The sequence below is a fragment of the Sapajus apella genome, unplaced genomic scaffold, assembly GCF_009761245.1.
Source record: "Sapajus apella isolate SASKATOON/1434 unplaced genomic scaffold, GSC_monkey_1.0 scaffold6, whole genome shotgun sequence".
Taxonomy (NCBI): Eukaryota; Metazoa; Chordata; class Mammalia; order Primates; family Cebidae; genus Sapajus; species Sapajus apella.
This window is the reverse complement of record NW_022436946.1, coordinates 74,765,135-74,837,223: the sequence shown is the minus strand read 5'-3', so window position 1 is coordinate 74,837,223 and position 72,089 is coordinate 74,765,135. Positions and strand designations below refer to the sequence as shown.

At 42.0% G+C, this 72,089-nt stretch overlaps 1 protein-coding gene across 5 annotated transcripts; it reads right to left on the bottom strand.

Annotated features, from left to right (window-relative positions):
* Positions 1 to 21,381: 21,381 nt before the first annotated feature.
* On the bottom strand, positions 21,382 to 67,623 carry SLC17A5 (solute carrier family 17 member 5). 5 transcript variants are annotated; one of them, XM_032275503.1, is made up of 11 exons: positions 67,266 to 67,623; positions 58,650 to 58,846; positions 56,246 to 56,479; positions 52,982 to 53,069; positions 51,215 to 51,301; positions 50,010 to 50,128; positions 40,347 to 40,505; positions 38,319 to 38,451; positions 35,723 to 35,870; positions 28,276 to 28,366; positions 21,382 to 22,878 (listed from the first exon to the last, which is right to left on the bottom strand). In XM_032275503.1, exons 1-11 carry the CDS (start codon positions 67,357 to 67,359, stop codon positions 22,741 to 22,743), a joined length of 1,488 nt encoding a protein of 495 aa, XP_032131394.1. In that variant the 5' UTR covers positions 67,360 to 67,623; the 3' UTR covers positions 21,382 to 22,740. The 5 variants fall into 5 exon arrangements, with proteins under 5 accessions (XP_032131394.1, XP_032131392.1, XP_032131395.1 ...); XM_032275501.1 differs by having other exon boundaries at positions 67,236 to 67,475; XM_032275504.1 differs by lacking the exon at positions 67,266 to 67,623 and adding an exon at positions 59,536 to 60,654.
* Between the last annotated feature and the right edge of the window lie 4,466 nt (positions 67,624 to 72,089).

The following is a 72,089-nucleotide window of genomic DNA, read 5'->3' as shown; positions in this document are numbered from 1 at the left end:
AGGGGACCAAGAACCTTAGTTCTGTGTGATATGTGTTTCCTTGGCTGGGTCAGGTGTCCGTGAGCCACAGGTATTATGATTAGAAGGAAATAAGATGTGGTATTACCCTTCAGAGGACCTAGGGAGCTGGATCCTACACCTTGGCAAGCTGTTTTGCAATTAGATGCTATAAATGTTTTGGAGTGTCACCCTTGATGTATAAGCCTTATTTTTAAAATTCTTTTTCTCTTTTCCTCTTTCCTTCCTTCCTTCCTTTCCTTCCTTTCCTTCCTTCCTTTCTCTTTCCTCCTCTCTTTCTCTCTTTCTTTCTTTTTTGAAATGAACAGGAAGAAGACATATAAGCCTTAAAACTCAGTAAACCTTTTGATTCTGTATCTACATTTGGCCGTCATTCCAGTTCTCAGCATTGTGCAGGACAAGTACTTGAGGTCTGTTTTTGTAAACCAGGAACCTGAGTCACAGAACAAGTAAGTGGATAGAAATAAATGCTGTAAGAACAAATAATTTTATTTAAAAATTTATGTTTTTCGTTTATTTTTCAGAAGAAGCATTAATAAGTAGGCAGTAGTTTCTGGGTATTAAAAAACCATCAGAGGCATTTCTTTTTCCTTATAAAAGAAGTCATAACAGTGAACATATATAGCACTTAGGTTATAAAGGGTTTCACATCTTATAATACCAGTACTTTGACAGGCTGAGACGGGAGGACCTCTTGAGGCCAGGAGTTCAAGACCAGCCTGGGTAACATAGCAAGGCCCTGTCTCTATTAAAAAATAAGAAAACAATGGGTTTCACATGCATTTTAGAAGTTAGACCTCCCAAAGTTGTGAGATTTGTAATAATGCTCATTTTAGAGACTAGAAAAGTAAGCCTGACGAAGGCCATGTGACTTGTCCACCATGGCACCAGTGCCGAGTGGCAGATCCCTGGCCTGGAAGCCACATTCTTCTCATTATACCACGTTGCCATTTTCCACCAACTGGTGCACAGTGCATATTCTCCAAGATAGAAGAGAAGGAGGCTTGATTAATTGTGGCTCAGCCTTTCCTCCTGGTTTTGGGGCTGCGAGACCTGTGCGTTGTAAGTGGACCATAAAGTCTGTTTGCCTCAGAGCAGGTAACTTCACACCCTGCTGCTGCTGCTAAGCAACCCAGGATGAACTGAGCCTGGGAGCAATTTTCTCTCGCTCCCGTGGTGGCATCTCTTCAGCTCACTTTCTTTTTCTTTTTTTTTTTTTTACTACTCTGCACTTATTGGTAAGATATTTTTCAGCTCACTTTCTTTGTGCTGCTCCTCTTCAGTTTATGGCCGTGCAGTTGTCAGTGCTCATGTCAGTCTTTCCAATCTTCCCTCTAAATTTCCTGGTAGCAGCAGTAGGCTAGAACACACTGATCTTCAGCACCCTGACAGAAGCGGCTGCTGACACGGTGGGAAGCGTGGCTTCCTGGGCTGCCCCTTGGCAAAGGGCTCTAGCTTGTCCAGATTTGGATCTGCCCCAGGATCTATCGGCTCCAGGAGAGGTGTTGAAAGGCTGTGACAAATGCCTGCCCTGGCAGATGGAGGAAGCTTTGGCTAACTTGAGAGTGCAGTTAACAGCTGCCCTGAGAAGAGATTTCCAGCCATTCTTGTGCTCTGAGATGGTATCATCTGCAGCTGTGCTGACCCACCTCTTAGGTGAGGCCTTCACAAGTACCAGCATCTTTAGGGATCTTTACTTTCCATTCATTGGCAGTTACCACTACTGTGCCACAGAAAGACTCAAAGAGGGATCCAAAAGAATTAGCCAAAATTCTGCTGGCCATGGTGGCTTATGCCTATAATCCTAGCACTTTGGGAAGCTGAGGCAGGTGGATCCCCTGAAATCAATAGTTTGATATCAGCCTGGACAACATGGTGAAACCCCATCTCTACTAAAGATACAAAAATTAGCTGTGTATTGGTGTGTGTCTGTAATCCCAGCTACTTGGGAGGCTGAGGCAGGAGAATTGCTTGAACCCGGGAGGCGGAGATTGCAGTGAGCCAGTGGAGATCATGCCACTGCACTCTAGCTCGGGTAACAGAGAAAGACTTGGACTCAAATTAAAAAAAAATTCCAAACATTTCATAATATACACACACGTAAAACATATATTTATCTTTTTTTCCTTTTAAAAATTAGTTTTTTTTGTTTTTTTTTTGACTTAGAAACAAAGTCTTGCTATGTTGGTCAGACTGGTCTGCAACTTCTGAATTCAAGTGATCCTCCTGCCTCAGCCTCGAAAGTGCTGGGATTATAGAAATGAGTCACTGCACCCAGCTTATTTATTGTTTTTTATATTAATTACATGTTGAAGGCTGGGCATGCTGGCTCATGCCTTAATCACAGCACATTGGGAGGCTGAGATGGGCAGATGGCTTGAGGACAGGAATTTGAGACCAGCCTGGCCAACATGGTGAAACCCTGTCTCTACTAAAAATACAAAAATTACCTGGGCTTGGTGGTTCATGTCTGTAATCACAGCTTTTCAGGAGGCAGGAGAATTGCTTGAACCCAGAGGTGAGGTTGCAGTGAGCTGAGATCTCGCCACTGCACTCCAGCCTGGGCAAGAGAAAAAGACCATCTCAAATGAACAAACAAACCACCCTAGAAACCCCAGTTGAAGTAATATTTTTGATATATTATGTAAAATTTATTATTAAAATGAATTTCACCTGATTATTTGTATTTTTTTTTTGGTCTCTCTTTTTTTCCTTTTTTGGAAAATGGGGTCTTGCTATATTCCCCAGGCAGGTCTCAGACCCTTGAGCTCAAGCTATCCTCCCGCCTCTGCCTCCTTAAGTGTTGGAATTACAGGTGTGAGCCATTGTGCTTGGCTATTTTAAATTTTTTTTTTTTTTTTTTTTTTTGAGACGGAGTTTCGCTCTTGTTACCCAGGCTGGAGTGCAATGGCGCGATCTTGGCTCACCGCAACCTCCGCCTCCCGGGTTCAGGCAATTCTCCTGCCTCAGCCTCCTTATTTTAAATTTTTTATTTTATTTCATTTTTTTTTTTGAGATGGAGTCTCATTCTGTTGCCTAGGCTGGAAAACAGTGGCATGATCTTGGCTCACTGCAACCTCAGCCTCCCGGGTTCAAGTGGTTCTCCTGCCTCAGCCTCCCCAGTAGCTAGGATTACAGGTGTGCATCACCAAGCCTGGCTAGATTTTATGTTTTTAGTAGAGATGGAGTTTCACCATGTTGGTCAGGCTGGTCTTGAACTTCTGACCTCAGGTAATTTGTCCATCTCAGCTTCCCAAAGTGCTGGGATTATAGGCATGAGCCACCTTGCCTGGCCTATTTTTTATTTTTTTGAGACAGAGTCTTGCTGTTGCCCAGGCTGGATTGCAGTGGTGTGATCTTGGCTCACTGCAACCTCCACCTCCCAGGTTCGAGCAATTCTCCTCCCTCAGCCTCCTGAGTATCTGGGATTACAGGGGTGAGCCACTGTGTCCCGCCTATTTTTAATTTTTTAGTGTGGCTACTAGAAAATTTAAAATTAAAGGCTGGGCACGGTGGCTCATGCCTGTAATCCCAGCACTTTGGGAGGCAGAGATGGGCAGATCAGGAGTTTGAGACCAATCTGGCCAACATGGTGAAGCCCCATCTCTACAAAAAATACAAAAATTAACTGGGCTTGGTGGCATATGCCTGTAGTCCCATCTATTTGGGAGGCTGAGGAAGGAGAATTGCTTGAACCTGGGAGCTGGAGGTTGCAGTGAGCCGAGACTGCACCACTGCACTCCAGCCTGGGTGACAGAGCAAGACTGTCTCAAAAATAATAAAATAAAATAACATATGTAAGTTGATTGCTTTTTCTGTTTATTGCACTGGCTCAGACAAATCAGGATCTATTTCCAGAAATAATGGAGAGGGAAAGATTCCTGAACAAAATCATATTTTTTTTTTTTTTTAAGGAGGAGGAAGTATTTTCTTTTTGAAATAATCCATGCATTATATTTCTTTACAGATATTTAACAGAGAGGATGGATGAAGGGCAAACAATGAGAGGCTATACATTCACTGAGAACTATTTATGTGCAAAAGTGCTGTGCTCAGTGTTGTGGGGAAAAGAAATTGCTGACCATGTAGGGGAGATAAGATATGTAGGCTTGTGGGTGGTGAAGATAAAGGCTGTAGAATTTCAGACTTCAGAGCTATTCTGTCTTGTGTGACAAGGGAATGCTAGCTTGATCTGGGCCTTGAAGGTAGATGGGGTTTCAATAAAAGAAGTCAGGTGGAGAGAGATGGCTTGGGAGGCATTCTAGGTGGAGAGAAAAGCACAGAGAAAATGATGAGACAGGAAAGCATAAACTAGATTTTAGTTTAGCCGAAGCTGAATACTAAAGAGAGAGAAGGCTGGGTCACTTTGCTAAAGGCCTTACAGCACTAAGGTGAATCTTAGTAGCAGTTTTTTTTTTTTTTTTTTTGGAGACGGAGTTGTTTCGCTCTTGTTACCCAGGCTGGAGTGCAATGGCACGATCTCGGCTCACCGCAACCTCCGCCTCCTGGGTTCAGGCAATTCTCCTGCCTCAGCCTCCTGAGTAGCTGGGACTACAGGCACGTGCCACCATGCCCAGCTAATTTTTTGTAGTTTTAGTAGAGACAGGGTTTCACCATATTGACCAGGATGGTCTCGATCTCTTGACCTCGTGAACCACCCGCCTCGGCCTCCCAAAGTGCTGGGATTACAGGCTTGAGCCACCGCGCCCGACCTTAGTAGCAGTTTTATTATGGGATGCCTGAAGGGAACATTTATTAGAGGCATAGGCAGCAGTAAAACACATCTTTAGGTACTTTAGCAAAGAAGCTTAATTAAGCCAGGTTGCACCTCTCCTATTGCTCATAGGAAACATTCACGGATCAGATTAGCATAATTTAATGCTTGGGAGCATGGTTCTAATCCCACCTGTGCAATTTTATTAGTTTTGAGATTTTGGGCGATTAACCACTCTTTGCCTCAGTTTCCCTATCTGTAAAAATGGGAATGATGGCTGGGCAAGGTGCTTATACCTGTAATCCCAGCAATTTGGGAGGCTGGTGGCGGTGGGGGGGGGGGGTGAATCACTTGAGGTCAGGAGTTCAAGACCAGCCTGGCCAACAGAGTGAAACCCTGTCTCTACTAAAAATACAAAAATTAGCCAAGCGTGTTGGTGAGTGCCTGCAATCCCAGCTACTCAGGAGGTTGAGGCAAGCGATTGCTTAAACCTGGGAGGCGGAGGTTGCAGTGGGCCAAGATCGTGACACTGTACTCCAGTCTAGATGACAGAGCGAGACTCCGTCTCAAAGAAAACCAAACAAACAAAAAAAGGGAATACTAATGGTAGTACCTACTTCATAGAATTGAGAATTAACTGAGTTAATATACATAAGGCTAAGAATACACAATGTCTGCACATATAGTACGTACTATATAAGGGTTTGTTTAAAAAAATTTGGTTTTCTATTGCTAACTACACATAAGCAACTAGGAAGCCACAGTCAGGAAAAAAAAATATTTTTTTCCCCCAAATCTGTATCCTTTTTTTTTTTCTTTTCTTTTTTTTAAAGATGGGGTTTCACCATGTTGGTCAGGCTAGTCTTGAACTCCTGACTTCAGGTGATCCACCCACCTCAGCCTCCCAAAGTGCTAGGATTACAGGCGTGAGCCACCTCGCCTGGCCTCTCAAATCTGTATGTATGTAAGTAATAACTCTATGCATATAAAGATAACGCACAGAGAGAATCCTGTGGGAAGAAATGCCACTGTTAGGTCAGTCTGGGCAAAATACACTAATTAGGTCTAAGGATTTTTAACAAAACAGGATATTTTTCACAATTCAGTGCTGAACTGGGCTTTTTTTTTTTTTCTTTTTTTTTTTACTGAGACTGAGTCTTGCTCTGTCACCCAGGCTGGAATGGTGTGCAATCTTGGCTCACTGAAATCTCCACCTCCCGGGTTCAAGCAATTTTCCTGCCTCAGGCTCCCAACTAGCTGGGATTACAGGTGCCTGCCACCATGCCCGGCTAATTTTTGTATTTTTAGTAGAGATGGGGTTTTGCCATGTTGGCCAGGCTGGTCTCAAACTCCTGACCTTGTGATCCACCTGCCTTCGACTCCCAAAGTGCTGGGATTACAGGCATGAGCCATCGTGCCGGCTTTTTTTTTTTTTTCCTTTTTAAATTGCCCCTCTGCCTCCCTTCCTCTCTCCTTTCCTTTCACTAGGAGATTATGAGAAGTCAAGAATGTTTTCTGGCTGGGTGTGGTGGCTCATGCCTGTAATCCCAGCACTTTGGAGGCCAGGAGGGGCAGATCACTTGAGGTCAGGAATTCAAGACCAGCCTGACCAACGTGGAAAAACCCCGTTTCTACTAAAAATACAAAAAATTAGCTGGGCTCGGTGCTGCATGCCTATAATCCCAGCTACTTGGGAGGCTAGGGCAGGAGAATTGCTTGAACCTAGGAGACAGAGGTTGCAGTGAGCTGAGGCTCCGCCATTGCACTCCAGCCTGGGCAACAAGAGTAAAACTCAGTCTCAAAAAAAGAATGTTTTCTGAATGTAGATAAATTGCTTAAGTCTCTTAAGGTGACTGTATATACTAATATCCTATAAGGACAGGTTTTCTGTTGTGGCCTGGGTGTAATTATTTGCACGGTCATGTCATCTACAGGAAAAGCAGGGGGCAAAAATGCACTTGTGTGTATTCGTGAATCAGGCGTGTGTATTAGTGTATTTGTGTATCCCCAGGGACTGGAAGGAAGATTTAGAGGGCAACTTGTAAATCTGGATGACATCCTGGGCTGTGGGGCTGGCAGGAGGCTGTCCTGGACAGGGCACAGTGTGGCCAGGACAACAGGGAGGAGAGGTACTGGCCAGAGGGGATTTGTCAGAGGTGATGCCTTCCTTCCCTAGCAGGTCATGTGTTCCAGATCTCGTGCCACTTGGCATGCAGAGCCTGGGTGCAACCTGCAGAAACTTGGTGGGCTGTGCCCCATCCTGGGGGTGGGTGTGGACCTGGTCTCCCTGGGGACACTGGTGGGGCCTCTGGGAGATATTTAGGGCTGCACCCTGGACCTCTTCTATTCAATGCACTGGCAAACACACAACAAAAAAACAGGGTATTCAATATGTTCTATTGATTTTTAAATGTTGGCTGCAGCTGCTACATTCCTCGAGAGTAACTGAGTCCCACACAAAAAAACCTCAGGCTCAAAAGATTCTGTATTAGATGATTGTATTTTTTCTGAAATAATCTCCTAACCACCAGGCCTCTGGCCAATTTCTTTTCCAAGTTACTGTTCCTGCCAGAAAGGGCAAATTCATATCCCGTGAGGTCCAAACTGGCCTCTCGCAAGTACAGCAAAGCCTTTCACCCTTGGCCTGGAAGCGGAGGCTTGAGATGTGGGGCTCTTGGGCTACTTTTGCCCCCCTCATAGTTTTCTGGTGAGTTAAAAAAAATGTGTGCAGGGTCCTATCCAAATGTGTGCACCCCCATCCCCACCCCAGGTGAGTTGATCTGTGGTCTCCTGGCATTTGCTATTTGCTGCCTAAGTGACCCTGGCCTCTGGGAATGAGGCCCTGGACCTTTGCTTTTAGGTCCCAGAGCTCCTGTGGGGTTTACAAAATTATCATAATTATATTTCAATCTTAAGAGCTAATTCGGCATTTTACGCTAGAAAGCAAGAAATGAGGGACAGGAAAGTCACTTTTTGCCTAGTGTCCCTGCTGCCCCCAGCAACCAGCAGCCTCTGGCGCTGCGGGTGTAGACTCGGGTTCTGAGGCCCCACTGTGACTTTCCATTGTTCGAGAGGCCCTCACCCGCTGCGCCGCCTGGGCTGAGTCATTCTAAATTCCTTTCTTTGTGTTTTCTCTCTGCGATCTCGCAGAAATGGTTGCTCTACTAGTCATCTTTCGTTAAACCAAAAAGGAAAAAAAATCTGGCCTTTGATAGTTCTTATTCATGAATCAGCTAAAATATGAGTCAAACTCAGTTTCCTGAGAGCTATAAATATTTACTGTACCCCACCCTACTGGGAAATACCCACAGTCCATGTTTCACCACTGAGTGGCTCAAATCTGGAGGATTTCTTTGGTGTCCGGGGTAAAACAATTCCTGCTGTGAGTGGTTTTTAGGACAGTGAAACTAATATATTCCAAGCTTCTGAAGACAGAGGGTGTGTGTGTGTGTGTGTGTGTGTGTGTGTGTGTGTGCGCGCGCACTTTAACAAACAGTTCTTTAAAACGTATTTTTTAAAATACAAAGTCCTAATGGTGAAAGCTGTGGACGTTGACACTGGGATAAGAGAATGGAGAAAGTAGTGAACTGAATAGCATCCTCCAGGAGTGTCGGTGTTTTGTTTTCTGGTGTTTTTTTGGCAAGAAAATATGGGTTATTTGGCATGGCCAGTAGGCTGACATGAATATCAACAAGGGCCACTTTGTAGGCCACAGAAGCCGCCTTACTTTCCAGTCTGAGGAATAAAGTTTGAGGGTGTTGTGGGGAGGAGAGCACTCCAGCCTGAAGCCCAAGAGCCAGAGACCCTGCATTTGGGGTTCCAAAGTTGGGGGAATGGTTCTGGGGCTGATCTTGAGTTTTTGTATTTTTTTTTTACAGCGTGTTCTTTTTCTGATTGTTACTATTATTTTTAACTACTCAAAGCAATCTACAGAGTCAATGCAATTGCTATCAAAATACCAATGACAGTCTTCACAGAAATAGAAAAAAAAATCCTAAAATTAATATGGAGCCATAAAGACCCTAACTAGCCAAAGCTATCCTAAGCAAAATGAACAAAGCTGGAGGTATTACACTACCCGACTCAAAATATACTACAAAGTGATAGTAACTGAAACAGCGTGGTATTGGTATTAAAAACAGACACAGACCAGTGGAACAGAATAGAGAACCCAGAAATAAATCCACTTATTTACAGCCAACATTTTTTTTTTTATAAAGGCACCAAGGACATACACCGGGGAAAGGACACCTCCTTCAATAGACGATGCTGGGAAAACTGGATACCCATATGCAGAAGAATGAAACCAGCCCCCTCACTGACTCTGGACACATTGCCTATGAGTTAGCCCTGCTCCTCATGGAGCAGAGAGAGAGAAAATAAAGAAAAGCAACTAGACCCCTATTTCTTACCATATGCTAAAATAAACTAGTCTGGGTGTGGTGGCTTATGCCTGTAATCTCAGCACTTTGAGAGGCTGAGGCGGATGGATCACTTGAGCCCAGGAGTTTGAGACTAGCCTGGCTAACATGGCAAAACTCCATCTCTACTAAAAATACAAATATTAACCAGGCGTGGTGGCACATGCTTGCAGTACCAGCTACTCAGGAGGCTGAGGCATGAGAATTGCTTGAACCCGGCAGGCGGATGTTGCAATGAGCCAAGACCACAACACTGCACTCCAGCCTGGGCAATAGATTGAGACCCTGTCTCAAAAAAACCAAAAAAACAAAAAACATTGTATGTGAATGTTCTAGCGGCATTATTCACAACTGCCAAAAAATAGAAACATCAGCTAATGAACAAATTAAAAAAAAATCCATTCACTGAAATATTATTTGGTAATAAAAAAGTCATGAAGTATAGATACATGCTACGAGAGGATGAACCTAGAAAACATGCTAAGAGAAATAAACCACTCAGAACAGATCACATATTTTAAAAGAAATGTCCAGAATAGTCATATCTTTTTTTTTTTTTTTTTGAGACAGAGACTCGCTTTGCCACCCAGGCTGGAGTGCAATGGTGAGATCTCAGCTCACCACAACCTCCATCTCCCAGGTTGAAGGTATTCTCCTGCCTCAGCCTCCCAAGTAGCTGGGATTACAGGTAAATCCCAGCTCATTTTTGTATTTTCGGTAGAGATGGGGTTTCACCGTGTTGGTCAGGCTGGTCTCAAACTGTTGACTTCATGATCCACTTGCCTTGGTCTACCAAAATGCTGGGATTACAGGTGTGAGCCACTGCGCCCAGCAGAGAATAGTCATATCTACAGAGACAGAAATTAGGTTAGTGGTTGACCGGGGTTGGGGGAAAGAGAGGGAATGAAGAGTGACTGTGAATGGATATGCAAATTCTTTTCAGGGTGATGAAATGTTCTGGAATTAGACATTTAATAGTTGCACAGCCGGGCACGGTGGCTCAAGCCTGTAATCCCAGCACTTTGGGAGGCCGAGACGGGTGAATCACGAGGTCAAGAGATCGAGACCATCCTGGTCAACATGGTGAAACCCCATCTCTACTAAAAATACAAAACATTAGCTGGGCATGGTGGCACGTGCCTGTAATCCCAGCTACTCAGGAGGTTGAGGCAGGAGAATTGCCTGAACCCAGGAGGCGGAGGTTGCGGTGAGCCGAGATCGCACCATTGCACTCCAGCCTGGGTAACAAGAGTGAGACTCTGTCTCAAAAAAAAAAAAAAAAAAAAAAATAGTTGCACAACCCTGAATACAGTAAAAAAAATCACTAAACTGTACACTTTTTTAAAAAAGAGATGGGTTTTTGCTATGTTGTCTAGGCTCAGGTGATCCTCCCTCCTCAGCCTCCTGAGTAGCTGGGACCTACAGGTGCACTCCATTATGCCCAGTTGAATTGCACATTTTTATTTTATTTTACTTTTTTTTTTTTGGGGGACAGAGTCTCAATCTGTCACCCAGGCTGGAGTGCTGTGGTGCGATCTCAGCTCACTGCAAACTCTGCTCTTGGGTTCAAGCGATTCTTTTGCCTTAGCCTCCCAAGTGGCTGGAACTACAGGTGTGCACCACCATACCCGGCTAATTTTTGTATTTTTAGTAGAGATGGGGTTTCACCATATTGGCCAGACTGGTCTCGAACTCCTGACCTTGTTATCTGCCTGCCTCAGCCTCCCAAAGTACTGGGATTACAGGTGTGAGCCACTTTGCCTGGCAATTTATTTAATTTAATTTAATTTTTTTTTTTTTTTTTAAAGACAGTTTCACTCTTGTTGCCTAGGCTGGAATGCAATGGTGTGATCTTGGCTCACTGCAACCTCTGCCTCCTGGTTTCAAGCCATTCTGCCTCAGCTCCAGAGTAGCTGAGATTACAGGCATGTGCCACCATGCCCAGCTAAATTTGTATTTTTAGTAGAGATGGGGTTTCTGCATGTTGGTCAGGCTGGTCTCAAACTCCAGACCTCAGGTAATCTGCCTGTCTCGGCCTCCCAAAGTGCTGGGATTACAGGCATGAGCCACTGTGCCCAGCCTATTTTATTTTAATTTTTAGAGACAAGCTCTTGCTATATTGTCCAGGCTGGTCTTGAATTTCTGGCCTGAAGTGATCCTCCTGCCTCAGCCTCCCAAAGTGCTGGAATTAGAGTTGTGAGCCACCATACTCAGCCTGTACAATTTTTTTTTTGAGATAGAGTTTCACTCTTGTTGCCCAGGCAGAAGTGCAATGGTGTAATCTCAGCTCACTGCAACCTCTGCCTCCAGGGTTCAAGTGATTCTGCTGATACAGCCTCCCGAGTAGCTGGGACTATAGGCGCCCGCCACCACACCTGGCTAATTTTTGTATTTTTAGTAGAGATGGGTGTTCCCCATATTGGCAAGGCTGATCTCAAACTCCTGAGCTCAAGTGATCTGCCTGCCTCAACCTCCCAAAATGCTGGGATTACAGGCATGAGCCACCGTGCCCCGCCTGATTTTTTTTTTTTTTAGATGGAATCTCATTCTGTTGCCCATGCTGGAGTGTAATGGTGTGATCTTGGCTCACTGCAACCTCTGCCTCCCGGGTTCAAGCAATTCTCCTGCCTCAGCCTCCCGAGTAGCTAGGATTTTTTTTTAGCCACCACGCCTGGCTTTTTGTATTTTAGTAGAGACGGGGTTTCTCCATGTTGGTCAGGCTGGTCTCGAACTCCCAACCTCAGATGATTCGCCCACCTCAGCCTCCCAGAGTGCTGGGTGTGAATCACTGCACCTGGCCTCCAAACATGATTTTTAATGGAGATGGTGTAGAATAGAAGTAAAGAGATTTTTGCTCTAACATCAGAGAAACTTGGTTTGAAACTTGTCTTTGCTATTAGCTGTGTGACTGTTTTAGTTTACTCGTTTATAAAATGGTGGTGCTGGTATCCGTATGGTAGGACTGTAATGAGAATTAAATGTTTCATGTAGACTCTTCTACAGTTCCCGGCACTAGTTCTCTACTTTGGGAAATTTATCTAACCATCAATCTATCTATCTGTCCATCCGTCTGTCCGTCTGTCTGTCTGTGTGTCTATTTATTTGAGATGGAGTTTCACTCTTGTTGCCCAGGCTAGAGTGCAATGTCGCGATCTTGGCTGACTGCAACCTTCACCTCCTGAGTTAAAAGGATTCTCCTGCTTCAGCCTCCCAAGTAGCTGGGATTACAGGCGTGGATCGCCACGCCTGGCCAATTTTTGTACTTTTAGTAGAGACTGGTTTCGCCATGTTGGCCAGGCTGGTCTCGAACTCCTGACCTCGGGTGATTGGACTCCCAAAGTGCTGGGATTACAGGTGTGAGCCACCCTGTTCTGCTATAACTTTTATTTATAGTAGTGTAATACTAGATAATAAATACTACATTCAGTTTTGAACACATCTCTTCACTATTTCTTCATCTACTTTAGTTTGTATTCACTTGACAGTCTCAGGTAGTCCTGGTTGAATCCACTTCACCCTTGTTCCTCTTCTTTCCCAGTCTCCTCGGACTCACAGTGGAAGAACTGGGGGAAGATTTAATACAGTGCACCCCAAGGCTTCTGGCCAGTCTAAACCTAGAGAGAAACTCACTGCTATTCTCCTGATGAGCTTTCACAGGCTCCATTTTACTGAGTGGGTCAAAAAGCAAAGGGCGGGCCGGGCGCGGTGGGTCATACCTGTAATGCCAACACTCCGGGAGGCCGAGGCAGGTGGATCACCCGAGCTCAGGAGTTCTAGACCAGCCTGGCCAACAGGGTGAAATCCCATCTCTGCTAATAACACAAAATTAGCCAGGTGTGGTGGCGCATGCCTGTAATTCCAGCTACTTAGGAAGCTGAGGCAGAATCGTTTGAACCTGGGAGGCGGAAGTTGTAGTGAGTCGAGTTTGCGCCATTGCGCTGCAGCCTGGGCAACAAAAGCGAAACTCCAGTTCAAAAAAAAAAAAAAGCAAAAGGCAGAGAAGAGGTTCTGTGTCCAAGGCAGCCACCCAGAAAGAGCAGAGGTAATGTATGTGAGCGCTGCACAAATGCTATATTACACTTCTCTGTAGCTGGTGGTGGTCAAAAGCAGAATCTTCAGTGGTGGGTCAGGCTGTGTGTGTGTGTAGGAAATCCTGTCTGGTCTAATGGTAGTGGGTTATTAGAACTTATTAATATTAGTGGGAGTCCCTTTGAACCTATTCTGGCTTGGGGGTTATCCCATACAGAAAATTTTTAAAATTAAAAAAACCCCAAAAATTAGTGTCACTAAATTCTTCCCTGCTAAATTTGCTTGGGCAATATATATTTATTTTATATATTTATATTATCTATTAAAAACATATATTATACAGCCCTTAGGAATGTCCCAGGATACACTTCCTATGGCTGATAGTAGAGCAACTCAAAGCACTACAGGCATCTGAAATTCTGAATTATCTTTTTTTTTTTTTTTAAAGACAGGGTCTCATTCTGTTGCCTAGGCTGGAATGCAGTGGCGTGGTCTTGGCTCACTGCAACCTCCTCCTCCTATGCTAAAGCGATTCTGTTGCCTCAGCCTACCAAGTAGCTGGGATTATAGGCCCTGGCCACCACGCCTGGTTAATTTTTGTATTTTTAGTAGAGGCGGGTTTCACCATGTTGACCAGGCTGATCACAAACTTCTGACCTTAAATGATTCTCTCGCCTCGGCCTCCCAAAGTGCTTGGATTATAGGCATGAGCCACCATGCCCAGCCCCAAACAGATCTTAAGCATTAAAAAGACCAGACTCTTTATCCTATCCAGATCACTTTTAGTCTCAACAAAACTTCTGGGGAAAGTTCAAGTTTCAGACTGTGGAGTGGAGGCTATAAAAAGTACTTAACACAAGGGGCTATTTGTGGTGCTCTAAAGCGTGACTGGGACCACGATGCACACTTGATCTGAGGGGTGACAACACTGTTGGACATGTTAGCATATTTCAGTTGTTTCTGACAGTGAGTGTGCTTAAGACAAAGATTTAATACAATGTATATGTATATTCCTACCCCACTACCAAAGTCTGGACGATTATGGCCTGAAAATGTGTGTGGGGGGAGCGGGTAGTTTCAATATTTCTTTAGCTCAGTTGTGCAACAATGGCCTCTCACCCGCGCGCACAGGACTGGCAGTGAAGTAAAACTTCTAAGTTTCCGCCTCCCCCAATATCAAGATAAAGTGAAAGTAAACAGGCACTTGGAAAATTACTAGTGTTCTTCCTGCTCCAGGCACGTTAAGAAAAGGGAGCAGAGAATTCCGTACATTTCATTTCTTTTCAGTATTGCTTATGCTCACAGCTTTCCACTGCAGAGCACCTAGAAAGAATTTTCTATATTATCTTTTTAGAGTGAAAACTGTTATAGTTGGCTTTTCTGCTTATGGTTGCTCTAAAAGGCAGAGGCATCTGAAAAGGCTTTGTGATCCATCTTAATTTACGTGTCTATGAGAAAGATACTTTATTCTTTAACTGAAATTAGACATTTATCCCATGTCTGTTCTGAGGCAGTAACATGCTTTTACTGAGAGGAACCAGGCCATTTCCTGCAGTGCTCTTCCTGCCTTCAAATTTAAATATTACATCCGTCTTTTTCTGTTTGGGGGAATCAATCTCTCTCTCTCTCTCTCCCTCTGTCTCTCTCTCTCTCTGAGACAGAATCTAGCTCTGTCACACAGAGTGGAGGGCAGTGGTGTGATCTTGGCTCACTGCAGCCTCGACCTTCTGGGCTGAAGCTATCCTCCCACCTCAGCCTCCTCAGTAGCTGGGACCACAGGCGTGCACCATCATGACTGGCTTTTGTGCTTGTATTTTTTTTGTTTTTGTGATAATTTTGGACCAATATTTGGGAAAATTTTATTCTGAACATCCAGATGGGAGATTAGATAATCTACTCTGCAACAGAGTTTAAACTCAGATATCTCTATTTCTGATTTTCTGATAATGAAACAAAGGCTGAAGTAAGAAAGACATTACCGTGGCTAATGAAAACTGCTGTCTTCAGTGTTTGTCTCAAGTTCTTTCATAAAGCGGACTCTCCAGGTCAGCTGGCATGCTTCTTTCCCACTGGATTTGATTCTTGAGTGGATAATAATGCTTTTACATGAGAGGTTTTGAAAGCTGGAGCTTATGAAGAAAAATGTTTGATAAATAAAAATGTGAGCTCCAGGAGAAAAGGGACTTGGCTTATTTATTTATTTATTTTTTTCCACTTCTGTGTCCTTGTGCAAAAAGGAATGCCTGGTATATAGTAGATGCTTAGTAAATACTTGTTGAATAACTGCTAGGAAACTGGGAGAAGTATTTTGCATATACAAAACTAAGCTACTCTCAAATATTTTCAGAACTATTTGCTATTAATTACCACTTATAACTTATTTTGAGGTTAGCATATTTGTTCATTAAAAGCTTGCACTACTGTCGACTTGAACCTTATTGAAAAAAAATCAAAAGCAGTTGGCACATTTATTTAATTTTGGGAGGCAGCAGAAAACAACATGTGAGAAAAACAATATACACGGTCAAAAATTTCTATTTATTGACCTGGCACAGTGGCTTACGCATATAATCCCGGCACTTTGGGAGACCTAGGTGGGCAGATCACCTGAGGTCAGGAGTTCGAGACCAGCCTGGCCAACATGGTGAAATCCCCTCTCTACTAAAAATACAAAAATTAGCTGGGCATGTTGGCAGGTTCCTGTAATCCCGTCTACTTGGGAGGCTGAGGCAGTAGAATCACCGGAATCCGGGAGGTGGAGGTTGCAGTGAACTGAGATCGTACCACTGCACTTCAGTCTGGGCAACTGAGAAAGGGCAAAACTCTATCTCAAGAAAACAAAAACTATTTATTTATTATTGTTTTTTGAGACAGGGTCTTGCTCCATTGCCCAGGCTGGAGCAGCATGTTGTGAACATGGCTCACTGTGGCCTCAACCTCCCGGGCTCCCTACCTCAGCCTCCTGAGTAGCTGGGACCACAGGCCTGTGCCACCACACCTGTCTAAATTTTTAGAAATTTTTTTGTAGAGACTGGGTCTTGCCTTGTTGTCCAGGCTTGTCTAGAACTCCTGGGCTCAAGCAGTCCTCCTGCCCTCCACCTCACAGTGTTGGGATTACAGGTGTGAGCCTTTGCACCTGGTCAAAAATATCAATTTATAGTTTATTTAACTAAAGGGTTATTATTTAATAAGCATCTGAAGTGAACTCAGCACATGTTGTTATGAGTAAGACCATGCTGAGATGAATGGAACGGACCCTGCCCTCAAGATGCTTGTGATGAATCTATTACTGGGACAGACACAGACATGTGCTCATAAGCATTATAAAGAAAGAGGGCCAGGTGAGGTGGTTCATGCTGTATGTAATCCGAGCACTGTGAGGGGCTGAGGCAGGTGGATAGCCTGAGCTCAGGGGTTTGAGACGAGCCTGGGCAACAAGGTGAAACCCTGTCTCTACTAAAAATATAAAAAATGAGCTGGGTGTGGCGGTGTGTGCCTGTAGTCCCAGTTACTTGGGAGGCTGAGGCAGGAAAATTGCTTGAACCTGGGAGACGGAGGTTTCAGTTAGCTGAGATCGCGCCACTGCACCACTGCACTCCAGCCTGGGTGACACAGCGAGACTCTGTCTCCAAAAAAAGAGAAAGGGATCAAGGAGTCAAGGAGCCAGCCGGAGCTCCAGGGAGGGAAAGAGCTATGTCAGATGCATCTCTGTGTCCTTGTTGCCTAGCAAAGGGTAGATACTCAGTATTTGCTGAATGAAGAAATTCTCTCTTCCCTATAACTGAGCCTAAATCCTTGAATTTAAAGGAAAACTCCAAAATAAATACTACGGCATTTTAATAGATCAAAGGAAGACGCCACATCTAGATCAGGGAGGGTAGAAGAAATCGGGTCATGAAGGAGGTGGCTAGGTTGAGGTGAGAACTTCCAGGCCCAAGGGAGGAAATTAATAAAGGTATGGAGAGGAAAGGGAAAATGGAGAGCAGCCATGGGGAGTGAAGCAGCCAGGTGGCTGCAACAAGGCACGGTGGCGATGAGGGTAGGGTAGGCTGGACCTGGGGATGAGGAGGGCACGGCCGCTGGGTGGGAGAGCTTACTGGTCAGGCCCAGGGAAGCCACGGGCCTCACCATAGGGGAGCACCTTGATCAGAGAGATTAGTTGTGTTGGGACGATGAACTCAACACTGAGGGGCAGCTGGGACAGAAGAGGACAAGACTAAAGGCAGTGATAGCACTTCACTTTTCTATTCTAGGTGGAAACAAAAGCCACTAGGCTCTTACTTAGGAGATGACAGAGGGATTTTTTTTTTTTTTTTTTTTGAGAAAGGGTCTCACTCTGTCACCCAGACTGGAGTACAGTGGGATCTCAGCTCACTGCAGCCTTGACCTCCTGGGCTCAAGTCAGCCTCCTGTGTATTGATTGGGACTACAGACATGCACCACCAAGTCCAGCTAATTTTTTGTATTTTTTGTAGAGACCAGGTTTCAACATGTTGCCTAAGCTGGTCTCAAACTCCTGGGCTCTACCCACCTTGGTCTTCCAAAGTATTGGGATTACAGGTGTGAGGCACTGTGCCTGGCCTGGCAGAAGGATTAAGAAAAAAAAATTCCAGGCCGGACATGGAAGCTCACATCTGTAATCCCAGCACTTTGAAAGGCAGAGGTGGGAGGATCACTTGAACCCAGGAGACTAGACTGGACAACATCGTGAAGCCCCATCTCCACAAAAGACAAAAATTAGCTGGGCATGGTAGTGTAGCTGGTGCCACTGCACTTTTAGTAGACGGGGTTTCACTATATTGGCCAGGCTGGTCTTGAACTCCTGACCTTGGTGATCTGCCCACCTTGGCTTCCCAAAGTGCTAGGATTACTGCACCCAGCCAAATATATTATTGCCTACTCTGGAGGCTGAAGTAGGAAGATCTCTTGAGCCTGCGAGGTAGAGGCTGCAGTAAGCACTGCCCTCCAGCCTGGGTGACAGAGTGAGAGTCTGTTTCAAAACAAACAAAAACTTCCAGAAACCTAAAAAAAACTGGAATGGGAAAGGCAGGTGGTTGTTTAGACACAGAGTTGGGGGTTTGGTGGGAGGCTAGAAAGGAGGGACAAAAATGACTCGGGGCCAAGCCTAAGTGACTGGGAAAATGTATTTTTAACAGAAATAAGAAGGTGACAGGAAGAGCCAGTTTCGTTTAGAATGGGGCTGCACGAGTGAGGTTGGATTTAAATAGTCTCAGGTGCAAGGAAGGATAGCCGGCAGGTGAAAACTTAGCAGTGATTACACAACAGCTTGGGCAATAGGTCTTTTGTTTTTAAAAGAATATATTTGGCTGGGCACGGTAATCCTAGCACCTTGGGAGGTCGAGGCAGCCGGATCACCTGAGGTCAAGAGTTTGAGACCAGCCTGGCCAACATGGTGAAACCCCGTCCCTACTAAAAATACAAAAATTAGCCTGGTGTGGTGGCACATGCCTGTAGTCCCAGCTACTTGGGAGGCCGAGGCAGGAGAATCTCTTGAACCTGGGAGGCAGAGGTTGCAGTGAGCTGAGATCGCACTACTGCACTCCAGCCTGGGCAACAGAACAAGACTCCATCTGAAAAAAATAAAAGAAAATAAAACAATATATTTATTTGAATAGGTTGGACTGCCACATTTGGTAAAGTGAAAATTAATTCTCCTTCCTATCCCTAGTTGCCGATTTTTTCTCTCCAGAGGTAACCACTGTTTGTGGAAAAATCCACTGAAACTGTTTTTTGCTAGTTTCTCATTCAACAACAATAAACACAGAAGATTTCTGTGACTATCTGTGATTAAATGGTTCTGAGTTTTTCCCCCACATAGCAACTAAGCAATCAGTTCTGTAACAGACACCAGCTGGGTGTCCCCCAATTCAGTGCTGACACTGTCTACCGGGAGGCAGCATCAGACCCCACAGGCTGAAGGCCCAGTCCCCAAGATTGCCTACCACTGCAGACATCAGTCCCAAGTCTAGGCTTCTGGAACTTCTGACCTACTGGCTTCAAGCTGAGGTTTTCACAATTGCCTTTTTTAGTTCAATCAATTTGCTAGACTGGTTCAAAGAACTCAGGAAAACACATTTATCGGTTTATTGTAAAGGATATTATAGGCTGGGTACAGTGGCTCATGCCTGTAATCCCATACTTTGGGAGACCGAGGCATGTGGATCATCTGAGGTCACGAGTTCGAGACCAGCCTGGCCAATATGGCGAAACCTCGTCTATAATAAAAATACTAAAATTAGCCAGGCGTGGTGGTGTGTGCCTGTAATCCCAGATACTCTGGAGGCTGAGGTAGGAGAATCACTTGAACCTGGGAGGCAGAGGTTGCAGTGAGCTGAGATCATGCCACTGGCACTCCAGCCTGGGCAACAGAGCAAGACTCTGTCTCAGAAAAAAAAAAAAGGATATTACCAAGGACACGGATGAAGAGATGCATATGGCAATGTCTGGGGGAAGGGATGAGGAGCTTCCATGCCCTCTCTGGGCATGCCACCCTCCAGGAACCTCCGTGTGTTCAGCTCTCAGGAGGCTCCCCAACCCTGTCTTATTAGGTCTTATATGGAGACTTCATTTGGATAGTCATGATTAACAACCATATAGAAATGTGATTGAACAGAAAGGGTATGATCTAATACTGATAGACTCACAGGGAAACCCAGCAAGTCCTATCCAGATTCTTCTTGGCAGCATTTCTTCCTCCAGGATATGAAGAGGACCTCTTCTCAAATGCGGGCATGGGGTCTTGTAACCTACAATCCAACAAGGTAGACCACAGAATGTTTTTTTTTTTTTTTGAGACCGAGTGTCACTCTGTTACCCAGCCTGGAGTACAATGGCACGATCTCAGCTCACTGCAACCTCTGCCTGCTGGGTTCAAGTTATTCTCCTGCCTCAGCCTCCTGAGTAGCTGGCACTACAGGTATGTGCCACCATGCCCAGCTAATTTTTTGTATATATTTTTTTTATTAGAGACAGGGTTTCACCTTGTTAGCTGGGATGGTCTTGATCTCCTGACCTCGTGATCGATCTGCCCACCTTGGCCTCTTAAAGTGCTGGGATTACAAGCATGAGCCACTGCACCTGGCCAGAATTTTTTTTTTTTTTTTGAGATGGAGTCTTGCACTGTTGCATGGGCCGTAGTACAGTGGTGCGATCTCAGCTCACTGTAACCTCTGCCTCCCAGGTTCAAGCTGTTCTCCTGCCTTAGCCTCCAGAGTAGCTGGGATCACAGGTGCCTACCACCATGTTCAGCTAATTTTTTCATTTTCAGTAGAGACAGGGTTTCACTATGTTGGCCAAACTTGTCTCGAACTCCTAACCTTGTGATCCACCTGCCTTGGCGTCCCAAAATGCTGGGATCACAGGCATGAGCCACCGTGCCTGGCCAAGAACTTCTTTATGACCAGTTCCAAGACAGAATGGGGGAAGATTCCTGCTTTGGGAGAAAAAGCAGCAGGTGAAAGAAGGGCAGGAGAGGATCAGAGAGATTCTGTTTGCTGAGGCTGCTTCTGAGGCCTAAAGGGGCCCAACATTATAACAGGAGCTATGGGAGTTAAGAGCCAGGAACCAAGTACCATGAATGAAAATCTCTATCTCTATCTGTCTATCAATCATCACACTATCTTTACTAGTTTGAGTGTTATCTTAGAGATATTCTGTACACTTATGATTTAATGTCCCCAGGAGACTTTTGTATTTTTATTTAAGGACTAGAGAAGACGTGTGCATCTCTGTGACAGAAGGGAAAGAACAAGGGGAGAGTCTGAAGAAGTAAATGAAAGAGGAACTACTAACTGGGCATGATAGCACATGCCTGTGTAGTGCTAGCTACTTGGGAGGCTGAGGCAGGAGGATCGCTTGAGCCCAGCTTGGGCAACAAAGCAAGACTCTAGCTCAATTATTTACAAAAAGAAGAATTACTGAAGCAAGTCCTTAGAGGAGGTGGGAGAGAGATAATCAGTGTAGTGTGGGCATATGCTGTAGGAAGAAGGATGGACCCTATTCATCCTTCTTGAATGAATCCTTCTTGGCAGGTTGATGGCAACAGAAATTCCTGATGCTGTATCCCTTAGGAGGCCCAAGTTCCTCAGCTTTGTGGTAGCTTGAACAGGATGCAGAAAAAATGTCAAATGGTCACTATGGACACTAGGAAATATCACAGAACTGTCAGACCCAAAAAGTAATTCAGAAAGGTTTATTTTGATGATTTATAAAAGAAACATTGCAATAGCAATTTAAAGCTATTTACAAATTTAAAAATGAATTTACATAAATTATTCAAGTCACATTAAACAGTTTTAATTAAAACATTACAGGTAGTGTTGAACACAAAACATAAACTAAGTTTTAAATCATATAGGTGCTCTGAAAGCATGCTCAACAACTACAACCACTGGAGGATGGTCCACTGGAAAAATATGATTTCAGGAACCAGAAGTAAAGATGACGACCCTAGTCTCAGGTGATGTGGTCTTTTACTTTAAACTGCAACTGCAAATTTAGATGAAGACAGACTGAACACACAATGAGAGTTAATTTAAAAAACAATTCTCGTGCAGCTTAAAAACCACAGAACAGGCTGGGCACAGTATCTCATGCCTGTGGTCCCAACACTTTGTGAGGCCGAGGCAGGAGGATGGCTTGAAGCTGGGAGTTCAAAACCAGTCTGGGCAACAAAGTGAGACCCTGTCTTTACAAAATACCAACAAACAAACACAGCACTTAGACATTTATAGTGTGGTCCATGTGAGAGTAGATTTAAACCAGTATGATCTTATTTGTGATTGACTGCACATCAGATTTTTCTTTTGCAGGCTGCATGCAGCCGATATTCCTCTGTGCTGGGAAGGGAAAATTTGAGGAGGCATCAAGACCACAGCAGTGGATCTCACTGCTCCTGCCTTCTCAAGACTTTATTGACACATTAATAGCCCCTCAGAGGAAAGGCACCAGCCGAAGAGTGAACACAGGCTCTGAGCTTGGATGCTGCCTCTGATAAATGCTGGGCACTCTGGCCCTGAAGCCAAGGAGGGAGTGCTTGGCAGCTGCCTGGGCACACTCCCCTCAGTACGGTTGCCAGGCCAAATTATACGGTGGCTGGCAGCTCCACGGAGATGCTAAAGTTTGAGATCTAAGTGTCAGAGCCAACAATTTTTATGAGGAAAGTGGACAAAAACAGGTGTTTATCAATACCTGAGAATTATCAACTAGTGTCATTAAGCCAAGGTTAGGAGGTCTGTTTCAGCCCATTCCCTTAAGTATGGCCCTAAAAAATCAATAGAACTCTCCTACTTCGTGTTGCCCAACTTGCAGGCAGGTATGTGAACCTACAGTAGAAGTCCTAGCATATATATTATTCATAATTAAATATAGTTCATTTTATTAATCTGGCAACTAGTGACATTTCATGATTATAGGTCTTAAAAATCTAATACAATTAAAAAAACAGAGAATGCTTACACAACAAAATACTGAAGGCACTTTGAGGTTACCTGATACATAAAAATACATCAATAGAGGCAGGATTTTTTATTGGTTCCTTCAGTGTCTATGTCCATGGTGATCATTGAGAGCCCAGCTTTGTACTTCGCCTTTGCCGAATAGTGTAAAGAAAATGGCACCAAAAACGTTAATAACTGCAGCAATATAGAACACGGTTTGCCATTCTCCAACAGTGTTCTATAAGAAAAGAAAAGAAAAGAAATCCAAATGAAGTGAAATTTTGTTTGTAGTTCACTAAAAAGGTAGTGTCACAAGACTGTTAAAACAGCAACGTTATTAATAAAAGCCTTATCCTTGAAACAACCCAGATATCCACCAGCGGTAGGATTGTGGTATATCTGCTCAATGGAATATGACACAGCAATGAGAATGGGCTACAACATCATAAATACAGCTCACAAACAAAATGTGAAGCAAAAGAAACCAGACAAAAAGAGTACATACTGAATGATTCCATGAATATAAAGCACAAAGTCAGACCATATTCATCTACAGGGTTAAAAGTCGGGAGAGTGGTTTCTCTTGGTGAGGGTGAAGAAAAAATAGCAGGAAGAGGTACCTGGGGGCTTACTGAGGGAGGTAAGATTCTGTTTCTTGATTGGGTGCTGGCTACACAGATGTATTAAAAAAATTTTTTTTTTTGAGCTGGAGCCTTGCTCTGTCACCCAGACTGGAGTGCAGTGGCACAATCTCGGCTAAGCAATTCCCTGCCTCAGCCTCCTGAGTAGCTGAGATCACAGGCACATGCCACCGTGCCCGGCTAATTTTTGTATTTTTAGTAGAGAGCGGGTCTCAACATCTTGGCCAGGCTGGTCTTGAACTCCTGACCTTGTGATTCACCCATCTCGGCCTCCCAAAGTGTTGGGATTACAGGTGTGAGCCACTGCGCCGGGCTACACAGATGTATTAACTTTGTGGAAAGTCATCTAGCTGTACACTTTAGATTTGCACATTTATTTATTTTTGGTTTTATTTTTCAGACAGAGTCTCACTCTGTCACCCAGGCTGGAATAGTGTGCAATCTTGGCTCACTGCAGCCTCCACTTCCTGGGCTGAGGCAGTCCTCCCAACACAGCCTTCCAAGGAGCTGGGATTAGAGGTGCATGCTACCATGCCCAGTTAATATATACATATTTTAGTAGAGATAGGGTTTCACCATGTTGCCCAGGCTGGTCTTGAACTTCTGGGTTCAAGCGATCTGCTTGCCTTGGCCTTCCACAGTGATGGTATTACAGATTTGAGCCACCACGCCTGGCTTGGATTTGTACATTTAAAAAAAAGTTATACTTCAATAAAAAGTTTACTGAGGATAGACAGACATACTTCAATAAAAAGTGTACGGGCATGTCCCTCCATCCTGCCTGAATGACACTAACTAACACTAAGAAAGTGTTTGCCTGTGCACGGTCTCCCAAGTTCTTAAGTGAAAGGTGTCAGGTGGATCAAGTAAATATGGTTAAGATGAACTCGAGTGCAGCGTTGAGGATCTGGGACATTGTAGCAAGTGTAAAAGATCTTGAGTGGCACACAAAGCAGGATATACATGGGATCTGTCATAAGACAACTGTTCAGTGTGTATCCCTGTGGCATAAAAATATCAGACGGTTATCTAAATTTCTGATTTCAGTCTAACCAGAGTGACTACATTTGCAGCATTAAAAAAAAACAAAAAACAAGTAGGCCAGGCATGATGGCTCACACCTGTAATCCCAGCACTTTGGGAGGCTGAGGTAGGTGGATACGTTGAGTTCAGGAGTTTGAGACCAGCCTGGGGAAGGCGGTGAAACCCCATCTCTACAAAAAAATAAAAAAAATTAGCCAGACATGGTGGCGCACACCTGCAGTCCCAGCTACTTAGGAGGCTGGGGTGAGAGGATCACCTGAGCCTGGGGCAGTTGAGGCTGCAGTGAGCCATGAGTGCGCCACTGCACTCTAGCCTGGGCAACAGAGTGAGAGCGTGTCTCAAAAAAACAAACAAAACCCCCAAACAAACAAGCAGCAGAACTAGCAGTGAGGAAGTGAAAGAGCAGGCGCTGGGAAGCCAGTATGAGATCATTTATTTGGGAAGAAAGGAGAAACATGAAGAAAGGAACGCCCTGTGGTGGTTATACTCATCTGAGATGAATGCATTTTAGTGAAAAAAAAAACTTAGATACTCGTCTTAACTTTTGGTGAGGAATCCGTCAATAATTACATCTTATACCAGAAAGAAATGTTTGAAACAGCTTCTTAGGATTACCAAGACAAAGCTGCCTGTGTGGTCTCTGGGATAAAAGAATACTTCAGTGTTATCTGAAGGCAATGAGTGAACTTAAAATCAATCATTGTACTAGAAGTCTCACACAGCTCCTGGTTTGTTTTTTAACAAAAATTCTACCAGTTTTTAGAGAATACTGTTTTGTTTATAACAATGTTGAACCTCAGACACACTTTGAATTTTAATTATTGCATTATTTATTTATATGCTGACTCACTCCATAAAGTTTTTGAGGCAGTGCCTATTCCATAAAGTAAGAAAGTACAGGCTGGGCATGGTTGCTAACACCTGCAATTCCAGCACTTTAGGAGGCTGAGGCAGGCGGATCACTTGAGGTCAGGAGTTTGAGACCAGCCTGGCCAACATGGTGAAACCCCGTCTCTACTAAAAATACAAAAATTAGCCGGGTATGGTGGCACACTTATTTTTATATTTTTAGGTATGTGGGAGGCTGAGGCAGGAGAATCATTTGAGCCCAGGAGGTGAAGGTTACAGTGAGCCGAGATCATGCCACTACATTCCAGCCTGCACAACAGAGTGAGACTCCATCTCAAAACAAAAACAAAAACAAAAACAAAAACAAAAACAAAAATTAGCCTATAGTCCCAGCTGCTCGAGAGGCTGAGGCAGGAGAATTGCTTGAACTTGGGAGGTGGAGCTGAGACTGCACCACTGTACTCTAGCCTGGGCAACAGAGTGTAACTCCATCTCGAAAATAAATAAATAATATAAAGTAAGTTTTATTTATTTTTTTGAGACAGGGTCTCCCGCTGTCACCCAGGCTAGAGTGCAGAGACATGATCATAGCTCACTGCAGGTTCAAACCCCTGGGCTCATGCATCCTCCTGCCTCAGCCTCCTAAGTAGCTGGGACAGATTCGAACCACACCCAGCTAAACAGTGATATTCTTTTAATAGCATTAAACAAATGCTATAACATATCCCAAATCGAGCTCAGTTCCCCCTTGTAAACATAGAAGACTTTGCTTCAGGAATCCATATTTCCCTAGCAGAAGTGCTGGCATTATTAGTAAGTGAAATGAACACATGGTAGTATGCTGATTTAGGTTCTGGTGTTGCCACCCTGCTCCATAAGGACAAGGTTAAACATTTTGGATGTGTCTATATTGAGACCAGCCTCCTAGGTTCAAATGATTCTCCTGCCTCAGCCTCCCACATACCTAAAAATATAATTAGAAAAAACATTTCTACAATGTTCCTTTTTATTAAGTGAAAGAAAATAGTAACATGGAGGTACTATGTCACTTAAGGAATTAGAAATGGTGGATGTGGAGAAGAAACAGGTACACTATCTGTGGGAACACATGTATGTATGAAATCAGTATATTTGGTAAAGTCTGTAAGTGTGTCCTGAAATTTTAAGGATTATACATGGTGTTAATTTGATCACAGAGACAAAACAGAAAATTACCTCTTCTAGAGGCTTGAGTTAGCCTCTTAAAGAATATCTTATATACATACCTTTTTTTGAATGGTAGAAAATTAAAGTTGAAAGGGGCCTTTGAGGTCATTTTTATTTATTTATTTATTTATTTTTTGAGACAGAGCTTCACTCTTTTCGCCCAGGCTGGAGTACAATGGTATAATCTTGGCTCACTGCAAACTCCACCTCTTAAGTTCAAGTGATTCTCTTGCCTCAGCCTTCCAAGTAGCTGGGATTATAGGCTCAAGTCACCATGCCCAGCTAATTTTTTGTATTTTTAGTAGAAACCCAATGGGGTTTCACCATGTTGGCCAGGCTGGTCTCGAACTCCTGACCTCAGGTGATCTGCCCATCTCGGCTCCCAAAGTGCTGAGGTTACAGGCATAAGCCTCTGTGCCTGGCAATTTATTTTTATTTCTTACATAGTGAAGGCGACCCTTTAAATATGCTCTGTATGGAAGGCTGAGGCAGGAGAATTGCTTGAACCCAGGAGGCGGAGGTTGTAGTGAGCCGAGATGGTGCCATTGCACTCCAGCCTGGGCGGCAGAGCAAGACTTAGTGCCAAAAAACAAAAACAAAAACAAAATGCTCTGCTTACAGATCTGGCCTGTGTTGCCTTTCAGTTTCAGGGCTACCAACCCTGGGCCCACCATCCCCATAAGGGCTTGGTGCTCTTGCACAGGCTGGTGTGCCCAGCCTACCACACCACCTGGCTCACTCTTGTGGGCTCCTTCCCCAGGAACAGAGAGGCTATTCCCTCCTCACTTACCAAGCACTCCCCACACACATTTTTCCTGCAGCACATGTCACACTGTACTTTAACAATTTGATTACAGAAAATTTCCAAATGGTAAGTTTCTTAAATGTAGAAGCAGCTTGCTGTTTTGTTTTTCAGTCCTCAGTATCTAGCATGTTATTTATTTATTTTTTGAGCTGGAGTTTCGCTCTTGTTGCCCAGGTTGGAGTGCTATGGTGTGATCTCAGCTTACTGCAACCTCCACCTCCCAGGTTCAAGCGATTCTCCTGCCTCAGCCTCCTGAGTAGCTGGGATTGCAGGCACGTGCCACCAGCCTGGCTAATTTTTTATATTTTTAGTAGAAATGGGGTTTCACCATGTTAGCCAAGCTGGCCTCAAACTCCTGACCTGGGGTGATCTGCCGCCTGCCTTAGCCTCCAAAAATGCTGGGATTACAGGCATGAGCCACCTCACCCGGCCATATATCTAGCATATTAATAAGCACCTAAGAAATGCCTGTTGAATAAGTGTTTGCTTGTTTCAGGGGTTACTAACCCTTAAGGTGGCTCATTCCATAAAGGAACAGCTTTGAACAAAGAATCTTCCTAATGTCTCCTCATAACTTCTCTCAATCTGTCTTTGTGGATCTGCTGAGAATAAGTCTCCATCTTAACATTTAGTAGCCCTTCAAATATATGCAGACACCTTTTATGTCTTCCTGAGTTTTCTGGCCCTCTAAACATTCTTGGTTATTTCAACTTTTCCTCATTAATTCTCACATGATTTCCTGATACCTCACCTTCATGGGCTCACTTTTTAAATAATTTTACATTGCCACTTTTTATTTGTTCAAATCAAAGACAAAAATTACTTGTCTGGTATAATATCACAACTTTAACTACTGGTGTAGTTTCAGCCGCAAGATCTTCATTTGACTTAGTTCTACTGTTTTGTCTAAAATCTAAAAAGTGTTCTTCGAAAATATACTTTCTCATCTAGTAAGGCATTTATTTTTTTGTTGCTATAAAGAATTTCATAAAAACATTTATAATTTTACTCTTAATGAAAATACACTGAACTTTGACTCAGATGTGCAGTTCCAAAACCCTTTCAGTTTACAAGTAAATTATCTACTTACCTCAGGGGTCAAACTTTTAGCAATGACAGGCCCAACCATTCCTGGAATAGTGGCAAATGTATTTGTGATGCCCAGGAGGATACCAGCATACCTGTAGAAACATTTTCATAGAAGTTTATTATTGTGTTATACATTTAAACAGCTTCTTTCTTTTCTCTTTGAGACAGAGTCTCACTCTGTCATCCAGGCTGGAGTGCAGTGGCATGTTCTTGGCTCACTGCAGCCTCTGCCTCCTGGGTTCAAGTGTGCCTTAGCTTCCCAAGTAGCTGGGACTATAGGCATGCACCACCATGCTCAGCTAATTTTGTATTTTTAGTAGAACTGGGGTTTCACCATGCTGGCCAGGCTGGTCTTGAGCTCCTGACCTCAAGTGATCTGCCTGCTTCAGCCTCCCAAAGTGCCGGGATTACAAGTGTGAGCCACCGCACCTGGCCGCTTCCTTCAGTAGACAGCTATTCTGCTCTCAGGTTGTGTTCCTGTGAAATTTTATGTCTAAATAAAATGTCTTATTGAAATGGGATTTCATATTCAGCTGGTGAAAAACCTGCATTTCAATAGTTAAGTAGCATTTTAACATTACATAGAGGAACACAGCCGTTGAAATAATCCCTTTTATAATGATGTAGGAGAAAGTTCTGAGATCTCATTTTCATACAGACAGTTTGACATGTCTAGCCTGAAGTTTTTTAGGTTAAAGAATTTCTTTCCTGATTTGAAAATTCAATTGTAATTAATTTTTGAAAATTAATAAAAGAAAAACAATAAGGAAATAAAATTCCTTTAATTCTTCCTTATAGAGATAATCAACATTAACATTTTCATAAATATCCTAATATTTTTTTCTATCTCTATATATTTTTAGTATATTATTATAGACATGAGATCATATCAAACATACAATTTACTTGTTCCATTACTTACACATGTGCTTATAGGTAAATTACTGTGTGCTGTCCGAAAAGAAGACAAGTTGGGTCTACATTGTGTGTATGGGTATGAATAAAAAGGGCATTTTAAATAAGTTTGGAAAAAGTTTCTCAAATGCAATGATTTATTTTAAGTGAATCATAGGGAACGGGATAGTCCTCTCTACGTCTACATGCAAATCTTTACAGAATTTTTGCCTGTATTTGGAAAATACTAATAACCTATTGATTTCTTTACTATATAAGGAATGTATGTAGAATAAGAAATGTTACCTTAGCCAAGATCTTGAGTAAGTACCGTCATAAAAAGGAATGAAATACCTATCATTTTCTATTAAAAAGTCATATTAAACTGATTATCAGGAAATTGAGATTCCCGACTCAGCTCCACCATTAACAATCTATGTGACCTTGGGCAAGTTAGTGATGCATTTTTATTTCTTTTTATTTTTTTTGAGATGGAGTCTCTCTCTGTTGCCCAGGCTGGAGTGCAAGGGCACGATCTTGACTTACTGCAGCCTCCGCCTTTCAGGTTCAAGCAATTTTCCCTTCCTCAGCCTCCTGAGTAGCTGGGATTACAGGCACCCACCACCATGCCCAGCTAATTTTTTGTATTTTTAGTAGAGATGGTGTTTTGCCATATTGGCCAGGCTGGTCTTGAACTCCTGGCCTCAGGTGATCTGCCCACGTTGGCCTCCCAAAGTGCTGGGATTACAGGTGTGAGCCACCATGCCTGGCCTATTATTTCCCTTATTATCCATTGGTTCACAGATGTATACATATAACATGTCAACCGTGAGCTCCCTCACACTCTATCAGATATACTAAAACAATTCATTTGAGTGTAAAATACACATGGAAAAGTGTACAAACCATCAGTGTACCGCTTGCTGAATTTTCACAAAGTGAACACAACCACGTCACTAGCATCTGATCAAGAACTAGAACCTACTGGTATACACATTTTTAAGGACATTTTCCATGTGGTTGAACTACCTCTCAAACTGTATAAGCCTTCATCTGAATAGTCAGGTCACCCCTCTCTACCAAAAAACCTACTAGGATGGTTTAACTCTTACTTTCAGAAGACCGCAATCTTCTGCCTGATTTACAGTGGCCTGGCCTTGGTCCATCTACACAGCCTTATTTCCTAGCACTGTGCAATCACTCCTTCAGATCCAGACAGCTCTCATTCCAGCTGCTCACATCTGTCATGTTCATTCCTGCTACTTTCTTTACTAACACTATACCTGCTGCCTGAACTCCACTCAACTTCCATCCTAACCACTTGTTTGGTGCTTCTTCCATGAAGCTGTCTGTCTTGATCAGCTCATAGTGAAGCTGTCCTCTCAGAATCTTTATTGTCCTTTAAGCTAGTATTATGTGTTTTAAGATATAAGTCCTCTAATTCAAATTCGTTAATTCTGACTCCATGATCTCATTGAAGAGGCATGTTTTATTTCCCTTCATTATATTCAGTGCCCAGTACAACACGTGTGCTCATTCAATATATGCTGACTAAAGAGAGGTATTGTGTGACTCACACTAATCTAGGCCCTATGCACTGAACCATGGGGCTCTGACTGCACAGACCACTGGAGATTTTTCCATACAGACTAGAACTCCTGTAGCGCACTGCTCCAAAGAGTGACAATTCCTGATCAGGAATTTTATATGAACAGAATAATACAGAATGTAACATTTTGGATTACATGCTAGGGGTACTATTATTCCAAACTGTTGTGTGTATTAATAATTTTTTTTTTTTTGAGACAGAGTCTCACTCTGTCACCAAGGCTGGAGTGCAGTGGCATGATCTTGGCTCATTGCAACCTCCGCCTCCTGGGTTCAAGCGATTCTCCTGCCTCAGCCTCCCAAGTAGCTGCGACTACAGGTACCCGCCACCACACCCAGCTACTTTTTGTAATTTTAGTCGAGATGAGGTTTCACCATGTTGGCCAGGCTGGACTTGAACGCCTGATCTCAAGTGATCTGCTCATCTTGGCCTCCCAAAGTGCTTGGATTACAGGTGTGTGCCACTGCGCCCGGCCATTGATTGATTGATTGAGATAGAGTCTTGCTCTGTCACCCGGCAGAGTGCAGTGGCACAATCGTGCCTCACTGCAACCTCCACCTCCCAAGTTCCGGAGTTCAAACAATTCTCCTTTCTCAGCCTCCCAATTCTCCTGTCTCAGCCTCCCAAGTAGCTGGATTGCAGGTGCCTGCCACCTCGTCAGCTAATTTTTTGTAGATATATATATTTTTAATAGAGATGGGGTTTCGCCATGTTGGTCAGGCTGGTCTCGAACTCCTGACCTCACATGATCTGCCTGCCTTGGACTCCCAAAGTGCTGGGGTTACAGGCATGAGCCACTGTGCCTGGCCTAAAACTGCTGTATTTTTACTTGGATGTGTGTCCTATATATAGTCATGAATTCTGGACTTTGAAGATGGTATCTCTCAGGTATCATTTCACGTAATCTTATACCCCCTGTATTTCCTGTATACTGATAGTGGCTAGACTCTAGATCCTAGGGGGTTCATTAGATTTAGATTTAGATTTAGTATTTTTGGTAAAAAAACCTTAAAGGTGGTAGAGGAGTTCAGTTAAAAAAAAACTTAGTTAAGCAACTAAATGGCATTTATTACTTTTTCATAAAAATCACTTAGACATATATAAAGTCCAATTAGAGCTTTAAATGTTTTGTGAGATAATTAGTAGTATTATACAATTCCAGTCAAAATTAAAGAAGCTTGATATTTTATTAATTCACACTGTCAATGTGGAATAACCCAATTTCTATTAGAATTTTGGATCCTCAGTTGTAGACTACTTATCTGAAACTGCTCCCCATTTGGGATGGAAAGATGTCTAAATAAAAAATTCTGCTTAACGAATTCAGTTATATATAAAGATCACACATTTTTATGTTCAAAACTCTTGCATACGCAGCACCATAACAAAACCACGAGGCACAGATCTTTTTGGCTTATCCCCTTTAGGGAGTGTATCTTAAATTAACCAAGCTTGGCAGAGCCTGCCTTTTTTTTTTTTTTTTTTTTTAAACCATTAACACCTTGGCAGTAAGAGGAACCAACTGCAATGCTGCCAGCATTTCCAGTGACAGATATTAAGTGCAGACGAATGCCGTGAAATTCTAAATGTCAGCACCAAGAAATTCATTCAAGTACTTATATTTCACTTGGCCATGAAAGATTGATGACTGCTTGGAATAAAACAGATTGCATGGACTCAGTCTGGATTCTGTGCTGTTAGAGTACTATTGGAATTAATAGCTGAAAATCTATCTAATTCCTATGATCCGGGTAACAAAATTACCATAGAAAATCTCTATTTTGAGGCTGGGCATGGTGGCTCATGCCTGTAATCCCAGCACTTTGGGAGGCCGAGGCGCGTGAATCACCTGAGGTCAGGAGTTTGAGACCAGCCTGACCAACATGGTGAAACCCCATCCCTACTAAAAATATAAAACAGTTAGCCAGGCATTGTGGCACATACCTATAGTCCCAGCTACTGGGGAGTCTGAGGCAGGAGAATCGCTTGAACCCAAGAGGTGGAGGTTGCAGTGAGCTGAGCAATTCCCTTGCCTCGGCCTCCTGAGTAGCTGGGATTACAGGTGCATGCCACCACGCCTGGCTAATTTTTTTGTATTTTTAGTAGAGACCAGGTTTCACCATGTTGGTCAGGCTGGTCTCGAACTCCTGACCTCGTGATCTGCCCGCCTCAGCCTCCCAAATTGCTGGGATTACAGGCATGAGCCACCATGCCTGGCCCATTTAATTGTGTTAATTTAAAAATTTTATTTGTATTTTTAGAGACAGGGTCTTGCTATATTGCCCAGACTGGTCTCAAACTGCTAGTCCCAAAAGATCCTCCCAGTCTTAGCCTTCCAAAGTCTTGGGATTACAGGCATGAGCCACTGCACCCAGACAGATTAACTTCATTTTATAAATAAAGAAAAACAATAAAATGTCACCCAATTTGTCTGATTCTAAATCAGTACTTAATATTATAATGTTATAATCTACAATGCTATCTTGTTAAAAAAAACAAAAACAAAAACACAAACAGTACTCACTGAACCCAGTCCATAGGAAAGATAAATTTTCTTATGCTTGGTTTTTCACCACAAGCCCTGGTGTTGAATTGTTTATGGTCCTCAAGTGCTCCTGTTCTAACTAGCAGAGTGTTACACTGAATGGGCACTTAGTTGTTACCACGACAAAGAGCTACTAAGAAAAACATAAGATATGTAACCCCCAACAAGATAGGTAGCCAAGACTCTGGGAACTAGAAAAAACTGGTGTGCTTTGAACCAAGAAATTCCAGTTGGAAAAGAAAAACTAGAAAGCTGATCTGACGGGCTGAATCAAAATATAAGGGAGCGTTCCTTTTAACTAGAACTGCAAAGTTTAAAAAAATACACACACACACGGAGATTAATAATTTTGACTTTGGGCTGGGTGTGGTGGCTCACCCCTGTAATCCCAGCACTTTGGGAGGCCAAGATCACCTGAGGTCAGGAGTTTGAGACTAGCCTGACCAACATGGAGAAAACCTGTCTCTACTAAAAATGCAAAATTAGCCAGGCGTGGTGGCTCATGCCTATAATCCCAGCTACTTGGGAGGCTGAGGCAGGAGAATTGCTTGAACCTGGGAGGCAGAGGTTGCAGTGAGTTGAGATTTTACCACTGGACTCCAGCCTGGACAAGAGTGAAACTTCATCTTAAAAAAATCATTAGAAAAAATTTTTGACTTTGATCAGATTAACTTACTTCTTTTTTGAGACTGAGCCTTGCTCTGTAGCCTAGGCTGGAGTGCAGTAGTGCTCTCTGCTTACTGCCATCTCCCGTGCCTGACCTACTTACATTTGAATAGCTGTGTCTCAGAGAGCAAGTACAGCAGCCCTCGTTACCTGAGGCATAAAGGCACTTGCTTACCATCCTCCTAACTGCTACAACTATTTGCTTGTATCATTTATGTTGCTAAAACTGTTTAGCTTCATATGATATCTAGATAAATGTCTTTTTTAACTTATGAGACTCATAAAATTTCAGGGTTGGAACTGGGTCTTTAAGATGTAGAGTTCAACCACCCACCTGATGCTTAAAGCTGAGGCATAGGATCCCACCTGCTGCCTGTCCAGCATACACTTCATGACATGACCCATCATCCTTCAGGCCAGCTTATGCTTACACAGATGCACGCAGGAATCATGTTACTTTCATGTTTGTGTCTTCAACATCTGGTACAGTGCCTGGCACAGTGCTTCTCAAATGACTAGTTCCATGAATCAGCATGCTAGTATACTGAACTTTAGTAGTGATAAATTTATCTAATTGTACATCCAATTCATGTCTCTCTACCTTGTCCAAAGGGTATCTATCATAGGAGACCTGGCTGAAGTCCTGACTATCCATATCAAATCTATATTTTCTTTATTGTATCAGGCTAAAAATGATGTTGAGAAATTAGACTGTTTTGTCATTTTGGCTCTAGTGACCCAGTGGTGGCTCTTTAGTGGTCAGCATTTTCTTTTCTGAAAGCACACCAATCATCACTTTAATATTTTACTTGGATTGATCTGTGACCCTGGTCACCACACCTGACTCAAAGTTAGCCAGAAAATAATAATTATATTTACTGTGTTATATGCAAATACATTTATTGCATTATGAGCAAAGGGTTGTGTGTGTGCTCTATTTAATCCTCACAATGATCTTGTAAGGTAGATACCATGAATATTTGTTTTTTAATTTTTTTTCTTCAGTACCTATTTTCATCTCTTGACAATAGCTCTAATTTTTTTTTTTTGAGATGGACTTTCACTCTTGTTGCCCAGGCTGGAGTGCAATGGCTCACTGTAACCTCCACCTCCCAAGTTCAAGTGATTCTCGTGTCTCATCCTCCCTAGCAGCTAGGATTACAGTCGCCTGCCACCCCGCCTGGCTAATTTTGTATTTTTAGTAGAGAAAGGGTTTCATCATGTTGGCCAGGCTGGTCTTGAACTCCTAACCTCAGGTGATCTGCCCTCCTTAGTCTCCCAAAGTGCTGGGATTACAGGCGTGAGACATTGCACCCGGTGACAGTAGCTCTAATTTTTATCTGATGATCCAATTTTCTTTCATTGACAGTTTAAGAGAGCAGGCTGGGAGGCCCTCATCAGATTCCAGAGATTCTGACAAAACTTCAGGAACCTGATAAATCTTAAGCTACTTTTCTTTCTTTCTTTCTTTTTAAAGACAGGGTTTCACCATATTGGTCAGGCTGGTTTCGAACTCCTGACCTCAGGTGATCTGCTTGCCTCAGCCTCCCAGAGTGCTGGGATTATAGGCGTGAGCCACCGCGCCCAGCGCTACTTTTCAGATTCATTAAATGGAGTGGGTGGCTTACCACCTTCTTCTGGCTGGATGGCTGCTGAACCAATTTTATGTTACTTATAATTTTTTAAAATAATAATTTAAAATAAATCACAGCAAATCTTTATATTAGTACTCACGAAGGAGCAATATCCAGATGGTTGATGCTAAATCCAGAAGAGCAAAAGCCTCCCAGTGTTGTTGATATAGTTAGGAAAGCAACGGCTAAAGAATAATCACAGCCAATGAAGCCAGCAGCTACCAAGAATATGGCAGGTCCAATCATTCCTAGAGTCGAAAAGTTTTAAAAGGGAAAAAAGCCCCAGCATTAATATTTGCTCTCCCTTAATATGGTATAAATCTGAAATTTGAAATTGCTGCCACCTACTGTAGAAACAGTATACTGCCTAGAAGACTAACACATTTCATGAAACAAAAAAAAAAAAAAACTGCTGGAAAACATGGGCATAATACAACTAATATACTATAAAAGGAAAATCTTATTATGCAATGTTATTAAATTTACATGTGACCAAAACTCAGCTAAAATTCCATGGTGTTAGAGAAGATGTGAACAACTTAAAAATATGTTTCTAGAGAGAAGCAATAGCTGACACAAAATGTGATTTAAAATACATATAACCAAAGAAGATAAACTAAATAATAAACTCTGTTGGATGAGGTTAGAGAAATACTCCATCTTGGCCAGGTGTGGCAGCACACACCTGTGATCGCAGCACTTTGGGAGGCTGAGGTGGGAGAATCACTTGAGGCTAGGAGTTTGATGCCATCCTGGGCAACACAGCAAGACCCTGTCTCTATGAAATATTAAAAACAAAATTCGCCAGGCATGGTGGTGCACACCTGTAGCCCTGGTTGCTCAGGAGGCTGAGGTGGGAGGATTGCTTAAGCACAGAAGTTCAAGGTTACAGTGAACTACAATGGCACTCGCCACCATGCCAGGCTAATTTTTACATTTTTAGTAAAGATGGGGTTTCATCATGTTGGTTCGGCTGGTCTCAAACTCCTGACCTTGTGATCTGCCCACCTCGGCCTCCCAAAGTGCTAAAATTACATGTGTGAGCCACTGCGCCAGGTGAATATTATGAATATTAAACCTCAAAATGTATGATTCAAAAAGAAACGTGAAGAAATGCACTTAAATGTATCATAGGGTTTTGTTATATGAACAAAATAAATGACTAATAACATTTTTATTTTGTCTTAAACTGTTGTGATATTGTGATTTAAAAAATATGGTGGGGAGCTGGGTGTGGTGGCTCTCACACCTGTAATCCTAGCACTTTGGGAGGCTGAAGCAGCAGAATTGCTTGAGGTCAGGAGTTCAAGTCCAATGTGGGCAATAAAGTGAGACCCTGTCCCATTAAAAAAAAAATGGCTGGGGTTGGGTGTGGTGGCTCACACCTGTATTTCCAGCACTTTGGGAGGCCACGGCAGGCAGATTGCTTGAGTTCAGGAGTTAAAGACCAGCCTGGACAACATGGTGAAACCCTGACTTTAATACAAATACAAAAATTAGCTGGGCATGGTGGTACATGCCTGTAGTCCTAGCTACTTAGGAGGCTGAGGTGGGAGGATCACCTGAAGCTGAGAAGGTTGAGGCTGCAGTGAGCCAAGATTTCCAGCCTGGGCTAACAGCGAGCTCCTGTCTCAAAAAAAAAAAAAAAAAAAAGGCCCATGTGGTGGCTCATGTCTGTAATCCCAACATTTTGAGATGCTGAGGCAGGAAGATCATTTGAGGCCAGGAATTCAAGACCAGATTGGGCAATATAGCAATACCTCATTTCTATTAAAAGATTTAAAAAAATAAACATACATTTGGATTCTGCCCTGGTTTTTGACACGCAGCTCCTAAAACTTTTGGAATCTCTGGAGTGGTAACAGTATCTTTTGTATGCTAATGAGACAACTGGTGGCTGGGGGTCCCCATACAGCTTCAGGATGGTGGCTGGATTAGAGGTCTGAGACTTTCAGCACCATCCCCAACCTCCAGAGAGGGGAGAGGGGCTGATGGGTGAGTCAGTCACCAATGGCCAATGATTTAATCAATCTTGGCCACTTAATGAAGTTTCCATAAAAACTAAAAAGGACAGAGTTGGGATGAACTTTTGATGTGGCAGTTCCTGGAGGGTGGTGTTCCAGGAGAGGGCACGAAAACTCCCTATTTGGTCCCACATACGCTGCCCTATGCAGCTTTCCCATCTGGCTGTTCGTCTATATCTTTTGTAATACCCTTTATAATAAGCAGGTAAACATAAATAAAGTGTTTCTCTGAGTTCTGCGAGATGCTCTAGCAGATTAATTGAACCTGATGAGAGAGTCATGGGAACCCTGATTTATAGCTGGTCAGTCAGAAACAGGCGCCACAAGGTGGGACTTGTGTTGGCATCCGAAGTACGGGGGTGGTCTTGTGGAACTGAGCTCTCAACCTGTAGGATCTGAGGCTACTGCCAGCTGGACAGTGTCAGAATTGAATGATAGGACATCCAGCTGGTGTCCGCTGCAGACTGACTGTCTGGGGAGAAATCCCCACAAATGTTTTGGTGATCAGAGTGAAGTGTTTTGTGTTAAGTATTGTGTTAACTGTGTCTAAAAGTGAGTATTGTGTTAACTTGTGTCTAAAAGTGGGAAACACACTTTGTTTTCCTGTCTCCAATAGCTATAAATATGGTAAATAACTGTAAACTAAAACCAAACCTGATTTGCTTCACTTACCTATAAGGCTAAAAATTCTGCGAACACATAAAGTTGAAAAATTCCATTTTGCCCTTAAATTGTCAGCAGCTTGACCAGACAGGATCATACATAACCAAGAGCCCAAATAAGGCAATGAAGATAAAAGCCCATTCTGGAAGGAATAAGAAGATACAGGAGGAAAAAACAAAACATACACATTCATCACAGCCAACAACCACCACTTGAAAACAAAGGAAATGCATAGCAGTATGTTGTTAATTTTTTATATAATTACAGTAAATAAGTCTGGCTTTCAGAAGGATTATGAGATTCAGTCCAAGGCAGTCCCTAAGTCTGTCTCAGAGGAAATAAGGCTTGCCCTAGTCCTGTCTGCTTCAGGTAATCTTGACAGTTTCTTTGGGATTTCGGCTGTGGGAGAAGACAAGCCTTCCTATTAACCTGTGGATTCTCCCTACTAAACATTTTCGTCTTCCATTCTCACTTACTTATTTTAAAATATTTTTTTACTATAAAATAAAATACAGATGCAGAAAACCATGTTAAGTCAAACATACAGCTTAAAGAATCATTCTTTTTTTTTTTTGACAGTCTCGCTCTGTTGCCCAGGCTGGAGTGCAGTGGCGGGGTCTTGGCTCACTGCAACCTCTGCCTCCTGGGTTCTAGTGATTCTCTGGCCTCAGCCTCCTGAGTATTGAGGACTACAAGCACCTGCCACCATGCCAGGCTAATTTTTATATTTTTAGTAGAGACGGCATTTCACCACGTTTGGCCAGGCTGGCCTCGAACTCCTGACCTCAAGTGATCTGCCCACCTTCGCCTCTGAAAGTGCTGGGATTATAGGTGTGAGCCACTGTGCCCAGCTGGATTTGCTATTCTTTTTTTTTTTTTTTTTTTTTTTTTTGATACGGAGTTTTGTTCTTGTTACCCAGGCTGGAGTGCAACGGCACGATCTCGGCTCACTGCAACCTCCGCCTCCTGGGTTCAAGCAATTCTCCTGCCTCAGCCTCCTGAGTAGTTTGGACCACAGGCGTGCGCCACCATGCCCAGCTAACTTTTGTATTTTTTTTTTTTTTTCTGAGACGGAGTTTCGCTCTTGTTACCCAGGCTGGAGTGCAATGGCGTGATCTCGACTCACCGCAACCTCCGCCTCCTGGGTTCAGGCAATTCTCCTGCCTCAGCCTCCTGAGTAGCTGGGATTACAGGCATGCACCACCATGCCCAGCTAATTTTTTTTTTGTATTTTTAGTAGAGACGGGGTTTCACCATGTTGACCAGGATGGTCTTGATCTCTTGACCTCGTGATCCACCCGCCTCGGCCTCCCAAAGTGCTGGGATTACAGGCTTGAGCCACCGCGCCCGGCCAACTTTTGTATTTTTAATAGAGACAGGGTTTCACCATGTTGACCAGGATGGTCTTGATCTCTTGACCTCATGATCCACCCGCCTCAGCCTCCCAAAGTTCTGGGATTATAGGCGTGAGCACCGGATTTGCTATTCTTAATCTTTCTGTGGGTCTCAGTTTTACCCCAAATAATAATTACCAAATTAACCCTGTAATGTGCAGTTGAATGCAATTAATCACTGTCGTAGTATATTATTTATTTTCTTTTTTAAAAATCAGCTCCACTTTATAGTTGAAATGTGGTAGATTATAATCAGGTTCTGTTAACAAAGACCCTGGGAAAAATAAGGCTGCTCACAATGAATCCATCCCTTTTAGAAGTGAATACTGGTACCATTTGAATTTGTCAACTGATATCCTGGTATGTTACTAGAGACTATTAAGATCTTCATTGCTAAAGGGAATAACTGGCAAAAGATACCTTAATCAAGAGTTAGCACACACTGAGAAAAGAAGTAACAATTGTGGAGGCCAAAAGGAGACATCTCTAAAATTTAGGACAGCAGAGTAAAATGGAGGATGCAAAAATAACTGAATTTTATATAGATGAAAACAAATTCTGTGTATGGTCTTAAAATTATATATAAGAAAAAAATATATATATAAAAGAAAATTATAAGAAGCAGATGATTATTTTTTCTTACCTCTTGAACATTAAACCTTAGGATCTCCTTCATATAAGTAGGCAATAATGTCAATAAAGTATAAAAAGTCCAGTTGTATGAAAAGTGTGCAACTACAATAGCCCAGAGTGGCAGCGATTTTAAAATGGGTACCCACGGCACTGACTTCTGTGAAGAAAGCTGAAAAAAACAGGAATACTTAGGATAAGCTATACCTATGTTAATGCTTAGAGCTGTACCATATCAGCTAAAACTCTATCCAGAATTCATACAGAATATTACCTTAATTAGTAAGCTCTAAATTTTTAAATCAGCTCCTTTGAAATATTAAATAGAAAAATGCATGATAAAGTAAAAAGGTAATGGTAGAGCTATAACGTCAGCCCTAAACATTGCTTATGAATGTCAGAAGTTACCTGCAGTATTGATTTCTCTTTTTTTTTTTTTTTTGAGACAGAGTTTCACTCTTGTTGCCCAGGCTGGAATGCAATGGTACAATCGTGGCTTACTGCAACCTCCGCCTCCTGGGTTCAAGTAATTCTCCTGCCTCAGCCTTCTAAGCAGCTGGGATTACAGGCATGTGCCACTACGCCTGGCTAATTTTTGTATTTTTAGTAGAGACGGGGTTTTGCCATGGTGGTCAGGCTGGTCTTGAACTCCTGACCTCCAATGATCTGCCCACCTCAGCCTCCCAAAGTGCTGGGATTACAGGTGTGAACCACTGCACCCAGCTTGATTTCTTGATTTCTAAAATACAGTTTCATAGTCAAATAATTCAGAGGCTGACATAAGGGTAAAGGAAAGAGATAGGAAGGTCCTGTTAGAATTCATATTTAATTATCCAATCTTTATTCAATTGAAATGATTTATAAGAACTAGGCAATAGAAGGTTTCTGTTGCAGTCATATGGAGAAGTGGTCTTTAAAGCAGGGTAAAACCACCATGGGGGTATGCAAAATGATCTTCTGGGATGAGGAAGGACATATTTCTATTTTTATTCATTTTTATTCTAAAAATAAGAAACTACACTCTATTAATATTTAACAAATATATTGGCCCTGGAGTATGTCAGATGATTATAAATTGTATAAGTCCCCTAATTCAGAGGGGTTAAAATGGCATCTTCACTTGCTTTTTTTGCCCTCAGTGTATTATAGCATATTACAGTTTAAGTGCATTTATTTATTTATATTTATTTATTTTGTATTATTATTATTTTTTTGAGACACAGTCTTGCTCTGTCATCCAGGCTGGAGTGCAGTGGCATGATCTTAGCTCACTGCAACCTCTGCCTCCCGAGTTCAAGTGGTATTCTCCTGCCTTAGCCTCCCGAGTAGCTGGGACTATGGGCATGCACCACCATGCCTGACTAATTTTTTGTGTTTTTATTAGAAACAGGGTTTCACTATGTTAGCTTAGGCTGGTCTCCAACTCCTGACCTCAGGTGATCCGCCCACCTTGGCCTCCCAAAGTATTCGGATTAGAGGCGTGAGCCACTGTACCTGGCCTATTTTTTTTTTGAAATGGAGTCTTACTCTGTTGCCCAGGCCTATGTTCTACTCTTGACCTATTGAATAAACAAAACAAAAACAAGTAAAGCAAAAAACTCTGAGTGTAGTGCCAAGGAACCTAAGTTTTAAACGGCTTCACTGGTAATTCTGTAGAGCAGTGGGTTCCCAAACTTTGATGCATATAAGAATCACCCAGCAGAGCCTTAAAAACACTGAGACCAAGGTCACACCCTAGACTAACTGAATAGGTTGTGGGTGGGTGGGAGGTATGCATCCCTAGTTTTTGAAGATCCCTGGGTGATTTCAATGTGCAGCAACTTTGGGACCCACTGCTGTAGAGATTAGATTTTAAAGTCTGCCCTCATCCCTGTTAGCTGAAAAGCTCAGGACAGAGAGAATTTTAGAGTTTGAAGGAATTTGGAACATAGCTCTTTTAATATGGCTTTGAAATCCACAAAAGAAGGGAAATCATTCTTTTATGCCAAAAGATACAAGTGTAAATGTATTTGAAGTCTGAAAACTGAATATATTCTGAAGAATATATCCTACCTCTTGGAAATATAACCTGTAATATGAAATATTTAATTTTAGCCACACTGGTATATTTTTACAACCTATTAATAGCAATTGAATTTTTGACAATCTGATGTTTTTGGACAATCACCCAACCAAGATCAGCTGTATGTCTAACACAGAAGCCCGACACATGGCAGGCTGCTAACAGCGGCTTATCAAATGCATACAAGGCCACAGGGTTAAAGGCTTAGAAAGAAGAATGTGAAATGTATGTATTACAGCTTAGTGTTCATTTGTAACCTAGGTACAACATAACAGTTTTCTGTTCTCCCAGTATGAATGGTAATATCAGCTTACAGTATTTCCACATTACAAGTTTTATTTCGGGGGGAAAGTCTTCATTTATAAAAGCTTTCAAGTTAAAGATGAATTTTCAAATGTTACTAGGAGAAACGAGCCAAGTATCTAGCAGACATTAAAACAAAATCCTTCAAGAGTTTAAGATGGTGCTGTCCAACAAAACTTTCCATGATGATGGAAATGTTCCATATACACACTGTCCACAGGGTAACTAGTAGTTACATGTGGTTATTAAATCCTTGTCATTCTAACAGGATGAGGAAAGAAAACAAAATGAAATGAAAGAAAACCCTGGTCATATGGCTAGTGTGACTGAAGAATTTTTTCTGAGTCTTGCTCTGTTGCCCAGGCTGGAGTGCAGTGGCCTGGTCTCGGCTCACTACAATCTCTGTCTCCCAGGTTCAAGCAATTCTCCTGCCTCAGCCTCCTGAATAGCTGGGATTACAGGTACCCACCATCATACCCAGCTAATTTTTGTATTTTTGTAGAGATGGGGTTTCACCATGTTAGCCAGGCTGGTCTTCAACTGCTGACCTCAGATGATCTGCCCTCCTTGGCCTCCCAAAATACTGAGATTACAGGTGTGAGCCACTGCACCTGGCCCAGAACTAAATTTTTAATTAAATTACTTAAAATTTAATTAAATTAGTTAAATTAAAAATACAGCCACATGGGGCTAGTGGCCACCATACTGGACAACACAAGTTAAGGTTGGACTTGAGAAGGTACAAAACAGCTTTTTTTTTGATGTTCTGGATCTTTAAATTATTCTCTTGCTATTGTTTCTAACACACTACTATCTCGATAATCAATCAGTGTAAACACATACTCTCTATGGCTTCACCACATCTAATTGTTGGCAAAAAATAAAAAAATTATGAAAGCATTTTTTTTTTTTTGACAGAGTCTCGCTCTGTCACGTATGCTGAAGTGCAGTGGCGTGATCTTGGCTCACTGCAGCCTCCACCTCCTGGGTTCAAGCAATTCTCCTACCTCAGCCTCCTGAGCAGCTGGGAGTTCAGGCAACTGCCACCATGCCAGCTAATATTTGTACATATACATATTTTTTAAAAGATGAGGTTTCACTATACTGGTCAGGCTGGTCTCCGACACCCGATCTCAGGTGATCCACCTGCCTCGGCCTCCCAAAGTGGCTGGGATTATAGGGATGAGCCACCGTGCCTGGCCAATGTTTGTATTTTTTGTAGAGATGGGGTTTCCCCATGTTGGCCAGGCTGGTCTCAAAATTCTAACCTCAGGCAATCTGCCCGCTTCAGCCTCCCAAAGTGCTGGGGTTACAGGTGTGAGCCACCGTGCCTGGTGCTTTTTTTTTTTTTTTTTGAGACAGGGTTTTGCTCTGTTGCCCAGGCTGCAGTGCAGTGGCACAATCACGGCTAACACAGCCTCAACGTCCAGGTCTCTAGTGATCCTCTAACCTCAGCCTCTGGAGTAGCTAAGACTACAGGCATGTACCACCATACCGGGTAATTAAAATTTTTTTTTTTAGAAATGGGGTCTCCCTATGTTGCCCAGGCAGGTCTCTAAGCCCTGGGCTCAAGTGATCCTTCCACCTAGGCCTAGCAATGTGCTGGGATTACAGGCAAAAGTTACTCCACCTGGTTCTGAAAGTTCTTATTAGAGCTCTACATTCTTCCAAAATACCACTGCTGATAAAGGAAAATATGTATGTGTGGCTGGGTGTGGTGGCTCACACCTGTAATCCCAGCACTTTGGGAGGCCAAGGCAGGAGGATCACTTGAGGCCAGGAGTTGGAGGCCAGCTTGGCCAACACAGTGAAACCCTGGCTCTACTAAAGATACAAAAAATTAGCCGGGAATGGCGGTGTGTACATGTGATCCCAGTTACTGGGGAGGCTGAGGCACAAGAATCTCTTGAGCCCAGGAAGTAGAGGTTGCAGTGAGCTGAGATAGTGCTCTCCAGCCTGGGGAACGGCATGAGAATCTGTCCTCCCCATCCCCTTCTCAACCTCCCAAATACATACAGGCAAGGAATTTTAAAATTTCTCAGATCATTTGCTCAGCCAACATTTTGAAAGCAAATATACTTTGGAGATTTAAATGATAATGTTTGTGAAGGAAAAATTAATAAGATCCTGAATCTTGTATACAAAATGTATTGTCAAATTTCTAATAATAGCTCAATCAACTTTTTTTTCCCATATTAGTTGAAACAGAAAAGGACAAACTAAACATTATTTGTCATGAAATGTGTGAAATATAGAGAGGGTATGATCACTCAACAAATACTTGAATATCTTCTAATATGCCATTTTACAAAAAAAATTTCTTATCAAATGTAAGTAACAGCAAACCGATTTAGCAAAGTTACATGTAATAAATGCTCTTAATTTCTGTTTTAATTAGACAACTAAATATTCAAATCAAGGTCCCCATTTGATTTGCTTTGCAATGCTGCAAAATTGTATACTCTTCCTAAAAGGCATAAAGGAGAAGTAAAACAGTTAAAAAACATGCTATCTTCAGGCTGGACATGGTGGCTCATTCCTGTAATGCCAGTACTTCGGGAGGCTGAGGCGGGCGGATCACTTGAGCTCACAAGTTCAAGACCAGCCTGGGCAACATGGCAAAACCCTGCCTCCACGAAAAATATAAAAATTAGCCAGGCTTTGTGGCACACATCTGTGGGGTCCCAGCTACTTGGTGGGCTGAGGTGGGAGGATGGCTGGAGCCTGGGAGGTGGAGGGAGGCTGCAGTGAGCCGAGATCATGCTACTGTACTCCAGCCTAGGCAACAGAGCCAGATCTTTTCTCACAAACAAACCTCCCAAAACCCTGGAACCAAACAAACAAGAAAACCCCTCGATATCCCCAGAATTAAGGAAAGAACAACAACAACAACAACAACAAATAGCAGATATACAGGAAAGGACATTTCAGTGGGTGAAGCAGTGATGTCTTTCCATAATGCATTAAAAAGAGATCTTCAAAATAGAGTAATTGACTGTCTTAAAGCACTCACTAGTTGTGAGCTGGCCTTCTGAATTTAACTGCAGGGTGCAATGAAGATTTTTGTTTCTCTCTCTCTTTTTTTTTTTTTTGGAGACAGAGTTTTGCTGTTACACAGGCTGGAGTGCAATGGCGTGGAATATCAGCTCACTGCAACCTTCGCCTCTCGGGTTCGAGCGATTCTCCTGCCTCAGCCTCCTGAGTAGCTTGTTTTACAGGTGCCTGTCACCATGCCTGGCTAATTTTTATATTTTTAGTAGAGACAAGGTTTCAGCAAGTTGGCCAGACTGCTCTTGAACTCCTGACCTCAGGTGATCTGCCTGCCTCGGCCTCCAGAACTGCTGGGATTACAGGCATGAGCTGCTATGCCCGGCCTTCTCTCTCTCTCCTTTTTTTTTTTTTTTTTGAGATGGAGTCTTGCTCTGTTACTCAGGATGGAGTGCAGTATCATGTTATTGGCTCATCACAGCCTCTGCCCCTTGGGTTCAAGCGATTATCTTGCCTCAGCCTCCCCAGTAGCTGGGACTACAGGCATGCACAACACACCTAGCTAATTTTTGTATTTTTAGTAGAGAAGGGGTTTCGTCATGTTGGCCAAGCTGGTCTCAAGCTCCTGACCTCAGGCGATCCTCCTGCCTTTGCCTCCCAAAGTGCTGGGATTATAGGTATGAGCCACCGGACCCAGCCTATTTCTTTTTTTGTAGAAATTTCAGAATCAGAATTAGAACTATATACGCTGTCATACTTGTAAAATCCACTTATTGTAAGAATGAAATCACATTTCTGCCTATTATTAGTACTGACTTTTTCTTAAATAACTGAGAAAACATTCTAACGGCAACCCTTGCTTGTTCAGCTCAGATCTCCTTTGACATTACTGCCAGCATAAGCTATCTACGATGCAAACCTGATTCTGTCACTTCAAGCTTACAAATACTACATGGCATCCCAGTGCCTAACGGATAAAGGCTAAGCTCCTTAGTGAGGCACAGGGGACCCTCCATGACCTGACTTCCACCTGCTTCCTCTTCCTGTTATTTTTTGCTTTTGCCTTATCCATGAGAACGACACCCAACTGCCGCACTTCCTGGAAGGTGTCACTCTCTCTCTAGAAGATACCATTCTTTCTCTCAGCAAAGTGAGAAAGAAAAACAGCAGTCAGGCTTGGCGTGGGGGCTTGAGCCTGTAATCCCCGCACTTTGAAAGGCTGAGCCAGGTGGATCACCTGAGGTCAGGAGTTTGACACCAGCCTGGCCAATATGGTAAAACCCCATCTCTATTAAAAATACAAAATTAGTTGTGTTTGGTGGCACGTGCCTGTGATCCTAGCTACTAGGGAGGCTGAGTCAGGAGAATCACTTGAATCTGGGAGGCAGAGATTGCAGTGAGCTGAGATTGCACCATTGCACTGAAAGAGCAAAACACTATCAGAAAAAAAAAGAAAAGAAAAAGAAAGCAGCAGTCCCGGGCTGCTGTAAGCTAAATTGTCCTGGTTCTAATATCTAGGCCCTGGGGTTCTCCTGTTGAACCAAAACCAGGCCACTCTATGAGCATGCTGGAGCAAGACAAAAATAAGACCACTTTACAGGTTCTCGCTCTGTTTCCCAAGCTCACGCAATCCATAGTCTTGCCTCCCAAGCTCACGCAATCTTCCTGCCTCAGCCTCCTGAGTAGCTAAGACTACAGGTGCATAATCTCATGCCCGGCTGATTTTAAAATTTTTTATAGAGATGAGAGGTCTCATCATGTTGCCCAGGCTGGTCTCAATTCCTGGGCTCAAGCAGTCCTCCCATCTTTGCCTCCCAAAGTGTTAGGATTACAGGTGCAAGCCACTGTGCCTGACCAAGGGAAAGGTTTTTATTTATTTATTTTTTTTTGAGTTGGAGTTTTGCTTTTGTTGCCCAGGCTGGAGTGCAATGGCCTGATCTTGGCTCACCGCAACCTCTGCCTCCTGGGTTCAAGTGATTCTCCTGCCTCAGCCTCTCGAGTAGCTGGGATTACAAGCATGCATCACCACGCCCGACTAATTTTGTTAGAGATGGGGTTTCTCCATGTTGGTTAGGCTGGTTTTGAACTCCTGACCTCAGGTGATCCACCCACCTCAGTCTCCCAAAGTGCTGGGATTATAGGCCTTAGCCACCGTGCCTGGCCGGGAAAGCTTTTTAAAAAATTTAAACAAACTCAAAAGTTTTATAAGCTCTGGAAGATAATGATAAAAATGAAATATTGGAATAAGCAAGCTGTTACCCATCAGTGTTAAGAAAATGACAAAACATCAGGTTTTACATGGCAACATCTGTTTATAATGCATTAAATTCAACTTGTTCCTTAAGAGGAAAAAGTAGGTAACTCACTTAATTAACATCATGTAGGACACTAAACTTTCAAAGTAACTTTTTTTTTTACTTGCTCTGTTGCCCAGGTTGGAATGCAATGGCTGATCATGGTTCACTGTAGCCTTGACCTCCTGGACTCAAGCAGTCCCCTTGCCTCAGCCTCTTGAGGAGCTGAAACTACACATGTGCCTCCACACCCAGCTAAAACTTACTATTTGTATTAAATTTTTTTTTTTTTTTTTTTTTTTTTCTGGGAATACTCAGACCCAGGTATAACCTTGGATATGAGCTCTCCACCTGGTTAAAACTTTATTACAGTGCTTATTTCTTCTGTTTCTAAGTTTTTGCCAATCTTTGGCAAAGATCATGACAGGTCATATTTCTTTCTTTCTTTCTTTCTTTCTTTTTTTTTGAGATGGAGTCTTGCTCTGTTGCCCAGGCTGGAGTGCAGTGGTGCGATCTTAGCTCACCATAATCTCTGCCTTCTGGGTTCAAGTGATTCTCCTGCCTCAGCCTCCCGAGTAGCTGGGACTACAGGTTTGTGTCATGATGCCTGGCTGATTTGTGTATTTTTAGTAGAGATGGGGTTTCACTATGTTGGCCAGGCTGGTCTCAAACTCCTAACATCATAATTCACCCACCTCAGCCTCCTAAAGTGCTGGATTACAGGCGTGAGCCACCGTACCTGGTGACAGGTCATATTTCTTAAAGTTCAGCTGCTGTAGAGACATTTATAGCAAAGTAAAAAACTTGAAATGTTAAAGAGTAAATTTTTTCTTCTTTTTAGAGTTGGGGTCTCACTATGTTGTCCAGGCTGGTCTTGAACTCCAGGGCTCAAGAAATCTGCCTGCCTTATCTTCTCAAAGTGCTCAGATTACAGGTATAAACCACCATGCCCAGTCCAGATTAAGTTTTTAATTACTGCCTTATTATACTACATATAAATATTTAAAATGTCAATCTTGGGCTGGGCATGGTGGTTCACTCCTATAAGCATCTGAAATCTTTTTTTTTTTTTTTTTTTTGAGACTGAGTCTCGCTCTGTCACCCAGGCTGGAGTGCAGTGATGTGATCTCGGCTCACTGCAACCTTCACCTCCTGGGTTCAAGCAATTCTCCTGCCTCAGCCTCCTGAGTAGCTGGGATTACGGGTTTGAGCCACCATGCCTGGTTAATTTTTTTATTTTTTAGTAGAGATGGGGCTTTGTTGTGTTGGCCAGGCTGGTCTCAAACTCCTGACCTCAGGTGAACTGCCCACCTCGGCCTCCCAAAGTCCTAGGATTACAGGTATGAGCCACCACGCCGGGCCAAGCATCCTAAATCTTAAAATCTAAAAATCTGAAATGCTTCAATGAGCATTTCCTTTGAGCATCATGTGGGTTCTCAAAAACTTTTGGATTTCAGAGTATTTTGGATTTAGAATTTTTAGATTTGGGATGCGCAACTGTATAAACACACTAGTTGGTTTTCTAACAACTAATGATCAGAATGAGAATCCTTTCATGAATAACACATTTTATTTTCTACTAATCAAGTGGTAAAAATAAACAAGGCTCATTTGATATCCACTGCTCTAAAAAGTTTAAAATGACTTAAAAAGTATTTTTATAGCTTATACAACTATACTTTCTATAAAAAATGAAAGAACTTCATTCTTCAAACAATACTTTGTTCATATTTATTTAAAAAAAATTTAAAAATATTTTAAATGTTGCGTAGAGACAGGGTCTCACTATGTTGAGTAGGCTAGTCTGCCGGCCTCAATGATTCTCCCACCGAGGCCTCCTGAAAGTACTGGGATTACAGGTGTGAGCCACTGCACCCAACCAGACAGTACTCTAAATATTTACTTCATTTGCCTCTTCTACTTTGTCTAGGGCATGCACAGTAGAAATATCGATTTTTAAAAATTGGTATCTTAATTCTGAAGCAAAAAGCATTCTGGTATTATTTTTAAAATGTGTCAAAGTCCATACCTGATTTCTTAATGATGAAAGAATGTATTCCTTTTCATAATGGGAAATTCTCTTGTGTGTTTGTGGTGTGTCACTAACTAACCAGATCCACAAAAGAAACCAAAATATTCCAACAGCACCTTAAAATTGAAAAATAATCGTTAGATAAAATTAGAATGTAACAAAAGACAAAACAAAAACACAAAATTAAAATGTACTAATAGCAGTTTTTACATGTCTTGAAAACATTCTGTAACTATAAAATCAACGTAAAACTAACTTCAGTTTGGATTCAAGTTTTTCTCAATTCTTTAATGGGATAATTGCTATAATTGTGCTACATTTTGAAAACATTTTATTTATTTATTTTTTGAGACAGAATCTTACTCTGTTGCCCAGGCTGGAGTGCAGTGGCTCTATCTTGGCTTGCTACAACGTACTCCTCCTGGGTCCAAGCAACTCTACTGTCTCAGCCTCCTGAGTAGCTGGGACTATGGCACGTGCCACTGCACCAGGCTAATTTTTGTATTTTTAGTAGAGATGGGGTTTCACCATGTTGGCCAGGTTGGTCTTGAACTACTGACCTTGTGATCAACCTGCCTTGGCCTCCCAAAGTGCTGGGATTACAGGCATGGGCCAACATGCCCGGCCAGAAGAAAACAACTTTTAACTACATGACTTTGCCTACCAGGGTCTACCAGACAAACTTTTTTGAAGATACATTTCCACAATCTACATATTTCCAAAGGTGTCTGTTTTTGTAAGATGATTTTTAAATTTTGATTGCAGATATACTTCTTGCATGACACATCCATGTGAAAAGTTAATTTATTAAAAATGTGTATCATGGTGCCAATGAAATTGAGAAATAAAATGCCTTGGGACTAGATAAAAAGAAAAAAAAAACATTAAAACTACCAAGTGAGAACATCCTACTTTGCTTGAGAAGAAATTGAAAATATCCAAGACAGTGATTTTTTTGATAGCAAATGTGTGTCCAGGATCAACAGTCGTTAGAAATTCTACTGAGAAATATTCCAAAACTAATATCAGGTCATAACTCAGATAGGTCAAGCTAACCATACTAACTTGAAAAACAGGCTATCAGTAAGTGTTTTAGAACTTTGAGGTTTGGTGATTTGGAATGTATATTTTTAACAAATTATTAGGCTACTATTATATTTTGAATTTGTTACATTATAATTTAGTTAAAATTTTAAACTTACCAAAAAAGTAGAAGACATAAGTCCAATTCATATAGTAGCAAATTATTCCAGAAAGAGGAAGAGAAATTACTGTCCCAAGCTGTGCTCCTAGAACAACACATAAGACTTTATAAACTTTGGAGAGAGAGAAACAAAAATAGGACAGACAAGTCTACTGCTTACAGAGGAGGGGTAACAGGCTGGGCACAGTGGCTCATGCTGTATTCCCTGCACTCTGGGAGGCTGAAGTGGGTGGATCACTTGAGTCTAGGAGTTTGAGACCAGCCTGGGTAATATGGCAAACTCCTACCTCTACTAAAAATACAACAGTTATCCAGGTGTGGTGGTGGCACATGCCTGTGGTACCAGCTACTTAGCTACTTGGGAGGCTGAGGATCACTTGAGCCTGGGATGTTGAGGCTCCAGTGAGCTGTGATTGTGCCACTGCACTCCAGCCTGGAGTGAGACCCTGTCTCAAAAACAAAAACAAATGCAAACAAAAAAAGGCTATAATTTGGTCCCGTAGAAACAAGATTAGAAAAAAGATAAAGAGTTAGTATAGCAGGACAAGCAAAGGAATGGAAGTAGGAAAGCAGACAGTAGGCTTGGGAACGTCCTTTGGGTAAAGGAAAGGAAAAGAAAAATAGATAAGGATGGAAAAATAGGTTGAACAGTCGAACGGTTACTGAGTACCTACTCCATGCTAGGCACTACGTGCCAGAGATATAAGGCTAGCTGCAACAAAGTAGTGAAGACTGTAAAGAATCCTGTCCCTCGTTCAAGGAGTTTGGGATTTATTCAATAGGTAAAGGGGAACCTTAGATAGCACCTTTTCTTGAATCTATCATCAGATTTCTCATGTCAATCTCCACATAGTTGTAAGAATAATTTTCTTAAAATGTAACTGAATCATGCCTCTTAAAAAAAAAAAACTACATTATTTCCTGTATCCTGTAAGACCTCATATAACCCGGCTCTTGTCTCTTTCTCTAATCTCATTTTATGCCATTATCCTCCTTACTTACTTACTGAGTTCTAGCCACCCACAGTAGTTTTCCATTTCTTTGAACCCTTATGTTATTTCTTGCCTGAGGGCCCTCATACATGCTGTTCTGACTGGCTGAAGTGCTCTTCTCCCTGCCTGACTGGTTTGATCTTATCCTTCAGATTTTAGCTTAAAAGTACCACAGAGAGGCCTTTTCTCAACTACTGTTTTAAAAAAGCAGTCAGGTGGAAAAATTTCAGTCAATGAAAGAAAGGCTAGAATTTCTTGTTATCTCACCTGTAGATCAAAATGATGGCAAATAAAGATGCATCGAAAAAAGATGCATGAAGAGAGGGGCTGAGAATCATGATACATTCATTAGATAATCAAAAGAGAAGTCACAGTTTAAGGACAAAAACATTCCATTTTCTAGCTTCTGGCCTTTTCTTTTTTTTTTAAATAACATCTCCATCTCCAAACAAACAAAAATAAATTTAAAAAAACAAAAAACGTAAACAGAAAAAGAAAAAAAAAATAGCAGCTTTACACCAATATCTGAAAAGGCAACACATTTTGAAATAAATGATGGTAGATGGGGAAAATGACAGTCAATTAAGCCACATTACTACAAGCTGTTGAGCCAAAGAGAAAAATTGGTAATAAAGTTATACTACTGAAACTTAAGTTTCTCCCCAGAGGGGCATCCAATCCAACATTGCATGATTCTGGTATGCAGGTACTTTTTCCCCAAGGGTGATATATACATAACACATTACAGCAAAATTCGATAATAGTTATCTCACCTGCATATGAAATGCTAAGAAGCTTGCTTCTTTCAAGAGGGGGAGCCCAAGAAGACCACATGGCATGCATGGCTGGAAATGTGACACCCTGAGAGAAGTGAACATGATATTTCTGATGAAATACAAGGTAGTTTTGTTAATGTTTTAAAGTAAGTTAAGTATTTTGCTGCAAAAGCATTACCTGGATAAGAATCAAACCTGAATCAGGTTCCATGAAGTGAGACATTTTTACAGTGTTAAGTGAAAATATCTTATAATGAAGTACTTTCAAAATTTGAGGGCTGGGTATGGTGGCTCAAGCCTGTAATCCCAGTACTTTGGAAGGCCAAGGGCGGAGGATTATTTGAGCCCAGGAGTTCGAGATCAGCCCGGGCAACATAATGAGATGCCATCTCTTAAAAAAAAGTAAAAATTCCCAAAGATTCATGGATTTTGGAACCGGTTTGAAGATAATAAGAAAAGGGTTACAGTAAATCTAAAAGAATTGTACTGAGTGAGGACATAAAGGGATCATGCTCAAGGTTAATTTTTCTCATTCACTTTATTGATCACCTGAATGAAAAGGGAATATTACTAACTTATAACTTTGAAAAACTCTGAGCTAATACTTTGGGATACTGAAAAAAATTCGAGCTGACAATCAACAGGCATGTTTACAGCCATTTTTCTTTTTTTACTGTGATAACAAGCCTAGTAAATGACAATTACTGATACAGAGAGGTAATGGGATGTGGAAGCAGGAGGTTTGCAGAGATTGGGTAAATGAGGAGATAGCACAGGAGAGTGGGAGAGGACAGCTGTCCTTGGACACTCTCTGTGTCACTTCAGGAAGATCAGTTAACCTCCTTGAACTTCAATTTCTTTATCTGTAAAACAGAGATAATACTCCCAATCTTGCATAATTGTTGTAAAGATAAATGGTAGCTATTGCCATTTTTAGTGGAGAGAATAATAAATGTTTTAATACTTTGTACTTCCTGCTGACTCTTTCAAAAACAAAACAAAGGAATTAAAAAAAAAGTAATACCAATAGAAGGCAAAGATGATTTAGGTACATTGCTAATCAATAAGAATCTATATCATGGAGTATCCACAGGATGAGTCATTCTAGAAGAAAACTGAAGATGTTTGGAAATGCCCACAGATATTATGTTGTAGAAAACTTTATTATAAAACCTAGGGACAATGTAGGTATATTTATCATGAATTAGGTGGTAGGAATGAGACGGTAATCTAAGTGTCCTTTATAAATGAGGAAATGTACCTGCGATACATATTGGAAGGATGAAGAAGGGCGAGAGAGCCCAAATATAAACACAACTTAAATTTGATTTAGAAATAAAACGTCGGCTGGGAGTGATGGCTCATGCCTGTAATTCCAGCACTTTGGGAGGCCAAGGCAAGTGGATCACTTGAGGTCAGGAGGTCAAGACGAGACTGGCCAACATGGTGAAACCCTGTCTCTACTAAAAATACAAAAATTAGCCAGGCATGGCGGCAAGTGTAATTCCAGTTACTGAGATCCCAGCTGAGGCAGGAGAATCGCTTGAACCTGGGAGGCGGAGGTTGCAGTGAGATGAGATCACACCACTGCACTACCGCCTGGCGACAGAATGAGGCTCTGTCTAAAAAAAAAAAAAGAAAAGAAAAAAGAAAAAAAAGAAATAAAATGTCACCTGAGATAACAGTAGTAATATGATCAATATGATATAATGTTAAATTAGTGGCATAAACAGACAGGAAGTAAAATATGGGGATACATCCAGCAAGGAGATTCAATACTAGGATCAGAGAAAAGATGCTAGATTTAAGTATATTTTACTTTGTCAAGAAGAAGAGGAACCTGGTAATAGAGGAGTTATTTTAATTTTGTGATCAGGAAGGGTTTACTTAATAGACCTCTACTGATAAGAACAAAAACATTCAGATGAATGAAAAATCTTCAAATAGTACCTTGCAATGTCCAAAGTATTCTAGCAATCCTTATCACATATGAATTTTTTATCCTGTGGCTGAAAACAGGGAAGGTATTTGAGTCCCAATTTAAAAAATGGTGGAACTGAGGTCTAGAGATTAGAGCTTACCTAAAGTTTCCTTGTTAGATACAATGGAGCTATTATTCAGACTCTAGTCCAGTGTTCATTTCAACAGCATGATATGCTGCTACTTAAAATAATCTTCATGCTCTACACCAAACCCAGTGGCTACTATCTTGCTTGAATTAAAGAAGTGCAAGAGAACAAAATACACCTTTGCCTGGGTTTCACAAGTACAAGTTCAAAGTTATAAAGGAAAAGTGAAAATCATTTAAGTATGGAGGCACACATGATGAAATATAAAAGAAAAGTGGGAAGGAAAAGAAAGACAAGAATCAAAATTTTAAAAAATGATAAAACTCAAGGGGAGGGGAATAGAGGCAAAAATTAATAACAGTTCTAAAAACAGCAGAATCATGGAACTAAATTGAGATAGTTACATGAAACCATAAAATATTTGTCCCTAAGTTACAAGACCGGAAAAAATAAAAGAACAAGTGATAAAGAAGAAATTCAATGCAACTGAACAGTCTATTGTGTAAAATGTGTTGCAGATCTGGGCATCAATGATAGAGCAGAGTTAAACTGTGACAAAAGTACAAGAGGTAAGGATGGCCAATCTTAACCATCCTTTTTTCTTTTGAGATGGAGACTTGCTGTCGCCCAGGCTGGAGTGCAGTGGCGTGATCTTGGCTCACTACAACCTCTGCCTCCCGGGTTCAAGTGATTCTCCCACCTCAGCCTCCCAAGCAGCTGGATCACAGGTATGTGCTGCCATGCCTGGCTAATTTTTGTACTTTTAGTGGAGATGGGGTTTTGCCATGTTGGCCAGGCTGGTCTCTAACTCCTGACCTCAAGTGATCTGCCCACCTCAGCCTCTCAAAGTGCTAGAAATACAGGTGTGAGCCACCGTGCCCAGCCTATCTTAACAATTTAATATTGGTTTATTTTCTTCTCTCCTAAAGTACAAGTGATGAAGTCTCTTCTGGAAAAACGTTTTCTCTGGTTTTTGAGTAAAGGTTCAAATTTTGGGGTGCTCCTACCCAAGACCTCATTTACCATAAACGAAATCTATTCAGGTAATTTTCTAGTTAGTCCTTTCTGTAAAAAAGAAATCCCTGTTATCATCCAATGTTATTTTTTGGTTCATATTTATACCAAAGAGTGAAATCTTTAAGAAGAAGAGGAGACATAGGGTAAGAAGTAAAACAAGAGAAAAGAAAATTACCTCTCCTAGTCCTTCTAGTGCTCTGAGTATGATGAGTGGTCCAACTCCTAAATCTGCAGCAATGGGAGTGAACAGGGTGAGGACAGCAGTGCCAAGGACCCCAAATCCTAGCAGCAGTTTCCCCCCTATTTTGCTGGCAACATATCCTCCAGGAATCTGTGTGATGATGTAGCCATAAAAAAAAGAACCGAGAATCCATCCTTGAGTTTCTGCATCCCATTGGTACTTCTTACCCTACAAAAGGCAGGAGAGAATAAAACAACCTTTAAGACCTTCACAGAACAGCTCTTTTCTCTTACTGCCATGTAAGTACATATAAATGAGATTTTGAAGTACTGTTTTGGACTGAAGAACGTGCAGACTTTCTAGTAACTGGGTGAGTCATAACAATACAGACACATAGCATTTAGAAGTGAATGGAATGGAACTGAAAGTCGTAAACTTCAAGAAGGCTTGCAATTTTATGAAACTAGACTGCAGGATGAGCTGCAGAAGCTTTGTAATAACTGAGAAAGAAGGCTCACAAAAGAATCACAAAAAAGGTTTAAGTGTCTCTGAGCCTACTATGGCTTGGGAGGCTGCCGTTCCCTGATACTCCAACCAAAAAAAAGAGTCACAGGCTTAATCTAGAAACCTAGTACAGTAAACAGAATTAAACTGTAGTGGTTGAGCTAGGCTTTGGGAACCAGGCCTGGTTATAATCCTAGCTCTGTTACTTAATGGATGTGTGATCTGGGAAGAGTAAATGAAACAGGCACATAAAATAAAGCTTGATGCACAGTGTTTACTTAATGCTGGTTATTGACATGCATAAATATAGATATTAATATCTCCCCATTTCAGACCAAGCACTTAAGCATATAGAACAATACCAAAAAGCAAGAATTTAAATCAACCAACAAACTTAATGTTAGTAGAACCTGTGTTTTCATAGCAGCAGCACATAGTAAGGTACTAATGAAAATTAATGACTGATCTGAATATCTGACATCAATATCTGACATCTTCAATGCACATAGCTGTAAAATCAAGCCAATGTGTCAAGAACCATTTCTGGATTTCTTTCTACTGCTGACATAAGGCAGATGAAGATGAGTAGCAGGGTCAAGAAAAGCACTTTGCAAAGGAAAAGACACAAAGCAAACTCCTACTTTTCCTTATTTAGGGTACCAATGTGCAGTTTATCTGTGGAATTCTAGGATTTCATGTACGATCCGGCAGTATTGTCCCTGAAGGTCACAGGTTGGAGTGGAGAGAGTGAGTGATGTGTGCCCAAATGTTATTCAACAACATTATTGAGGTCAATATATAAAGATTTTTGGAGAGATTTATTTTGTTTAGAGAGAAAACCTCTTTCCTGCTTGAATACACTGCTTATAAATGACAGAGGAGACACCCAAGTATGAACCTTCATGAGCAGTGAAACCCAAATACCTTCATGAGCACTGAAAATGGATGAAAGCTTACTTTTTTTTTTGGAGAAGGAGTTTCACTCTTATTGCCCAGGCTGGAGTGCAATGGCATGATCTCGGCTCACTGAAACCTCCACCTCCTGGGTTCAAGAGATTCTCCTGCCTCAGCCTCCTGAGTAGCTGGGATTACAGGTGTGTGCTACCACACCCAGCTAATTTTTGTATTTTTACTAGAGATGGGGTTTCGCCATGTTGGCCAGGCTGGTCTCGAACTTCTGACCTCAAGTGAACCACCAGCCTTAGCCTCCCACAGTGCTGGGATTACAGACATGAGCCACTACACTCAGCCTGAAAATATACTTCTAAAAAGAGTACTAGCTTTTCTTTCTGTACTGTCTCATTGTGTGATAAGCAAAATAAAATAAAGTGTATATAAGTTATTATAAACAAATGATGAACACACATTTATCAATTCCACTATAACATAAGGCAGGCAAAATGACTTAAGTAGCTTAGGTTACGCATGTGTACATTCAGAAAAGAATATCCTAAGAAATTGGCCAGTTCTTATTTTTCATCTTGCAAATGAGATTACCTAAACTCTCTTGCAGCAGTAATCCTATAAGTGATAAAGGGTTATAAATGATACTCCTATAAAAGCTATTTAGAAAATTTAAAAGTTTAATTTTTATTATGTAAAACAGGTTTTTCCAAATTTTCTTAAAGACGGTATATTTATAGAAGGAATGGAAGACCTATTTTTCAAACAGATCAAGATGTATTATGGCATAGCAGTAGTAGCTATAGTTACAAGTTATTGCCCAATCAGTTCCTGGGAAACAGAAAAAGAAAGTGATTCAGAGTATACATAAACAAAGTGTTTGTGGTTTCTGTAGGATGAAAAAATACCTTTTAATATTTTTACTTGTAAGTTTTTTTTTTTTTTTTTTTTTTTTTAAATTAAGGTTGTTTCCTTAAAAAATAGTACCTACCGTTTGATTATGATGAACTTTTATGGGAGAAGAATGCTCTGGACATGCCTTGGAAGTTCTATTATCTTCTAAAGTTGTATTTGAATCTACCATATCCACTAATGCAACGCTTAGATTCACACGTAATGCATACACAATGAAGAAACCAAAAAAGGCCAAAATTGCTAAGTTGTAACGAGCAGAGCAGCACACTGGAGCTGAAATAAAGATTGAGGAAAATTTTTATTTATTTTTAAATTTTCATTTTTAGAGACAGCATTTTGCCATGTTGCTCGGGCTGGTCTCGAACTCCTAGGCTCAAGCCATCCACCTACCTCAGCCTCCCAAAGTGCTGTGAGTATAGGCATCGGTCACCACACCCAGCCACTTCAATTAAAATAGGTAATTACATGATATTGTCTAAATAATGAAAAAGGTTGCTCTTTAAAAGTACAAAATTATATATAATAATTATGAAAGAAATTTAAAGAATATTCTCAGATTAAACAAATCTAAGAAACATTGATCAAAGATTAGCCATTCCTAGTATCTGCAGTTTTGGTAAAAATTTCACACATGAGAGCCTGAACTATAAGAAAGTTAATTAAAACATGGAGGTAGTAGTTTTATCACCTTTGCTGAGAAAAAGATCTATTCCAGATTCAAACTGAACCCCTATTCCCTGTCAGCTAGCACAGATATACAGCATGAGAAAAGTAGGTAAGGAGGTTTAATGGCATTACTATTCCTGAAAAACTATATGAAACATGGTCAATAAGTACTTCACTACTTATAATGACATGCTATATTACTATGAGTTAGTAGCCATCTCATTGTAAGTGTAGCATAGCAAAAAAAATTTACTGCCAAAGGTAGGGTATGAAATTTCTCTTGATAAATTTCTTACCTCGAAGAGTATCCTCAAAGGCTGGGTTTGAGTCAGAAGCCATGATTAATACTTAAAGCCATCATAAACTAAATGCATTTAAGAATCTAGACACAAACTTGCAGAACCTATGACAGCTGCAGCATCTGTAACAGTTGCTCAGTAGTTATCATGCTTAAAGGGCTCACAGCCAAAAGGAAAATGAGTGAATGTACCATGATGATTTAAAGAAAAAGGAATGCAGAGTAGGTTGGAGGAACCAATAAAAGGATCATGTGAGAGGAGGAGTTTGACCTATTTTTTACTCTAACTGTGGGCTTATGCATAGTTTCTCTTTTTCTTTCTTTTACTGAGTTGCAAAATTGGAAAGGGATGAGATTCAGGAAGCTAAGGATAATTAACCTCTTAGTAACACAGAAATTAGCAAATTCAGAGTCTGAACATCTTTAAGTTTAGTAAACTCTGGGTGGCTGATAAGCATCTCTTTAAAGATCTAAATATGTATTTCATTAAGCAATGGCATATTAAAATTAAAATTAACTATATATGCAAATATGTGTGCTTTTATTTGGTAATGACACATCAACATCATATATGTGTGCATGTTTTTCTCCTACTTAAGAATCTTGGTGTTTTCATTGACCTAGCATCAAAGGAGAGAATATATTTTACAGAATACAAAAGTCTTAGTACTGACTCAGATGAACTGATCTGGACTGAAATATTAATGAATATGCACAACTATACTTAAGTTTATATTAATATATTATGATCCAACTCACTTTTCTGTATGCTCTTATATATTTTAACAACTGCTGTTAATTTTTTTCTCTAAGATTTACTTCTCTTAATAGAAAACTTTTTATTTGGCATTCTTAAATCCTTTCCTCAGGGGCACAGCTATGAAGTTCATGGTACCATTACCATACTTAGAACCAGATCTGTAAGAACTGAATTTCTAAAGTTCTATTCACATTGTCTCTATAACTAGAATCCAGGTGAATTTGCTTTTTGCTTCATCCAAATAGGCAGTTGTCCAATTAATGATAGTTTGGATACTGAGAGGCCTTTTTTGTAAAAAAAAAAAAACCCACATTTCCTTTTTTCTTCTTTTGTTTTTTAGAGACAGGGTCTTGCTCTGTTGCCCAAGCTGGAGTACAGTGGGTGATTATAACTTATGTGACCTCAAACTCCTGGGCTCAAGTGATCCTCTCACCTCAGCCTCTTGAGTAGCTGGGACTAAAGGCATATGCCAGCATATCTGACTAATTTTTAAATTTTTTACTTGTGGAGTCAGGGTCTCACTATGTTGCCCAGGAGGTCTTAAACTTCTGACCTCAAGTAATCCTTCCATCTCAGTCTCCCCAAGCACTGGGATTATAGGTGTGAGGCACTGTGTCTGGCAGAACATTTTCTTTATCGTTGCTCAGTGTCAGGTGATATTACCTAAAAGTCTGGATGAAGGACTCATAATCTCGCTACATTTGTGCATTAAAATCTATTACTTTGAGCATTTTGGAGCAAGACAAATCTAGATTTAGGTACTATGTATGCTTTGTCATGCAGTATTTAAAAAGATCATTATTGGGCCGGGCGCGGTGGCTAACGCCTGTAATCCCAGCACTTTGGGAGGCCGAGTTGGGTGGATCATGAGGTCAAGAGATCGAGACCATCCTGGCCAACATGGCGAAACCCCATCTCTACTAAAAAAAAAAACAAAAAAAAAAAAAACACAACAAAAAAAGAGAAAGATCATTATCTATTTCAGCAAAGGAGTAAGGAGATGTGAATTATCAGCTTATCCAGCTGATGGTTTAAAGAGCTCATCTGATCCCTGCATGGAGATTATAGAGAGGAGAAGTGTGAATGAGAGTGGGGAATGTACAGTCAGGGAGATCACTTAAGGGACTACTGTAGCTCTCCAGGTAAGACATGAAGGTGGCTTAAACTAGAGTGAAAGCAGCAATGAAAAAAATGGGCAGATTTGAGATGTTTAAAGGGAGAATTAACAGGCTTTGCCCAAAGGTAGATGTGGGAGTAAGTGAAGGGGAGGGATGAAGTTACTAGTAATTCTCTTACTCTAAAAAACTTTATTTTATGCTACTCTAATTTGTAATGTTATTATGCCATTCTATTCATATTTGCAGTTATTTTACTGTATGTTATTAGTTTTCCCTAAGTGATGTTTTATTTGGACTATGATATATCTTATGTGAATTAGAAGGGGCTAGAAGGTTGGAAATGAAAGAAAGGCAAGTAAAATGATTTCAAATTACTAGTGATATTACTTGGAAATCTGACCTTCAAGTTACAGGTCAGGCAACTTTAACTTTTGAGTGCACAGTCAATAATTAGAAAATAAAAAGCTAACTCAGTTGTCACAAAGTATATGACTATGAGATTCTAAGAAATATTAATTACTAGCTAATAAAATGGTTGCTGATTACAAATATATTCAATCAGAAAAAATTATTCCAAGAAGGTATAGCAGTAAAGAAAAACCTGCCTGTGAACTTGGATAATCTTTGAAACTGATCCAACAAAAGCATGCTTGCATGACCAAGAGAGAGAATATCCATTAAGCATCAAATTCAAAGCAAAATCATGCTTCCATAAGGAACATGGCACCCAACAAAACAAACATCGGCTTCTAAAATAGGTTTTAAACTTAGGAATGTGTGAGGGTGTAAACTGAAAGTACACATGCTAATTTAAGGTGGGACCTGGGAATGATTTTCAGTGGCTGTGTGTTTTTGCAGAATTACCTAATAGTTTTTATCCTCAGGTTTCTCAGCTATAAAATGAGGAGACCACCATCTACCTCATTGGGCTGAGTGGGGATTAAATGAAGTACTGTAAGACATTATAACAGGCACTTAGTAAAAATGATTCCTTCCTCCTTTTAATCTGGAGAAAGTTACGCCAGTAAGACAAAGTACCATGTGCATTTATATAAGAAGGAACAAAGTAGCACATTAATCTGCTGGAGGGGATGGTGGAGACAGTCAGGGAAGGCCCTTGGAGAAGTCTTCTTGAATGAGCAGGAAGTCACCTGTAGGCACAGGTGGAGCAATCCAAGCAAAGGCAGCAGCATGTACACAGGTATGGAATGAGACAGATAAACACAGGGAGAGCAGGACATTCTAAATGATCTGCGGTATCTGGACTACATACTGTAGTAACTCTAAGAACTAACACTATTGAGTGAGATAGTGGGTATTAAGTTTAATAACATAAAACGATAGATAATTTTTTTTTTTTAGGAGACGGAGTGGTGCTCTGTCACCCAGGTTAGAGTGCTGTGGCACGATCTCGGCTCACTGCAACCTCTGTCTCCCAGGTTCAAGCAATTCTCCTGTGTCAGCCTCCCAAGTATCTGAGTCTACAGGCGTGTGCCATCACACCCAGCTAATTTTTGTATTTTTAGTAGAGACGGGGTTTCACCATGTTAGCCAGCCTGGTCTCAAACTCCTGATCTCAGGCAATCCACCCACCTTGGCCTCCCAAAGTGCTGGGATTACTGACATGAGCCACTGCGCCCAGCCAGTAATAGAGAATATTTATTAAGCAAGCAGGGTATGGTGGCTTACACTTGTAATCCCAGCACTTTGGGAAGCTGAGATGGGGGAGGATTGCTTGAGGTCAGGAGTTTGAGACCAGGCTGGGCAACATGGTGAAACCCCGTTCCTACAAAAAATTAAAAAAATCAGCTGGTTGTGGTGTTGCACACCTGTAATCCCTGCTCCTTGGGAGGCTGAGGTGGGAGGATGGCTTGAGTCTGGCAAGTTGAGGCTGCAGTGAGCTGTGATTGTGCCACTGCACCTTGGCGTGGGCAACAGAGTAAGACTGTCTCAAAAAACAAATATCACTAAGCACTTACTATATGCTTGGCACTAGTCCAAGTGTTAGGCCTGTATTAGGGTTATTAGAAGGGTTCACTAAGTTAGTAATGTAAAATACCTAGAAGAGCTTGGTGTAGAGTAAATGTGAATTATTATTACGGGTTTTTTTCTGGATATTGGGAATTTAGGTTATTTGTTAGGAATTGAGGTTATTTCTCATTTGTGAGAAAGCAGGATTTGCGAAAAGAAGTTGTTGGAAAGAGTGGGGGCATGAGGTTCCCAGTGAAACACAGGAATGCTGGGGAGATACCCATACAGAACAGGTGGGAACAATCTGTCGTAGTGCCTAACATCACAAACACTGAGTACTGCGTGCCTGCGCTCAGGAGTAGGTAGTAAGAAAGCAGATAGCCGGCACTGAGATGGATGTGATTACAAAGCAGAGGGCAAGGGAGCTGAAAGCATTGGCAAGAAAATATGTAAAATGTTGGGCCGGGTGCTGTGGCTCACGCCTATAATCCCAGCACTTTGGGAGGCTGATGCAGGAGGATCGATTGAGCCCAGGAGTTCGAGACCAGCCTGGGCAACTAAGTGAGACTTTGTTTCTACAAAAAAAAAAAAAAAAAAAAAAAAGAAAAAGAAAAAGAAAAAAATTAGCCAGGCATGGTGACACATGCTGTCCTAGCTCTTTAGGAGGCTTAGGTAGGAGGGTCACTTTGTGCCGGGGGGGTTGAGGCTGCAGTGAGCCCTGTTTGTGTCACTGCATTTCAGCCTGTACAACAGAGCAAAACCATGAAAAAAAAAAGAAAATAAAGTGTTGGACTTGGTTATAACCCAAGAAGAAAGCAAAATGGAGAGGGTTGAAGGTTTAGGAAAATATATACTAGAATATCAAAATCTATAAGGGCAGGAGATTTTGTTCTGTTTTGTTCACTTCTTTATACCTCTAGTGTCTAGTGCGGTGTGTGGCAGAATTAGCATGCTGACACAATTCTACTTTCTACACTTCACATTCTACTTATGGAATACTCATGACAGTAATTCAGACAGACAGACCTCATAATCCTATCAAACCTTCAGACCTACCAATTACCAATTTACAGTAAACCAGGAGGGCAGAAGAATATGTTAAAGGACAGCACAGGCATATAAAATTGGAAGGAAGAAAAAAGAGGGAGGGGAAAACAGATTAAAAGAGACAAAAAACATTTCAATCATTTGGAAGATATAGATATGATGGAGATCCTAATTTGAACACACTATAAAAAATTAGGACATAGGCTGGGCACAGTGGCTCACGCCTGTAATCCTAGCACTTTGGGAGGCCGAGGTGGGCAGATCACCTGAAGTCAGAAGTTCAAGACCAGCCTGGCCAACATGGTGAAACTCCATCTTTACTAAAAATAAGAAAATTAGCTGGGTGTGCTGGCATGAGCCTGTAATCCCAGCTACTTGGGAGGCTGAGGCAGGATAATCACTGGAACTGGGGAGGCAGAGGATGCAGTAAGCCAAGATCACACCACTGCACTGCAGCCTGGGTGACAGAGCAGGACTGTCTCAAAAAAAAAAAAAAAAAAAAAGAATATAACTGAGGAAATATGAACACTGAGTATTTCATATTCTTTTTATTTGTTGTGATAACAGTACTGTAGTTATGCTAAAAAGAGTATCTTTTAGAGCTAAATAGCAGAAACATTTACATACGAAATGACATGGTATCTGGGATTGGCTTCAAAATACGTAGTATGTATGAGCATATGAACAAATGAAGCAAGACAGGCCATGAATTGATAACTGTTTAATCTGGGTGCTGGTTACATGAAAGTTCATTATATACCTCTCTTGATTGCCATATATGCTCCTCCTCTTTAAAACTTTTATCATATTCTAAATAGCAAAAACAATATGTTACTACTATTTCCACTTCACTTGCTCTCCAGTGGGTATGTAAAAACAGAAAATAAAAAAGGAAATGGTTATAATGAAGGTAGCCACCTCAAGCCAGCAAGGACAGGGCCAGTACCCTAAGATCTATATATTCAACCCATGATTCAAATAGGGATTGTTTTTAAAAGTGATGCTATGAGCTACTTTTTTTTAATCAACTTTATTGAAATATAATTTACATGATAAATGTATACATTTGTCCATCTCAATCTTGATTGAGATGTATAGTTTTTCTATCCACATCTCTGCCAACATTTGGTATTCTCAGCCTTTTTTTTTTTTTTTTTTTTTTTTTTGAGATGGAGTTTCACTCATGTTACCCAGGCTGGAGTGCAATGGCGCGATCTCGGCTCACCGCAACCTCCGCCTCCTGGGTTCAGGCAATTCTCCTGCCTCAGCTTCCTGAGTAGCTGGGATTACAGGCACGCACCACCATGCCCAGCTAATTTTTTGTATTTTTAATAGAGACGGGGTTTTACCATGTTGACCAGGATGGTCTCGATCTCTTGACCTCGTGATCCACCCGCCTCGGCCTCCCAAAGTGCTGGGATTACAGGCTTGAGCCACCGCGCCCGGCCATGAGCCTTTTTGATTTTAGCTATTCTAGTGGGTGTATAGTGCCTCATTGTAGTTTTAATCTGCATTTTCCTTAGAAAAATGATTAACACTTGAGCTAAATTTTGATTAAATATATACATATTTTTCAATTGTAACAATATAGTAGTTTCTGGCAAATATCTTTATTATAACTTTTATTTCTGTATTTCTATATTATTTTATGAGGAATATTATAAAATTTGAATGCTACAAGCCACAGAAAATGATCAGTTTATGGAACTAAATCTGACTTCCAGGTAAAATGTAACTATGGTACGGTATTTACAGTTTGTGTTGACTAAAGTAAGCTCCCAGCTGCCATTTGGAGCTACAATCTTGCCACCTCTACTGCCATCGTCTGGTAACATTAAAAACATAAAAAATATAGAAAACTATACAATTCTGGGTCAACCAAAGTCAAATTTCCAATGCAACTCTTTCTCAGACACACACATATTTGAAACTATAGAATGCATGCAAACTGATTTGCTCTTTAGTTTTCGTTACTTAAAAATATACCACAAAAGTGTCAAATAGCAAAATATTTTAATTTCCTCAAATTTAGGGAAGATGCTTTATGAAGTACCTGCTTTTCGATTTGCTCCAAGACCTTTGGCAAATTACCTTAGCACTCTATGGATATCTTGAGGATAACTGAACTGTTTCCTAACTTAAGTCATAGACTGCCAGACGGAAAAAACAATGTCCTCAACGTCTTTAGTCTCTTACTGCACAAGACATTACTGTCTGTACTGTCAAGACATTCTCTGGGTGATGCAATAATTGCCCTCTGCATACTCACAAATGTTAACTCCAGTTCTTCTTTGCTTCCCCTCCCCGCCTAAGAAGCTACCAGGTCACATGCTGGCGGATACGCAGTGGCGGAAACCTAGCGGTGACAGGAAAGGGCAGCCCTTTGCCTATTGATTTGCAGGTTTCTCCTCCGGTTTGCTCTTACTCCGGGGTCCTTCGCACGGACCTTAGCCCATTCATTCGAAGGTTCTCTCCCAGTTCGTTCTTCCACTGGGTCCCTCGCTCAGCACTACCCAAATTAAGCACCAGCTCAGCGCCGGCTGTACAGCCGCTCCTCGTCCCCGCCCCGAGGGGCTGCACCCGCCGAGGCCCCGGCTCAGCTCGGCTCCGCGGTCACGGTCCGGCCCCCGGGGTCCCCAAGGGGCTTCTGGGCCCCGAGGCAGGCGGGGCTGAGCGGGACTCTGAACGGGCACCCCTCCTACTCTCTCTTAGCGCCTGAGCAGCTCTGGCCCCGCCGGCGCAGGGTGCGGGTACCCCGGCCGTGCCCGCCCAGAGACCGCTGCCCCCGGGACCGCCGCCTACCCGAAGCCCCTCGAAGACCCCGGCGCATACCGGCTTCGGCCTGTGGGGCGCCTGGCAGAAGAGGCGTGCGATCCGTGCTCTCCTCGCCATCCTTCTGGGCCAGGTCCCGAACCGGGGACCTCATGACGCCTACGTGGAGTGGGCGCCTTCGCCCCCTGGCAGAGAAGGGCGCGCCGACCCAACAGCCCGAAGCCCCTGGGCCGAGCTGGCGGGACCAGCCGGGGCGGGGGCGTTGGCACCGCCTCCCGGACACGTCTCGTCCCCGCGACCCCGCCCAGAGACGGCCGCGCCGACTCCGCCCCCGCCGCCATCTTGGGTGTGGGCAACCGTGGCGTGGGTGGGACGAGGGAAGCCGAGTTCCGGGAGTTCTGGCGGGATTGGCGCAAAGTGAGCCCGCCCCGCCGGTCTACGCACGCCGGGGAGCCGGGGTTCGGACGACCGTCTCGGCTGCTGCGCCCTCTTGTAAAGCGCAGGGGCCGCCCTTCCTGCAGCGAGGAGGAGTGGGTGATTGCCGGAGGGCAGTGGGGACTTGAATTGCACATAATTAAGGGGAGGTCTTCGACCGAACTAGGGAAGTGGGTGGGTGGTGTGCATTTGACAATTTGACATTCAGTTGTTAGAGGTCAGTTGCCATATTGTTAGCAACCTTTGTACGATCTACCCCGTGACTGTGACAGCATATTGTCCCTAAAATAGCTTTTTTTTTTTTTTTTTTTCAGACAGTGTCTTGCTCTTTTGCCCAAGCTGGAATGCAATTGCGCAATCACAGCTTACGGCGACCTCGAACTCCTGGACTCAAACGATTTTCTTCACTCCCCAAGTAGCTGGGACTACAGGCACACAGCACCATGGCTGGCTTATTTTGGTTTTACTTTTTATTTTTGTAGCGGCCAGGTCTCATTATATTGCCCAGGCTGGTTTCGAACTTCTGGGATGAAGCAGTCCTCTCCTTGGCCTCCCAAAGTGCTGGGATTACAGGCATGAGCCACTGCTCCTGGGACTAAAATAGCTTTGAGGTGAAAAAACAGCAATGGAAATTTGTTGAGTCCCATGAAATTGTTGGCTTTATAGGTAAAAATAATCAGCATAGGTAGTTTCATATGGTTTGAACTATGGAATCCTCTGATGTATGTGTGCATGTTATATTGTTGTATTTGACCGAGTGTAGAAAGTTACCACAAGACAAAAGTATGCCAGATTGCAGGGTCATTTAGTATGCCGGCGACCACAGAGGACTCACGTCTCTCCAACCTGTGGTGCCAAAAGGAGGGTGCCATGATTTTTTATACCCGAAAAACAACCTTGGGAGTGGGGGCGAGGGGCGGGGATGGGGATGATAAGGTTTCAGACATTCCAAGGGCTAGGGGATTCTGTGATTCACCTCCTGTGTGGAGACAAGGGCGGGGGTCTCCGGACATTCCAAGGGCTAGGGGATTCTGTGATTCACCTCCCGGGTGGAGACAGGGCGGGGGTCTCCGGACATTCCAAGGTCTAGGGGACTTTTGTCATTCTGTTTGTTACCTCAGTGGTTTACAGAAGTCAGGATATACATTTGTTTATACATCCTCTGGGTGGTGATAGAAGTCACAGATTTTAGCAGTTACTGATAAGAAAAGGTAAGCAGCTTTACATAGTTTTGAGGAACAAACTGGCAGTTCTATTTACAGAGGCCAAGGACAGTAGTTATTGTGAGGAGAATGGGGCAGCCGTTTCAACTTACCTAAAAACAGTTTTGCATCTTATAAAATAGTTTTGCTCCGGTTCTGGCTCTAGGCCAGCACAATATCACAATATCTCCACAATATAATTTGGATAGATTGTGCTAGTATTTAACAGACTCTGAGAAAGTGAACATAGGAAAATGTGGGGGTTCAGTCAGGCTGGTAGGAGAAATTTTAGTTAGAATATACGCAAACCCTTTTGGAAGGCCTGCAGGTTTTTACTATAGTACTTGGTTGAAGGCAACCTTGTCCCCTTTGTTAAATAAATTAGAGTAGAAACAAAGGAATGTGGGGAGTTTATCTAACTTGTTTACTCATAGTCCTAAAACTAACCTTTGATTTTTCCGGATGGTTCTCTCAGGGGGATGTCTACCAGAGATATTACCCTGGAATATTAATGGTGATTGTTTTAGGCCTCGGAACCTGGCCTTTAATCTTTATCCTCAAAGCCTTTGTCATTTAACGTATGCTGAATAAAGGCCAGGAAGGCCAGGGAGTTGGATAGGGGGAGCTGCTATTAACTACTTTGAGTGAATGGCCAGGACACCCCAGGCTTCTCTTCCGTTGTATTCTGTGTTAGAATGTACTTATTTATCCATTGTTGAGTCAGGGTGTGCAGGACAGACCCCTGCAGGAAAACCCAGCTTGTGTTGGTGGGGCAGATCTGGAGCCGCTAATAAAGGCTGTCTCTGTGGAGGTAGAAGAGATGTGGTAAATGCTCTCTGAGATTTTGGTGTAGACAGGGAAGACCCACAAACCAATAATTTAATAAACCAGATTACAAGCGTGGTGAGGTCCACGTGGGAGCAAAGGGGAAGGTCCTTTACCCAAAAGGGAGGGTGAGGATTTCTGCAGGCATCCCTACCTCCAGATCAGTAAATGCTAGGGAAGTTCTCAAAGCAGCAAATCAAGCCTTGTTTCTGAATTGCTGAATTACCATGTAGATTTTCACACTCTCTAAGGGTTGTAGGAAAATGCCATTCTTAAACTTGATTATGCAGAGTCACCCCGAAAATCCTTTTAAAATGTAGATTCACTTTCAGCAGATCTGGTGTGATGGTTAATTTTATGTGTTAACTTGCAGGATGTTTTTGATGAGGTTAACACTAGAATTATTGAACTTTGGGTAAATCTGGTTGCCTTCCATAATCTGGGTGGGCTCATTCAATCAGTTGAAGGCCTGTCTAGAATAAAGAGTCCAGTCCCCCACCTCTCCTCCCTAGGCAAGGGGGACTTCTCCAGCAGAATGTCTTCAGACTTGATCTGCACCACAGATCCTCCTGGGTCTCCAGGCATGTGTATCATCATCTGTTTTGGGTCTGGAGTTGGCTGGCCTATATTGTGAAAGCCAAAACTTTGTTACCGAAACTACCCAATTGGCACTGTTTCTCTGAGAAGCCTACTACATCTGGGATAGGCCTGAGATTCTGTACTGCTATCAAGCTCCCAGATGTCCAAGGTTATAGAAGACTTGGGCCAGGGAATATAGGTTCCAACAGACTTGAAAGACTTTAAACCAGAGGAATTTTTTTTTTAAATACACTTTTTATTTTAGAAATTTTAGGTTTACATAAATGTTGCAAAGACAGTACAGTGAGTTCTCCATAGCCTTTGCTTAGTTTGACCTATTATTAAGATCTTATGTTAGTATAATTCATATAATAAGCCAGTATAGATAATGAATTATTAATTGAAGTTCGTACTTGATTTGAATTTCTTTAATTTTTACCTAATATCCTTTTCAGTCCCAGGATCTTATCCAGGATGCCACATTACATGTAGTTATCTTGCCTCTTTAGGCTCCTCTAGATTGACAGTCCATGACTTTCATTGCTTGACAGTTTTGGTAGGTTTTGTAGAAAGTCTCTTAGTTTGGGTTGTCAAATTATTTTTTTTTTTGATGGAGTCTCATTCTGTTGCTCAGGCTGGAGTGCAGTGGTGCACCCTCGGCTCACTGCAGCCTCCATCTCCTAGGTTCAAGCGATTCTCCTGCCTCAGCCTCCCAAGTAACTGGGATTACAGGCTCATGTCACCATGCTAAGCTAACTTGTATTTTTCATAGAGATGGAGTTTCACCGTGTTAGCCAGGATGGTCTCAAACTCCTGACCTTATGATCCACTCATCTCAGCCTCCCAAAGTGCTGGGATTAGAGGCGTGAGCCACCACACCTGGCCTGAATGTTTGTATTATAATTAGACTGGAGTTACGGATTTTTGAGGGGAAGGTCATAGAAGTAAAGGGCCATTCTCATCAAATAATGTCAAAGGAATGTGCTCTCAACCATTTATCACTGATGATGATCACTAGTGATTTTAAGCCTCATCACATGCCTGAGGTCATGTTTGTCAGTTGTTTTCACTGTGAAGTTAACTCTTTTCCTCCTTGCCTCATTTTTGTCTTTGGGAAGAAACCAGTATGTGCAGCCTTCACTTAGGGATGGGGAGTTACCTATATTCCACCACTTTGAGGGGCAGAATTCTTTTTTTTGAGAGATTTGTTTATTCTCTCCCATTTATTTACTTATTCAATCATTTCTTTTTATTAGTGTGAAGTCATTGTTATTTATTTTATACTTTGGGTTATATTCTCAACACTATTTTATTTTTTTTTGTTGCTTAAATTATTCCAGCTTTGGTGACTAGGAGCTCTTTCAGTTGGCTCTTGTGTCTTGCATGCCCCCATTGTGGTGTTTTTGAGCATTTCCTTACTTTCTGGTATGATAAGATATTCTAGGCTCATCTTGTGTATTCTCCACCCCTGCCATTTCTCTAAGGAGAATGATATTACAAACTAAGATCTGAGCACTGTGTGTACTTCTTCCTACTGCAGTGTCATTGATTCTAGGTTCAGAGGAGGTACTTTTGTTTTATAATCTTCCCAAGAAGATTTTTTTTTTTTTTTTTTTTTTTTTGAGACGGAGTTTCACTCTTGTTACCCAGGCTGGAGTGCAATGGCGCGATCTCGGCTCACTGCAACCTCCGCCTCCTGGGTTCAGGCAATTCTCCTGCGTCAGCCTCCTGAGTAGCCAGGATTACAGGCACGCACCACCATGCCCAGCTAATTTTTTTGTATTTTTTTTAGTAGAGACGGGGTTTCACCATGTTGACCAGGATGGTCTCGATCTCTTGACCT

Coding starts and splice junctions, on each gene's coding strand:
- SLC17A5 (XM_032275501.1), bottom strand. CDS start 67,359: ATGAGGTCCCCGGTTCGGGACCTGGCCCAGAAGGATGGCGAGGAGAGC. Junction 58,847..67,235: donor GGGTCTTCGAGGGGCTTCGG/GTAGGCGGCGGT, acceptor TCTTTATTTCAG/CTCCAGTGTGCTGCTCTGCT. Junction 56,480..58,649: donor AAGTTCATCATAATCAAACG/GTAGGTACTATT, acceptor TGCCTTTTGTAG/GGTAAGAAGTACCAATGGGA.